Source organism: Heloderma suspectum, chromosome 6, assembly GCF_057233095.1.
Source record: "Heloderma suspectum isolate Gila_16-S chromosome 6, 16-S_ref, whole genome shotgun sequence".
Taxonomy (NCBI): domain Eukaryota; kingdom Metazoa; phylum Chordata; class Lepidosauria; order Squamata; family Helodermatidae; genus Heloderma; species Heloderma suspectum.
This window is the reverse complement of record NC_139463.1, coordinates 127571275-127641684: the sequence shown is the minus strand read 5'-3', so window position 1 is coordinate 127641684 and position 70410 is coordinate 127571275. Positions and strand designations below refer to the sequence as shown.

Below are 70410 nucleotides of genomic sequence, written 5' to 3'. Positions count from 1 at the left end.
TATTCTTAGCTAGTGGCCAAGAAAAGGAATGGGCTCCGGTATCTTATGAGCCTTTTCCTGTGCTGCTGACCCAAATTCCCCATTTATCTTTTTTACCATGACAATTTCCCCCAGGCCTACACACCTGTTCGGACAGGTCGTCCACCCTCCTCGTCTACCTCCGAGGATGCAAGATTCTGGTAATCCTCCATCATGGTGATTCTAGAAGGGGGTCAGATACCTGGAGAAGCGGAATAGCATTTGTAGGGGAGCTCACTGCGAGAGGCAAACAAGGAGTCAACTGAAGATTGTCAAAAGATTGGTTCAGCACATGGACAGACTGACCAACCATCACAGCCCCATCTGAGGCATTTTGTCGCCCATGGTGGGACATCCCAACGGCACCTCCCTTCACTTCACTAACATGACCTTCTGTACAATTTCAGTGGGGCATGCAAGAGAGATCTCCTGTGGGTCCGATCTGTGTGCTTCTCACTCTCTGCTGCCCTGTAAGCCCCCAAACCTCTTTCCTGTGGTAGCCGCCTCACCTTTTCTCTCAAGGAAGGGGCAACAAAGATGTAACCAGCTCCACCTTGCCACAGTCACAATTCCTTCCAAGCACCGAGTGTCTTGTCAGCTCCTCCAAGCTTCCCCACAACTCCCAGAGAAGCTGGTAAAGAGAGAAGAAGAAAAAGAAGATAAAGTAATTGTGGGCTGGTAAGTATTTTGTATTTCTCTGACAGCCCGGGAATTCTTCTTGTCAAGCAGGTTGCATCAGCACCACACAACTCCTGAATAGCGAACTGTTTTTCAGGACGTTTTTCGCTGTGTCACCTTGTTCCTTTCCACAACAGGCCATTTTTTAAAAAAAATGAGGGACGCCTAAATCAGTCTACATTGAATAGGATGAACTCACCAACTCTCTTTCTCTCTCTCTCTCTCTCTCGCTCTCTCTCCCTCTCTCATTTCCTTCACCTTTTTGCCTCACTGTGTACAGTTCCACCACTTCTGCACTGTATTTATGTATATATACCGAGCATTTTAAGAGACCCTGTCATCATACATTTGCCAAATCAGACTCCAGCCCACAAAAGTGTGTACCACAGTTTTTCCCACTAGACTTTTTAGGTGCCGAAGGATTCTGTTGTTTTAGCGAGAAGAGGCCAAAATGGCAACCATTCTGGAAACAGAGAGAATTGAGATTTGCTTTAGAAAGGGTCTCTTTCTCTGTTCACCCTGCACACAAGAAGGCTCAGGGACTCTTTCCAGACCGAAAGGCCTTTGCAGCACCATGTGCAACAAGCCCTAAGTCCCCTATACACCAAAGCCGTGGCTTGTTTCGCACTCCCAAGCCGTCGGCCTGCCCCAATGAGACCTCGCATGGACTTTACTCACTCACCTCGATTTCCAGAAGCGTGGCAACACGTTGCCATAGAGGGAAAGAGGAGAGGGAACAATCCGGGATTGGCAGGTTGTCAGTCCTTCCTTTACCTCCTCCGCTGCCTCCCTGGGGTTCAGGGGGGCTCCACGCGCTCCGTTGGTTGACTCCCTTGTCCTCTTGCACTAACGCTCTCACCCCTCCGGTGATCTTTGTACTGTCAATATGCTTCTTTCTCCAGGGAATGACTGCATTTATAGCTTTCCAAAAAATGCAGCCCAGTGCCGGTGCCATCAGAAGGGAACGCCTTGCATGTACTCTAAGCCCGCCCCCATCACTGCACTGACAGCCACTCCTCCCTCAGGCTTCCTTTAAAAAGTGGAAGTCAGGTCTCACTCCAAAGAGAGAAACCAAATGGAGGAGAAAATGTGACCAAACAAATGCACTTTGGCAGTTAAGCACATGAAAGAAGAATTTGATGGCCGGATTAATATTTTTAGAAGGACAAACGATAGCTTTCCCTCCCCACCCCACTGCCAAGTCAGAAGCAGAAAGCCAGATGGGGAAGGGGTTGGACCACTGGATGACAAAGAAGTAGAAGTGCTACCAAAGGAGGATTGGAAGACTGCAGAGAAGCCGAATGAATTCTTTGCATCAGTTCTCACTACAGAAGGTATCAAACAGAAAGCGCACCTCTGAACTGGGTAGGGACCGAGAGAGGGCATCTGGAAATCCAAGCCAAAGAGAGTTGAGACGAGACGAGGTTCTAGGGCTGATTGAGAAATTAAAAACTGAGTCACTGTGTCCAATATGCATACAACTGACCTGATAGTTCTTAAAAAGCTCAGATGTGAAATTGCTGATCCTCTAACTAGAATATACAACCTGACATTAAAATTGACCTCCTTTCTGAAAGATTAGAAAGAAGCCATTTTTTAAAAAAGTGGTCCAGGGGGAGGGGGAACCAGAATATTACAGGTAAACTAGTTTATTGACTTCCCTGGATAGACTGATGGAAATAATTATTAAGGACAGAATAATTAAACATACAGGAAAACAACCCTTGCTGAGGAAAAGTCAGCATGGCATCTGCAAAGGGAAGCCCTGCCTCATCAACCCTCTGGAGTTCTTTGAGAGGTCAAAAAGAATGTAGGTAGGGAAATCTAGAAGGGTTATCAAAGGAGGACTGGAAGATGGCGGAGAAGCTGGATAAATTCTTCATATGTGTTTTTCTGTTCTCAGACAGAGAAAGTAAAAGGCACTGAAAAAGTATCTCCAACGAGGCCCAACTGGATGCCAGCACAAACTTAGGACAATTCCACCAGATATGAAGGAAATGAGTTCTGGGTTGAAAGCATCTCCGGTTATCAGTGTGATTTATTTATTTATTTATTACAAACTGATTAACAGAGTGTTAATAGCCAACAGAAAATAACGGTTATTTTCTTTAACACAGGGAAATAGCACTGGCCCATCTAGGATGACCTTTTTGCCAAATTGTATGTGCAGCTGGCAGGCCAAAGTTACTACCATTAGAATCTTGTGAGTCTCATAAAAGATGGAGTGTCCAGGACTTTCCCATTCTCCCCACTATAAAGTGGTGTCACAAAAGACATGGGCCCAATCTACACAGGTGGTTCAGTCCAGAGCAAGGGCACATCAGGGTTGTTCACAACACAGGATGTTGTCACCACCCCGCAACAACCGCTCAGCTTCCCTCTCAAAAAGGCGCGTTTTCGCAAAGACCTTTTAGTTCGTCTTTTTTCATTAAATGCAGCTCCCACCGCAGTGTGCCCTGTTCCCCTGAATTCAGCCCTGCATACTGGGTATGCCTAGGGGTCTGTCTGTGGTCTGGCTGTGACCTGGTCAAGGGGTGCAGCCATCCCTTTCATCTCCCCATTTCCCTGCCCCCCCATTGGCAGTAGCTGTTTTGGACTTCTTTTCCCACTTAGCACTATTACACAGTAGTGCTACTTAGCTGCTGGCTTTCCTGTTTATTTTCGCTTTGCTCTACAACATTGCTACTTCACAGTCTTGTAATCACGCAATTGTGCAATGTCGCATTAGGACGATAGTCACAATTGAATTGTACTGGGGCAGTGACTCATGCAGGGAGCAGGGATTCAATACTACTGATCCACAGTGCTGGTGGATGCGAGAGGAGAGGTGTTGAGTAAACGACAGGATGTAATTCATCTCTTCCATTAAACTTCCCTGAGCAGAGGAGCATTGAAAGAGGCGGGGAGCAAGGCTGTCTCATTTGCTGAGAAGCCCCTACACGGTTTATGATGTTCAAGTTCTACTCGCTGGACTCCTCCCACCCAACCCCAAAGTATGGCGGCTTCAAGTGCTGTTTGACCCATAAAAGCGGGTTTTAAGTTAGTGTGTACTCTGCTTTTCTTGCTTTGTGTGCTCTGATGGACCAAAGCAATATCATGAAAATCTGGATATAACCAGAAAATGCTTCTGAAACCATTTCCATGTAGATTGGGCCATGATTTCTGGTTCCAGTTTTTCAGCTGTTCACCCCTTTATAATTTGTGGTATATGTTTTCTCTGAGTCTCTATTGTAGTGTTTTTAAGTTATCTCCATGCTTCCTGAAGGGATTTGATCTTCTGTACCACAACTTCTCCTTGCTTTGAACCCACCCTCTCATGTTTGAGAATTTCTCCCTTCTGAAACTGTAATTGACCACATTGGACTTCATATGCAACTTTCCCTGGTATCTTGATTTTGATAGTGAACCAGTTAGGATTGAATTAAGAGTCACCTCCCCTTTCGCCCTAGCTGTTCTGAGTCTCAGACATTTATAGGGTGCAATCCTATTCTGTTCCTGTCCTCGGGATTCACTGGCTAAGGTGTGCCAGGATTTGGTGGAAGCAGAACTTGAGATATGCTGCCAGCATGCAGCTGTGTTGATGGAACTCACTCAATATATTGGCTGATGGAACCATTCTGCTGGTGAAGCGACCAGGGCAGTAGAACATCAGAAGCGGCCTTATACCGAGTCAGACCCTGGGTCCATCTAGCCCAGTACTGTGAACACTGACTGGCAGCAGGGGCTCTCCATGGTTTCAGGCCAAAGATTTCCCAGCCCTCTTTGGCGATGCCGAGCATCGAACCTGGGACTCTCTGCATGCAAAACAGGGGCTTTGCCACTGAGCTGCGGTCCCTTCACTGTAGAGTTGTGGTGGCACAGGGTGGGGAGATGTGGTGGCACAGGAACAGCATGGGGCTGACATGGAACACTGTTACGCCAAACCCGATACCCTCTTAATTCATGGTCATGTCTTTGTCAACGGCAGAAATTTAAGCTGAGCTTTAAGCTGAGACTGTGGATGACACAACATTATTCAAGGTGGGAAAAACAAAAAGAGATGGCAAAGGCTTCTAGAAGGGTTTCTCCAACCAGGGTAAATGCTGATGGGGTCTGAGCTGCTGGTGACTGGGCAGGAAACAGACCTTGGAGTCATGGCAGATAGCTCAATGAAAACGTTGGCCCTATGTGCAGCTGCTGCAAAAAAGGCAAAGCGCATGTTAGGGATCATTAGGAAAGGAACCACAGAATCTTAGAATAGTAGGGTTGGAAGAGGCCTACAAGGCCATCAAGTCCAACCCCCTGCTCAATGCAGGAATCCAAGTCAGAACATCCCTGACAGATGGCTGTCCAGCCTCTAGTGTATTGTAATGTAGAGCTGGAAAAAAGGGCAGAAAAGGGCGACCAAAATGATCATGGGGCTGGAGCCACTCCCCTATGAGGAAAGGTTACAAAGTCTGGGCCTGTTTAGCTTAGCAAAAAGGTGAGTGTGGTGGTGATAGAATAGAGGTGTACAAAGTTATGCCTGGTGTAGAAAAAGTGGAAAGGGAGAATACAAGAATCAGTGAAGCTGTTTGCTGGGAGATTCAGGACAGATAAGACGAAATTGTTCTTCATACAGCACAGAGTCAATGCATGGAATTCGCTACTTCAAGATACATTCACATAGAATATGGCTATCAATAGTAATGATGGCTATAGATGCCACTCCCAAGGTCAGAGGCAGCATGCCTTAAATGCCAGTTTCTGGGGAGCAATAGTGGAAGGAGAAGCTGTAGCTCAGTGGGCAGGGCCCCCGCTTTGCCTGCAGAAGGTCGCAGGTTCGATCCCTGGCATCTCCGAGTAGGGCAGGGAAAACTCCTTCCTGAATCCCTAGAGAGCCGCTGCTGCCAGTCAGCGTCGACCATACTGGGCTAGATGCACGCAGGGCCTGGCTTGGTATAAGGCCGCTTCCGATGTTCCTAGGAGAGTGCTATTGGCCTCATAGCCTGCTTGTGGGCTTCCTGTTAAGGCATCTGGTTGGCCATTGTGGCTGCTAGCCTAGATGGGCCTTCTTGGTCTGATCCAGCAGGGCTGTTCTTGCATTCTCATGGATCTTTAAACCAGGCCCAGACTGGGCCTCCTCCCACTGCCTCATGTCCTGCTCTCGGAAACCCCTCATAGGGAGACCACAAGTCAGGTGGCAGGGAGCACAGCTGGGGGGCTCACCTCTCTGGCCTCGTTCCACTCTCTCTTTGAGCTCACAAGGGGGGACTCCAGCAAGGGGCAGACCTGGAGCAAAGGTGCGCGTTGCCTTGGCACAAAGAGGAGCACGTCATCTTTTGCTCCCCAGAGAGCGCTGGACAGTTCCCAGGAGGCCTGGCGGGTGCTGAAGAGATGGAGGTGGAAGGTGGGGGGAATTAAGTTCAGGGCAAGGCAGGGTTCTCAAGCTTTCCAAGATCTCTCTCGTCACACACACACACACACACACACACACACACCACTTCCTGAGCAGCAAGAAGCTGCTGGGTCAGCTCGTCAGAGTTTCACTTCCATGGGTTTCTTGGGAACTTTCCACATGGTTACTTCAGGTCCAGCCCTTTCTGTGGCATTGCCATTTTTGTTCACTCACTGCCTACTCATTGTTCTATTGAAAGCATTTCTCACCCTACTCTTCAGCCAAAAAGGCACTCCGTGCAACATATGTAATAAAATGAATAAAAACAAGACTGTCCTAGAATCATAAAATCATGGTATTTTAATGTTGGAAGGCACCTTGGACATCATGTATCCCAACGCCCTGGTCAATGCAGGAATCTTATTTATTACACTTTTAGACTGCCCAGGAACTACAGGTACTGTACAGTAACCTGTACAGGTAACGATAACATCCCTGGCCAATAGTTGTCCAACATCTGCTAAATACCTCCGGTGAAGGAGAACCCACCACCTCCCAAGGCACCCTGTTTCACTGTCAAACAGCTGGCACTGTTAGGATGTTTCTCGTAATGTTATGCTGTAATCCAGTGGGTTGAATCCAGACTTAGCCATACTTTGAGTGTTGTTGTTGTTTATTCGGTCTGTCACTTCCGACTCTTCATGACTTCATGGACCAGCCCACGCCAGACTTCGAGTAGACCCACTGAAATTAATGGGACTTAAGTTCGTCACTATAAGTCCCATTATTTTACTGGGACTACCCTAAGTACAACTAAATCTGGATCCAACCCAATGCTCGCTCACTCTTTCCTTTCTTTCTTTCTTTCTTTCTTTCTTTCTTTCTTTCTTTCTTTCTGCAGTAGAATACAATCACAGTATTCGCTTGTTCTTTGCCTGCCAGCTACTGAGGCATTTCAGGGCTACTGTGCCTTTAGTTAAATGTTTTCTTCTTGCCGATTCAACACCTCTTATCAGCCCAACCAGGGGATTAATGATGGATTGCCCTGAAGTCAGCTTTGGTTCCCCAGGGTGGGGGGAATGGCTCTACTAGTTTCCTTGCTTTTTCACTATGAAAGGATAGATGTAAGGAAAGCAATAATTGAAGTGTGCACACACACCCCTTTGCAGGCAACACTGGATGACTAAAGGGGTGGTGCATCAGTAACGGTCTAACTGTGCTGAACAGGAAGCAGTAAGAGGGGCTGAACCTCCAAGAAGGCATGGTCTGCCCTTGCTGAATGGGGCAGACTTGTGAGTAAATCTCAGAACTAGTCAGAGACTGAAGGGCCACAGCAGAAAATGCACACGCCAGAGGTATCTGGAGAAAGACGCCCTGTGTAGGTGTTTCTATGGTAATGCCAGAAGTCTCTAACCCAAGATTGGAGGGTTGGAATGCTTGGTTTTAAAGAGAACACAGACACAGTGGGCATGACAGCAGGCTAGCATCCAGGGTAGGCATGGCTGGGCACCTGCCCAGGGCCCACCCCCAAGCAGGGCCCCACTGGCAAGAGCCCCCTGGACTTGCTCCTCCTCTTCCCCCTTGCAACCCGCTTGTTCCCCTCCCTCTCGCTCGGCCCAGGCAACGTGGGGGTGAGCAGGAGGAGCAGCAGACGCCGCGGCCTCCTTGCTCTTGGCCTCCTGCCTGCCAGGCAAGCAAGCAGAGGTGACGAGGAGAAAGAGGCGGAGCAGCACGCGCAGCTAGTGGCAATGGCAGTGAGAAGGCGGGTCCACTGAGGGAGGGGGCCCATGGGGGGCATCTCTTCAAGGGCCCGCTGGAACCTGGAGCTGGCCCTGCACAGCCGAAACCTGGTGGAATGGAGAACCAAGGGTTATTTCTGGATACAAACTCTATAGGAAGGACAGGAAAGGGCAAGCTGTGGAGGCATCACCTGGGTCCTCGAAGAGGGCATAGTGTCATGCCAAGTAGGAACCTTCAAAAGGGCAGGTCCTCCACAGAATTGCCATGGGTGATGCTACCAGGCCCCCAGTATAATTTACCCCTGACCCAAATGAACTTGAGATGGAGAATGAAATCAGGGAGACATCCAAAGGAGAAAGTGTTGTAGTATTGGGGTGACTTAGTTACTCTCACATAGAATGGATAAATGCATGTTCTGGTCATAGCAAAGAAGTGTGATTTCTCAATCTCATAAATGACAGTGCTATAAAACAGTTGGTCATGGAACCAACTGGACCCCTCTGGAACCCGGGCTTAATCCTCATTGCCACCCAGACCCCTAGCGTTGTTGTCCCAACTGGAAACAGTGACCACAGTGCTATCAAATGTAATCTATGTGAGAGTGGAAAATTGCCCAGGAAGTCCAACAGTCTCACGTTTGATTTGAAAAGAGGAAACTTTTTTTTAAAAAAGGGACTGCTAAAAAGGAAGTGGAAAGGGAAAGCCAAGAGGGTCAAAACTTTCCAGAACGCTTGAGTGTTACAACCACAATAATAGAAGTTCATCTACAATGTATTCTGCAGGCCAGGAATGATACCATCAAATGTCACCAACATGATTACTGAGCAGTGACAACAAAGCTATTATGATGGGAGTTGTAGTCCAACACATCTGAAGGGTGCCAGTTCAAGGAAAATCTGGTGTGAGGGATGACAGGATCAGCTGGGTCAAATGAGATAAAGGGGATCTTATGGATAGCATTCTGCCCGTCGGAATCCGTGGGATTAAAATCTGAGTTCTGACTAAGGATGTTGGAGAAAACCACAATGGGTTCAAGTGACTCTGAATTTGTATGAATCCAATCTGCGGCTTCTCCAGCAGTCCATCTTTTCCCAAATCACATGGATTCTGCAGACCTGAGCACTGGTTTTTCACATTTGTGCTCATTTGCACTGGGGCTAATATGGATTAACTGATGCAGACTAGCACATTTGCCCAAGTGTGCAACCGCACGTTCACACTAATGTGAATTAGTGTGAGTAGAATTAAATTCTGGTAAAAAAAATAGATTCCATCCATGAGTGGATGACAGAATGAAAGTCACCTGATAATTCATGAAATACAGACAGAATGGATTTAACAAAATTTGTAGATCCCTACTTTTGGGACCATGTCCATGTCTTATCAGTCATGGAATAAGAGCACAGGTCCTCTTATGGATCAGTAACTGGCTAAAGAAGAGAAAGCAGAGAGTAGGAATACATGGTAAATTCTCCCAATGGAGGGAAGTAAATCGTGGGATCCCACAGGGATCTGTATTAGGACCAGTGCTTTTCAACCTGTTCATAAATGATCTAGAATTAGGAATGAGCAGTGAAGCAGCCAAGTTTGTGGATGACACCAAATTATTTAGGGTGGTTAAAACAAAAAGGGATTGTGAAGAGCTCCAAAAGGAGCTCTCGAAACTGGGAGAATGGGCATCTAAATGGCAAACGCAGTTCAACATGAGCAAGTGTAAAGTGATGCACATTGGGGCAAAAAATCCCAACTTCAAGTATGGGATCTGACCTAGCAGTGACTGGCCAGGAAAGAGATCTTGGGGTTGTGGTGGACAGCTCAATGGAGATGTCAACCCAGTGTGCGGCCACTGTAAAAAAGGCCAACTCCATGTTAGGCATAATTAGAAAAGGGTTTGAGAATAAAACTGCCAACAACGTACTGCCCCTACGCAAATCTATGGTGTGGCCACACTTAGAATGCTGTGTCCGGTTCTGGTCACCACACCTAAAAAAAAATATTGTAGAGCTGGAAAAAGTACAGAAAAGGGCAACTAAAATGATCAAGGGGCTGGAGCATCTCCCCTCTGAGATAAGGTTACAAGAGCTGGGATGTTTAGCTTGGAACAAAGAAGGGTCAGGGGAGACATGATAGCTGTACAAAATTATGCATGGTGTGGATAGGGATGCATTTTTCTCCCTCTCTCAAAATACTAGAACCCAGTGGGGTCCTCCCATAAAGCTGATTGGTGGGAGATTCAGGACAGAGAAAAGGAAGGACTCCTTCCTACAGCACACAGTTAAACTATGGAACTCGCTACCACAGGAGGTCATGATGGCCACCAATTGGGATGGCTTTAAAAGGAGGTTAGACAAATTCCTGGAGTAAAAGGGCGGGAATGGCTACTAGTCCTGATGGCTATGTGCTGCCTCCAGGACCAGAGGCAGGGAGCCTATGGATGTACACCAGTTGCTGGGGAACATGGGGGTGCTGTTGTGCTCATGCCCTGCTTGTGGGTTTCCTCTGGGCAACTGGTTGGCCACTGTGTGAACAGAAAGCTGGACTAGATGGACCCTTGACATGTATCCATTTATAATAAACAGCCAGAATCGAACAAACATGGACAGTTGAGCGTGGGGAAGCTGGAGAAACTCCCTAGAGTGTGGTCAAGTTCCTTCTGTCATCTGGATCCCTCAGATACCTTGCTGAAGACAGCCAAGACAAGCCTTCCCCACTCTGGCACCCTACAGATGTGTTGCACTACAACTCCCATAATTCCCAGCTGGCAGGGCCCATCAGAGGCCATGGCTCAGTGGGTAGAGTCCTTGCTTTGCATGCAGGTCCCAGGTTTTATCCTCGGCTTCTCCAGGTACGGCGAGGAAAGAATCCTGCCTGAAATCCCTGGAGAGCCATTGCTGCCAGTCAGTGCCAACAGCACTAGGCTAGAAGGACCAAGGGTCTGAATTGGTATAAGGCCACTTCATAGAATCATAGAATAGTAGGGTTGGAAGGGGCCTACAAGGCCATCGAGTCCAACCCCCTGCTCAATGCAGGAATCTAAGTCAGAGCATCCCTGACAGGTGGCTGTCCAGCCTCGTCTTGAATGCCTCCAGTGTGGGAGAGCCCACCACCTCCCTAGGGAATTGGTTCCATTGTCGTATTGCTCCAACAGTCAGGACGTTTTTCCTGCTGTTCAGCTGGAATCTGGCTTCCTGTCACTTGAGCCCATTATTCTGTGTCCTGCACTCTGGGATGATCCAGAAGAGATCCTGGCCTTCCTCTCTGGGACAACCTTTCAAAGACTTGACGAGCGCTATCCTGTCTCCCCTCAGTCTTCTCTTCTCAAGGCTAAACATGCCCAGTTCTTTCAGTCTCTCTTCATAGGGCTTTGTTTCCAGTCCCCTGATCATCTTTGTTGCCCTCCTCTGAACCCTCTGCAGCTTGTCTGCATCCTTCTTAAAATGTGGTGCCCAGAACTGGACACAGTACTCAAGATGAGGCCTAACCAGTGCTGAGTAGAGGGGAAGTAGGACTTCCCAGGATTTGGAAGCTATGCTTCTATTAATGCAGCTCAAAATAGTATTTGCCTTTTTTGCAACCACATCACATTGTTGGCTCATATTCAGTTTGTGATCGACAACAATTCCCAGATCCTTCTCGCTTGTAGTGTTGTTGAGCCACGTATCCCCCATCTTGTCACTGTGCATTTGGTTTCTTTTTCCTAGGTGCAGAACTTTATCCCTATTAAATGTCATTCTGTTGTCTTCTGCCCAGCGCTCCAGTCTATCCAGATCACTTTGAATTTTGTTTCTGTCTTCCAAAGTATTAGCTATCCCACCCAATTTTGTGTCATCTGCAAATCTGATCAGCATTCCCTGCACCTCCTCCTCCAAGTCATTCATAAAGATGTTGAAGAGCACTGGGCCCAGGACTGAGCCCTGTGGTACCCCACTCGTTACCTCTCCCCAGCTTGAGAAGGTCCCATTGAGAAGCACTCCTTGAGTCCGATTCTGTAGCCAACTGTGGATCCACCGGATTGTTGTTTCATCTAGCCCACTTGGAGCTAGTTTGCTCATTAGGATATCATGGGGCACTTTGTCGAAAGCTTTGCTGAAGTCGAGGTATATGATGTCCACAGCATTCCCACAGTCCACAAAGGGGGTTACTTGATCAAAAAATGAGATCAGATTCGTCTGGCAGGGTTTGTTCTTGACAAATCCATGTTGGCTTCGAGTCATCACGGCATTGTTTTCAAGGTGTTTACAGATAGACTGCTTTATCATCTGCTCCAGAATTTCCCCAGGGATTGATGTCAGACTGACTGGTCTGTAGTTCCCAGGTTCCTCCTTTTTACCCTTTTTGAAGAGAGGGACAACGTTAGCCCTCCTCCAGTCATCTGGCACTTCCCCCGTCCTCCATGATTTCTCAAAGAGAAGAGACAGCGGTTCTGAGAGTTCTTCTGCCAGTTCCTTTATGACTCTAGGATGCAGTTCATCTGGCCCTGGAGATTTGAACTCATTCAAAGGAATTAGGTGTTCCTTGACCATATGCCTGTCGATCTCAAGCTGCAATCCTGCCCCTTCAGCCTGCACTTCGCCTTTGCCAGGGGGGTCATAGATCCTCTTTTGGGAGAAGACTGAGCCAAAGTTGGAATTGAGCACCTCTGCCTTTTCTTTGTCATCTTTTGTCCTTACTTAACAGCTGAACCACCGTTCCTTTCCTCTCTTCTCTGTTGGCCAGGGGTTCTGATGTTGGGCAGAGGCTCTTCTGCCTGGTAGAAGCTGCTTTCCTCCTCCTGTGTTCTCCTCGTAAAAATAATAACCGAACGACAGCGACAGCAGGGCTTGTACACCATCTATCAACTGACATTCTCTGGGTGGTGAATAATACAATGTTTAGACCCATAAAATAAAACAACAAAGAAACCAAAGATTGTCTCCTGCATCTCTCTGCCTAAAGGAAGCCAATTCCTGGTTGCGTTGCCCCTGGGAGTAACTCCGTGCTTGGGGAAGTGAAGAATGTATCCTCACAGTTGATACCGCTGCACATGCTCAGCATCCCCATCCCATCGCAGGCTCCTTCGCTGATCCCCGACTCTGATCAACAGGCCCTGGGGCTAAGTGATCCCTAATACAAACGAATACCTCTGCAAGTAGGTGTTTTGGAAAAAATCCGCACACGTATGCCAGGTGGGAAGATGCTGCTTAGTCACCAGGGTAATGTCAACTGTAAAAGAGAGAATTCGACCCACCTGAAGGCCGCAGGCTCCTCTAGAGCGCTGCTTCCCCCTGGGCTCACATGAGCACAGCCAGTGCCAGCCCCGGGTTTCAGAGGGCCCTTGGGCAAGACGCCCCCTGTGGGCCCCTCCTTCAGCGAGCCCCCTGCTCGCCGCCAGGGCCACCAGCTGCGCTTACCCCTGCCGTCTCTGCTGTGGCTTGCTTGCTTGGTAGCGGAGTGCCAGGGAGCAGGCAGGCCGCGGCGTCTGTGGCTGCCCCTCCTCCTCTCGCCACTGGTGTTGCCGGGCCAGAGCGGCAGGCAGGGGAACAAGCCGGTTGCGATGGGGAAGAGGAGGAGCAGCTCCAGGGGGCTCTTGCCAGGGGGCCCCTGCTGAGGTCCGGAACCTTGGCAGGTGCCCAGCCAGGCCCACCCTGGACACCAGCCCTGAGCACAGCCCACTGTTCTGCCAAGTGGGATTGAATTAAGGAGGCCTCACATAATTAGACCTGTTAATTCAGGACTCTTAAGTAACATAAATGGCCACTCTAGCGAAGTGGGGCAGTTTCTATATTCTGGAGACGAGTAGAGGCTCCCTCTCAACACTCCCCCCCCCACCAAACCCTGCCACTTTTTACCACCAAACACCAAAAGGAGGAAAGAAAAAGGGCCAGTCTAGGATGTCCAGGAGGCCGCCATACTTAGGCAGGGCCAAATGATAGAGTTGGAAGGTACATCAAAGTTCATCTAGTCCACCTCCTGCCAATGCAGGAAATCCAAGCCAGCGCCCTCCAGATGTGTTCGACTACAGGCCTCATTAACCCATTGGCCATGCTAATTGGACTATTGCTTCATCCCATCAGTCATGGCTTTGTGTTGCATTGTGGGGGAAGGCGTTGGCACCACTGGCTGGTAAACAGTGCAAGGTCTCCCATCCAATCACTTCCATCTCCCACTGACGTCACTCAGGCCAATCCACGAGGTCCCACATCTCCCATTGTGTGCCACGAACCACTAGCACCACACAAGGAAGGACACAAAAGCACCAGGAGTGAACAGCCCCAAAGTATCTCAGTCCAGTGGAGGCTGGTGGCTCTGATGTCTGTGGGGTGGTGAATTGGCTCTGGGTTACAGCCAGAACAAGCCAGAACTCTAAAGGAGCTATCCAAGGTGCAGAGCTCCTTTAGAATTCTGGCTGGTTCTGACTGAAACCCAGAGCCAATTCACCACCGCACAGACATCAGAGCCACCAGCCTCCACTGTCTCAGCCCGTACAACTATGAACAGCTCAGTAGGTAGAAGTGCTCTCTCTCGGCACTCCCACCTTGCTCCATGCACCCCTTTACCACCAAACACATGGGAAAGCGGGTAAACCTGTAATGGTCATACCACCCACCTTCTCTGCGTAGGTGCTGAAGATCACCAGGTGGGAATTTTGGTCTTCGCAGTTAGCTTTTGCATCTTCCCAGGACTTCTTTCTGAAAAAGAACAGGTAGCAGCTTTTGATAAAGAATTCCCATCCCTTTGGGCAGGAGACGCCATAGCGATCTAGCAGATCAGAAGGCAGAATAATAACCTAGATATCCCCCAGGACTGATGCGGGGAAATCGGCTTCAGCTTAGAGGGGAAATTAACACAACTTGTGGGCCAAATGCAACCACCTCCAGAGGCCTTTCGCTGCATGTGCCAATCTTGATTGGTTGGGCTGGCCAGGTGGCAACCACAGAGAGGGCCTTTTCTGTGCTGGCCCCTTGATTACCCTTCCCAGAGATGATCACCTGCCACCACCTTAAATACGTTTTAGGTGATGGTTCAAAACTCTTTTATTTGTGTGGACTTTTAATGATTTGGAGTCTTATTGCTGTCAATACCGGGGTTTTGTTTTTTTTACTCCTTTCCCCCTTCTATTTTTCATGGGCATGTCTTTTTGCAATTGATACAATGTTTTATAACTCTATTTTTGATTTCTGTATTTTTATTTTGTTGCGGAAACATAGGACTGCATAGAGACGTGGGCAATACTGGCCCAGTATGGTCTCCTGTGACTGACAGCAGCCCTCTAGGGTCTGAGGCAAGGATATGCCTTTTCCATGACCTGCTACCCAGTCCTTTTTACCTGCAGAGCTTCACCCACAGGGAAGCCCAACAGAACACCACAGTTTTGCTGAAATGACACACATTGGAGGGATGCCCTGAAAATGGGGAAGTTTTCTTCTGGCTTCCTCTTTCCCCCAGAAAGCTGCAAGATGTTTGCTGAGGGAGACACATATGGGTGTGCTCTGATGATGCTAGAATTTGGAGCCACAACCACAGAAATTGATGGACAGTCACTTCAGGACAGGTCAAAGGGTACCTTCTTCTGAAAACACCTAACAAATGTATTGTCCCTGTTTCACTGTGCGAACGACACAGTATGTAGATGCAGGTTTGGGGGTAGGCGTTCAAGCCCTTCAAGCGTGGGGTTGCTGGGCCCATCAGAGGCCATGGCTCAGTGGGTAGAGTCCTTGCTTTGCATGCAGGTCCCAGGTTTTATCCTCGGCTTCTCCAGGTACGGCGAGGAAAGAATCCTGCCTGAAATCCCTGGAGAGCCATTGCTGCCAGTCAGTGCCAACAGCACTAGGCTAGAAGGACCAAGGGTCTGAATTGGTATAAGGCCACTTCATAGAATCATAGAATAGTAGGGTTGGAAGGGGCCTACAAGGCCATCGAGTCCAACCCCCTGCTCAATGCAGGAATCTAAGTCAGAGCATCCCTGACAGGTGGCTGTCCAGCCTCGTCTTGAATGCCTCCAGTGTGGGAGAGCCCACCGCCTCCCTAGGGAATTGGTTCCATTGTCGTATTGCTCCAACAGTCAGGACGTTTTTTCTGATGTGCAGCCGGAATCTGGCTTCCTGTCACTTGAGCCCATGATTCCGTGTCCTGCACTCTGGGATGGTTGAGAGATCCTGGCCTTCCTCTCTGTGACAGCCTTTCAAAGACTTGATGATCTTATGTACACTGCCATTCTCACACATACTTCCCTCTTTCCCATCTCACAACACACAGATTTGGGGCCACATAAGATCAAATTTGCTACTCAAAAGAAACAGCAGCATTCCTTCACCAAGAGCATCATGCGTGAACGCACAAGGAAATAGCAGCCATGCATGCTCACGTGTGGCATTCATGCACTTTGCTATGCGGAGGCAATCTTCAGGCAGGAGGTGCGTCTTGTGTGAAGAAGCCCACCTCATGGACCCACCTGCCTCTGCTTCCTCCCTCAGGTGCTTCAATGTCCCCTCCATTTTCATCACATTCACCTCAGTGTCCACCCCTGAAACATACAAAGTGATGCTGGGTGATGGGGGCTCTTGCTGAATCCAAACTCTCCCTCTTCTTCAGCCCCCCCACTCATCCTCCCCATGGCCTGCCTTAGTGCTTGCCCCATCTCTGCCCCCCAACTATGCCCCTTTTGCAAGAGCCTCTGCCAATTCCTGCTATGTACATACTGAACATATTTACGTTACGTATATAAATCTCGCAGAATGGTGGAAATTCCACCTACCCTGCTTAAAACTGTGGTTCTCATTGCCCCTGCTCCCCGCAATCCAGCGTGGCCCAAGAGCCTAGAGCACTGTGGGTGGTTTATGCAACCATCAGGAGGGAATTAAAAGAGAAACAGTTGAACCTAATGCAGGAAGGGGATCGTTTCAGAAACAAAATTCAAAGGTATCTTGATAGACTGGAGCGCTGGGCAGAAAACAACATGAAATTTAATAGGGATAAATGCCAAGTTCTGCACCTAGGAAAAAGAAACCAAATGCACAGTGACAAGATGGGGGATACGTGGCTCAACAACACTACAAGCGAGAAGGATCTGGGAATTGTTGTCGATCACAAGCTGAATATGAGCCAACCATGTGATGTGGCTGCAAAAAAGGCCAATGCTATTTTGGGCTTCATTAATAGAACCACAGGTTCCAAATCCCGGGAAGTACTAGTTCCCCTCTACTCAGCACTGGTTAGGCCTTATCTGGAGTACTGTGTCCAGTTCTGGGCACCACATTTTAAGAAGGATGCCGACAAACTGGAGAGGGTTCAGAGGAGGGCAACAAAGATGATCAGGGGACTGGAAACAAAGCCCTGTGAAGAGAGACTGAAAGAACTGGGCATGTTTAGCCTTGAGAAGACTGAGGGGAGATAGGATAGTGCTCTTCAAGGACTTGAAAGGTTGTCCCAGAGAGGAGGGCTAGGATCTCTTCTGGATCATCCCAGAGTGCAGGACACGGAATAATGGGCTTAAGTGACAGGAAGCCAGATTCCGGCTGAGCATCAGGAAAAACATCCTGACCATTAGAGCAATACAACAATGGAACCCATGACCTAGGGAGACGGTGGGCTCTCCCACACTGGAGGCATTCAAGACGAGGCTGGACAGCCATCTGTCAGGGATGCTATGACTTAGATTCCTGCCTTGAGCAGGGGGTTGGACTCGATGGCCTTGTAGGCCCCTTCCAACCCTACTATTCTATGATTCTTCAACTGACATGCAATGGACCTATGGAACTCACTGCTGAAAGATAAAGAGCTAGTCATTTGAAATACTCCCCCCCCGCACCCCCTGCCTTGCCAGTCTTGTGTATTTCCATTACAATATACGCTACCAAAGCGCACACTTTCAGCTTTGCCAGAGTCTCCGGCCTCCTTCACTCACCCCTGTCCTGAAAGTCAGCCGCCTCTAGTGCAACGGCCCAGTTGACACTTTTCAGATCCTCCTGAATCCCCCACAGCTGAGAGGTGATGTTGCTACCCGAGGATGAGGAAGATGCAGACAGAAGTGACAGCTGGGGTTCCCCACCCCACCCCCCACTCTTCCCCTAACCTTGCACAGGTGACTCCCCCATTGCACACTTGCATCATGGCTTTGCACACTCTCTGCCCCTTCTGCTGTGGGCCTTCCTTGCATGCTCAATGGCTCCTTTGACCGATGACTGTGATCCTTGTGCTGCGTGGCCCTTTTCCACATCCTCCCCACCTCCCCTCCTTGACCCATTTCTCGCTCGCTCGTTCATCCTTGGTGCCAAATGCAATGACCACAAGGCCGAGGATGCTGCTGAGTCCCAGCAGGATTAGAACCAGGTGACTGCTGGGGCAGAGGCGACACCTCCATGGCAGGCTTGCAGGCAGCCTGGGGGAATGGAGGAGAGTGTGCAATGGTTAGCAAAGCCTGTAACCTGGCCGTCTTGACTAAGTGCCTTAATCCTCTCTGTTAAGCTATCATCTCTATTTTTTATCGCAGGGGTGTGGACGCTCAGGCCTGCGGACCCAACCCGGCCTGCCTGGGGTCCCAATCCAGCCCTCCAGGATTCCCCAGATGCCCCCCCCCCCGACTACAGATCAATTGGTGTTTCTTGGCTTATGTGCTGGTTTTCCTCACATTCTCAACAGTTCAAATGCCTCTTCTCAGGCTGAGTGACTGACAGGAAGAGCTTGAAGCTACAATCTTTTTTGGCTCCCCTCCTTTTAACTTCAGCCCCGCCCATCACAAGAAAGTGGCCCCCTAGGGCTTCTCTGAAATGGAATTTGGCCCTTGGGCTGAAAGAGGTTCTGCACCCCGCTCAATCCTCTTGCACTTCTGACATGATCAGCTGTCACGGCATGCAACGGCCATGAGCCTTCCAAGCCCTCGGGTGTCAGAATGTTTGCAGTCCTACAAGGGATTATACATTCAGATGCAGGTTTCAGTGCTCTACCGTGTGAAGACGTCCTTCCTTTGATCTGTCCTGGGGTTGACACTGGGCTCAAGTATTTTGTGAGAGGGCGGACATTTCTCCCCATCTACTTTCTCAAAAAAAAAGGGTAAAGGTGTCCCCAACCAGTCGTGTCCAACTCTAGGGTGCCATGCATAATTGTACACACCTCTATCATGTCCCCCCACTTACTTGCCTTTTCTCTAAGCTAAAAAGCCCCAAACGTTGTAAACTTTCCTCACAGGGGAGTTGCTCCAGCCCCTTGATCATTTTGGTTGTCCTTTTCTGCACTTTTTACAATCCTACAATATCCTTCTCAAGGTATGGTAGCCAGGACGCTACATAGTTAACCACAGATTTGTATCAAGACATTACGATATTGGCAGTTTTATTTTCACTTATTTTCCTACTGATCCCCAACAGGGAATTTGATTTTTTTTTGCAGTAGCAGCTAGGGATGTCAGAGAATTCTGCGACGGATCTCAGTGAGGCCGAATGCCAGTGCATTCAGCCCCCCGAAATCCATCGTGGAACGGCCTGCCACCCCCCCACCCCCCACAGATCCCCCCCGGGATGAGACTTACCTGGGGCGGATGTTCCGGACGGCGGCGGCTCCAGCGGTGGCTGCGGCTGGTCTTCCGAACAGCTGCCGCCGCCACCGCCATTTGCAGTTTGTGTCTTTTTCTTTTTTTCCCCCCATAGACGTGATAGGCTACGTAAAGACTTACGTAGCCTATCACGTCTGGGTAAAAAAAAAAAAAAAGCATACGCAAATGGCGGCAGCTATGGCCACCGCCATTTGCGTTCCTTATTTTTTGCGGTCTTAGTCTACATCAATATTTACATAGACTAAGACGAAGAAAGGGGAACGCAAATAGCGCCCACTACGCTATTTACGTTCCCCTTTCTTTTCTTTGTCTTAGTCTACGTAAATATTGACGTAGACTGAGATGGCAAAAAATAAGGAATGCAAATGGCAGCAGCCGTAGCCGCCGCCATTTGCGTACGCATTTTGTTTTTGTTTTTTACCCAGAGCCCTCCACAGCCGGAAATCCGGCTGTGGACGGCCCTGGCCTGGGCCTGGCCAGCTGCTCCGCAGAGCCGCCGTGGAGCACAGCCGGCCGTCGAGGATTCCGGGGGGGAGGACCAGATCGCCTCCCCCCCCAGTTGAGGATTCCGGGGGGAGGGATGGAACGCCTCCCCCCCCACCATGAACAGAATCCGCGAAAAGGTAAGTCACTTACGTACATCCCTAGTAGCAGCTTGACTAGCTTAAATCTTGTTCATTTCAGTGGACCTCCTTCAAGCATGACTGAGGCTGGATCTATGCTTATCGCCTTTTCCCGCTTCCAATGAGGTTTCACCGCCCGCCTTTCACACTACTCAGCACCCACCTCGAACTGGAACCAGACTTTCCTGCTTCCGTGCTCCTGCTTTCAATACCCTGATATCCCGGTATTTCACCTCAGCGTGCTCTGATTTTCCACCTTCGTATCCGGTCGTAGTCCCCTCCCCTGCCTGTCCATATGCCGTGTCGTCTTCCAGCTACTGGTCCCATAGCTTCCTCAGCACGCAATGTTTCCTCAGCAACAAGCAAAGGGCTGGATGTGGGCACGCTTGTCTTATCTCAGAAGCTAAGCAGGGTCGGCCCCAGTCTAGTACTTGGATGGAAGACCGCTGGGAAATCAGGCTTCCTGCACTGAGCAGGGGGTTGTTCTATCCCTTCAAATGAGATTTTAGTTTTACCCCCTCCTATCCCCCACTCTGGATATTGTTGTTTTTTAAATTAAGGCGTTATCCTCGCAGAATTGGGGCTTCTCCGTGACTTTTTTTTTTCCTAATTCAGGCATGATCTTCGAAGCTTTGAAGTTGTGGATCCAGCCCATGGACTTTGCATAAATGATTGTTTGTCTGGAATGGTGTGCATCCGTCCATACAGCTGTGGTGCCCTGGGTTCATCTCATTCAGCCCCCATGGCTGTTCTGAGAGGTCAAGAAGGGAATGGATTCACATTATATAAATGGTTTCCCCTATTCTGGTCCAATTCTCCATTCATCCTTCAGACTGTGACATTTCCACCTTCCCCACACACCTTGTTGGATGCGCAGTCCATCTTTGGTGTCTACATCCAGAGTTGTAAAATCCTGGTGATTCTTGATCATTGCGGCTCCGATTCTGGAAGCCAGCAGGCACCTGGAGACACAGAACACTGTGTGTGTAGGGAAGCTGTATGCGAGAGGCAGACAAGGAGTTGGGTTAGGATTGTTCGATGGCCTTGTAGGCCCCTTACAACCCTACTATTCTATGATTCTATGTTTGAAGGTTCATTGATCAATTAAGCACATTAGTCTAAGAAAACAGTTTGACACAGGCAAAATAGTCACAGAAGTGTTTGAAAGTGTTTTCCACTCAGAAATGATAGCTGATTATCACATCCAAAGTCTGATAAAATCAAAGTATGGGAACACCCTCAAATGTTCCATTTCAAAATGGCGTCTGTGCGCTAATTTGCAGTTAAGTGTAATTTCTTGTTAAGCTTTTATTTTTCAATTTTATACTGTCTCTGTGGCTAGTAATTAATTGTAAATGTCTAAAAAAATAACCACTGCAGGCCCAGGAAGATGGGACTGCATTTATTGTACATAATAAAATATGATCACTAATAATAAACTGATAAAACTAAATTAAATAACGAAATGTCTTTGAGGCAAAACAGTTCCAAGGAACCTAGTCATCACACTCACCGTCTTCACAGTCCACGGTCAAACCATTGTCACATTCACTGACTTGGCAGCTACCACACGCGGCTGAACAAGGCCAGCCATTTTGCTTGCATCCATAGCGCACTGTTGTACACCCCATTACGCAGTTACACCTCACCATTTTCACAAGTCATCTGGGAGTTGCAGCCATATCAGACACTTCTGGCCAGGACATCTAAGTTTTCAGATACCAGCCCCAACTTCGCACATATTCCACTGTAGGATTTGGACGTAGGCGTGAAGGCTGTGATATTCTGTCGCTCCGGTTGTTGCAGGCAAATGTTCAGACATGACAAAGAATTTTGAATAAAAACCCGTGACCATTTGATAGCTGCACTGTATCCTATCCACTGAGGATGCACACATTATGGTCTAGACTGGATGCACTACAGCAAGAAGAATGGGCATGCTCTCTGATGTATGAATGAAATCAGTACCTATGACAGCAGCAGCCCTGCATCCAATTTTTTGCACTTCATTGTACGATGAGCAAAAGCCAATTGCACAGAGAGCATCCATCAGATATCTTGACCTGCAATTGTGAAGCCACTGTACAGCTAGACCGAAATGCAGAGGAGCCGTTCTAGGTCGTGGGCGCCCAGCATGCCTGACGCTTAATGAAGTTGAACCAACTTTTTGCGAGACATCCTTCCCTACAAAGAGATTTCTAAGCAGACGCTTCAGACTCTTCGGGAGGTACTCGAGTACTTATTTCTCAGTGAGATCATGTAGATCAAGTTGTTGTTGTTGTTCAGTCGTTCAGTCGTGTCCGACTCTTCGTGACCCCATGGACCATAGCACGCCAGGCCTTCCTGTCCTCCGCTCTCTCCCGGAGCGTGCTCAAGTTCATATTCATTGCATCCGTGATGCTATCTAGCCATCTCATCCTCTGCCGTCCCCTTCTCCTTTTGCCTTCAATCTTTCCCAGCATCAGGGTCTTTTCCAGGGAGTTTTCTCTTCGTATTAGGTGGCCAAAATATTGGAGCTTCAGCTTCATTATCTGTCCTTCCAATGAGCAGTCAGGGTTGATTTCCTTTAGGATGGACTGATTTGACCTCCTTGCAGTCCAGGGGACTCGTAAGAGTCTTCTCCAGCACCACAGTTCGAAAGCATCGATTCTTCGGCGCTCAGCCTTCCTTATAGTCCAGCTCTCACAGCCATACATTACTACTGGGAAAACCATAGCTTTGATTAGACGGACCTTTGTCGGCAAGGTGATGTCTCTGCTCTGCTTACTATGCTGTCTAGGTTGGCCATAGCTTTCCTCCCAAGGAGCAAGCGTCTTTTAATTTCATGGCTACAGTCACCTTCTGCGGTGATCTTGGAGCCCAAGAAAGTAAAATCTGTCACTGCTTCCATTTCTTCCCCTTCTATATGCCAGGAAGTAATGGGGCCAGATGCCATGATCTTCGTTTTTTTAATGTTGAGTTTCAAGCCAGCTTTTGCACTCTCCTCTTTCACCCTCAACAAGAGGCTCTTTAGATCCTCTTCGCTTTCTGCCATTAGGGTGGTATCGTCTGCATATCGGAGGTTGTTGATAATTCTCCCAGCAATCTTAATTCCGACCTCTGATTCATCCAACCCGGCATTTCTCATGATGTACTCTGCATATAAGTTAAATAAGCAGGGTGACAATATGCAGCCTTGTCGTACTCCTTTCCCAATTTTGAACCAATCGGTTGTTCCATGTCCGGTTCTTACTGTTGCTTCTTGACCCTCGTACAGGTTTCTCAGGAGACAGGTAAGGTGGTCTGGTACTCCCATCACTTTCAGAATTTGCCACAGTTTGTTGTGATCCACACAATCAAAGGCTTTAGCGTAGTCAATGAAGCAGAAATAGACGTTTTTCTGGAATTCTCTTGCTTTCTCCATGATGCAGCGAATGTTGGCGATTTGATCTCTAGTTCCTCTGCCTCTTCGAAACCCAGCTTGTACTTCCGGTAGTTCTCGCTTCGCATACTGCTGAAGCCTAGCTTGTAGGATTTTGAGCATCACCTTGCTGGCATGAAATGAGCGCAATGGTGCGGTAGTTTGAACACTCTTTGGCGTTGCCCTTCTTTGGAATTGGAATGTAAACTGACCTTTTCCAGTCTTGTGGCCACTGTTGAGTGTTCCAGATTTGTTGGCATATTGAATGCAGCACTTTAACAGCATCATCTTTTAGGATTTTAAATAGCTCGGCTGGAATACTGTCATCTCCGCTAGCTTTGTTGTTACTAATGCTTCCTAAAGCCCACTTGACTTCACTCTCGAGGATGTCCGGCTCAAGTTCAGTGACCGCACTATCATGGCTATCAGGGACATTCAGATCTTTCCTGTAGAGTTCTTCTGTGTATTCTTGCCACCTCTTCTTACTCTCATCTGCTTCTGTTAGGTCCCTGCCTTCTTTGTCCTTTATCATGCCCGTCTTTGCACAAAACATTCCCTTGAGATCTCCGATTTTCTTGAAGAGATTTCTAGTCTTTCCCATTCTGTTGTTTTCCTCGATTTCTTTGCATTGTTCATTTAAGAAGGCCTTCTTGTCTCTCCTTGCTATTCTCTGGATCTCTGCATTCAGTTGGGTATATCTTCCCCTTTCTCCCTTGCTTTTCGCTTCCCTTCTTTCGTGAGCTACTTGTAAAGCCTCATCAGACAGCCACTTGGCTTTCTTGCATTTCTTTTTCTTTGGGATGGATTTTGTTGCTGCCTCCTGAACAATGTTACGGACCTCCGTCCATAGTTCCTCAGGCACTCTGTCTATCAGGTCTAATCCCTGAAATCTATTCCTCACCTCCACTGTATATTCATCAGGGATATGATTTAGGTCATACCTGAACGGTTTAGTGGTTTTCCCGACGTTCTTCAATTTAAGCCGAAATTTTGCAAGAAGCAGCTCCTGATCTGAGCCACAGTCAGCTCCAGGTCTTGTTTTTACTGACTGTATGGAGCTTCTCCATCTTTGGCTGCAAAGGACATAATCAATCTGATTTCGATATTGACCATCTGGTGACGTCCATGTGTAGAGTCGCCTCTTGTGCTGTTGGAAAAGAGTGTTTGCTATGATCAACATGTTCTCTTGGCAAAACTCTATTAGCTTTTGTCCTGCTTCATTTTGTACACCAAGGCCATGCCTGCCTGTTATCCCGGTGATTTCTTGACTTCCTACTTTAGCATTCCAATCCCCTATGATGAAGAGGACATCTTTTTTTGGTGTGAGTTCTAGAAGGTGTTGTAGGTCTTCATAGAACTGATCAACCTCAGCTTCTTCGGCCTCAGTGGTTGGGGCATAGACTTGAATTACTGTGATGTTGAATGGTTTGCCTTGGATTCGTACTGAGATCATTCTTTCATTTTTAAGATTGTACCCCAGTACTGCTTTTCCCACCCTTTTGTTGACTATGAGTGCTACTCCATTTCTTCTAAGGGATTCTTGCCCACAATAGTAGATATGATGGTCACCTGAATTAAATTCACCCATGCCTGTCCATTTTAGTTCGCTGATTCCCAAGATGTCGATGTTCAATCTTGCCATCTCATGTTTGACCACCTCCAGCTTACCTTGATTCATTGATCTGACATTCCAGGTTCCTAAACAATATTGTTCTTTACAGCATCGGATTTTCTTTTCACCACCAGACACATCCACAGCTGAGTGTCCTTTCGGCTTTGGCCCAGCCGCTTCACTCTTTCTGGCACTACTTGGAAATACCCTCTGCTCTTCCCCAGTAGCATATTGGACACCTTCCGACCTGAGGGGCTCATCTTCCGGCATCATATCTTTTAGCCTTGTGATACGTTCCATGGGGTTTTCTTGGCAAGAATACTGGAGTGGGTTGCCATTTCCTTCTCCAGTGGACCACATTTTGTCAGAACTCTCTGCCATCACCTGTCCGTCTTGGGTGGCCCTGCACGGCATAGCTTATGGCTTCACTGAGTTACGCAAGCCCCTTCGCCACAACAAGGCAGTGATCCATGAAGTAGATCAAGTACATTGCTTTAAAACTTGACAACCCAGATTTGATGTTGCTTCTGGTTTTGCTGCAGTTTCAACTGCATGCATCTTTTGTAGGTTGGTATCACATTCTTTGGACTTTGCATACTGTTCTCAGTATTATCAGTGTCAGCACATCAGTCCTACTATTTCCCCCAGATGTGATGATACTGTCCCCACAGCGTTCTGCAAGCTTGCATTTTATGGGTCTTCTGTGATATGCTTGTGAATCACGAGCTTCAAGGAATGGACCCATCAGTGATGACTCAGCTGTTCTTCATCCTTTGCTTCTCAGTATCTACATGTCCTCAGAAATGCTTCATGCTGCTCTTTACTTGGGCATCCCACATTCAGCCTTTTGGTTAGATGTTCATTACTGGCCCATTGTTAGTATCAAAATGTGAACATGCCCAAAGATTGCTCCAAATCAATTAGTTTGTTGAACAGCAATGACAGCAAAACTCTTGGCTTACCCAGACAAGATTGTGCAAGGCTATCATTCCCCGCCCCCGCTCTGTTTCCTGATGTGCAGCAGCACATGGTCATGTGGTGGGGGAGAAGAGTAGGTCCTACAAACTAGAATTGGGAGGACTTTCTGTTGCCTCATTCCTTCTCTCTCTGGAGTTCTGCAGGGGTGGGGGCGGGGGCCTCCTCCACAGGCTCTGTTCACTGCTTCCCTCATCCTCTTCTGCTGACGCTCTTGCCTCTCCTGTGATCTTTGTACTGTCAATATGCTTCATTCTCCAGGGAGCAGTCACTTTTAGAGCTTTCCAAAAACACAGAGCAGTGGCAGGAATGTCAATGAGGAATAATGCACCCCTCCCCCTTGGCGCTGAACTGATCCCAGCTCCTCTCCCAGACAGACACCCCCAAGTCAAAGGCCCACAAAAAAGCATCTTCCATCAGGCCAACTGGATGTAGCCATGAACCTGGACTTTGGCAAACAACACAACTGTGGCAGGGGTTAGAAGAGCCCAGGCGTCGGTTGGGCCAAGCAGTGCTTTTGCTCTGCAGAGAAACCCGGAGTCCTGGTTCCAAACTTGCCACACTAAAGCTCCCCTGGGAGTTGTCATCAGCTTGGGGCAGGGGCTGATCTAGTCTCTTCACCATAGCAGTTAGCCTGCAGGAACAAAATGGAACTGGTTATCAACAACCTCAGATACGCAGACGACACCACCCTAATGGCAGAAAGCGAAGAGGATCTAAAGAGCCTCTTGTTGAGGGTGAAAGTGGAGAGTGCAAAAGCTGGTTTGAAACTCAACATTAAAAAAACGAAGATCATGGCATCCGGCCCCAACACTTCCTGGCATATGGAAGGGGAAGAAATGGAAGCAGTGACAGATTTTATTTTCTTGGGCTCCAAGATCACCGCAGACGGTGACTGTAGCCATGAAATTAAAAGACGCTTGCTCCTTGGGAGGAAAGCTATGGCACACCTAGACAGCATAGTAAGAAGCGGAGACGTCACCTTGCTGACAAAGGTCCGTCTAATCAAAGCTATGGTTTCCCAGTAGCAATGTATGGCTGCGAGAGCTGGACTATAAGGAAGCTGAGCACCGAAGAATTGATGCTTTCGAACTGTGGTGCTGGAGAAGACTCTTACGAGTCCCCTGGACTGCAAGGAGGTCAAATCAGTCCATCCTAAAGGAAATCAACCCTGAGTGCTCATTGGAAGGACAGATACTGAAGCTCAAATATTTTGGCCACCTAATGCAAAGAGAAAACTCCCTGGAAAAGACCCTGATGCTGGGAGAGACTGAAGGCAAACGGAGAAGGGGACGGCAGAGGATGAGATGGCTAGATAGCATCACCGATGCAATGAATATGGACTTGAGCACGCTCCGGGAGAGAACGGAGGACAGGAAGGCCTGGTGTGCCATGGTCCGTGGGGTCACGAAGAGTCGGACACGACTTAATGACTGAACAACATCAACAAAGCTGTTTATTCCTTTTTATTGTTGTTTCTAATGTATTTCTTTTTATGTTATGTCTTAATTAAGATGTTCTTTTCAATATGGATTTTATTGTTAGCTGCCTTGAGTGCAATCTTTTTCGAGGAAGGTAGGTTGTAAATTAAATAAACATATATTAAATAATGATCAGACCGCAGGTGCTGACTCAGCGGAGAGCTGTGAAGTCAGGTGAGCCACAGCTTCCAATCACAGGCCACCCCTCTCTATATAAGCTGCTGGTGCACCATCCTCAGCAATTTGGTCTGAGCTTGTCAAGGGCTCCTTGGAGGCCTCTCTCAGTCTAATCCAGTAGCCAAGTCCAGACACAGACAAAAGGATTCTTTTCAAAGCTTTATTCTTCTTCTACAACTTACAACTCTACAGGTAGCAACTAGATCTGAGCAGCAGCATCCCTATGCCCTAAGTTGGAACAGTTGGTCCCCGTTTGAAAGGCAATTACTGGCAGACCCCTGAATATAAGGACTAGGGAGAATCCCTCCCCTCTTCCCTTGGATCCTCTGGGCGCAACCGTTCTTTGAGCGCCAACCGGGCGTTACGCCTCCTTTCCGCGCTCTCCATTTGGCGCTGCTCTCTGCGTCTGCGCCGCGCATCCAACCAGTCTGCTATCGGTGCTGGGTCACTCCCTGGACTGCTTTCTAATCTAGGAATGCTGGTGGGAGGAATCTCCGTCAGCTGTTGGCCCTGGGAAAGTGGAGCGTGCTCCTCTCCCAGGAGCGACTGCTCTTCCTCCGAATCAGAACTACTCTGGGATTCTATGGGCTCAGTGTCCACCCTGACAGAGCTGCTCTCTGGTGCGGCCTCTGTGCATCCAGAGCCCTGTGCTCGCCCCCCCCCCCCCGCGTGTTCTCTGCACTCCCAAATCCTAGACTCAAGTCGGGTTTGAGTCAAAGCAAAAGCTCGAGCTGGGGGACCATCTGCTCTGAAGGCAGATGGTGCAGCCAGGGCCTGTGTCAAGGGCAGGCATGGCCAGGCACCGGATGAGGGCCCGCAGCCCAGCAGGCAAGAGCTTCCTGGATGCTCACCTTCTCTCCGCTGTTGAAACCTGCTCGCTGACCTGCCTCTGGCTCTGGCTCTTTGCCTGCAAAGCGAGGACGAGGAGCAGGTGCTGCTGGTGAGAAGGCAGACTTGCTGAGGGAGGGGCTCAGTCTCTTTCCGAAGGGCCTCCAGCACACTGGAGCTGGCACTGGGTGTAGCCACCTGCTGATTCAGAGCAGGATGGGAGGGTGCCTAGGAACCACCACAAGCACTCCCTTGAGATCACCAGAAGAAAGGTAGGGTAGCCAACCATACACAACCAGAAAGCCAAGAATCCCAGGAACAAATTCAGAACAAGCACCCCCAGTGCAAAGAATGAAGCAAAGCTACGCCGGACTGCCGGACCTGCTGTGTCTGTGACTGGTCGTGGGAGCATCCTTGCACTGTGAGGGCTGAGCTGAAAAACAGGAGGGGCTGTCTTGCCACTCGCCCACAGAGTTAGCAGGCTATTTTCCTTTTACCCACCAGCAGACTGCTGATAACGCAGGAACGTTAACTGCTTTCCGACATTATTGGTCTTTGTAAATTGTTACGAGTTATATCTACCTGAGCGCCTGAGGGAGACCTCCCAGAGTCGAAATAGAATCACACCAGGGGTACGTAGTAGACTGCTAGATATATCCTTTCTGCAACATTGACTGTTGGATGTTCACTGCTATCGTTGTGCTGGAAAACCTGACGGTGTATTTTGTGTGTCTATTCTGGGAAATAGTTTAGGTTATGTGTACCATCCAATAGCATGAACTTTACAAAAAAGCCTGTTACTGGCCCATTGCAGCTTTGTATCCTTCTTTGCACTTGGAGGATTTGTTCTGAGTAAGATAACCAACCAGCCCCGGCTAGACTACTGCTGTTGCTAACAGCCATCCAGCATGAATGCTCATGGTCAGCGCAGGGGCATTTGGTGGTCTGAACCTCCTATCCCTTACCAAAGTGAGCAGTGAGATATGCAATTTCACTTGGCGAATTGTACAAAAGCACCATATTTTGGAGGTACCACAGGAAAAATGGGCAGATTGCAGCAGTTTTGGGCGCCAGCATGCGAGTACAGGGTTGCTCTGCTCAACATTTGGGCTGGAGGAATAGTGGGAGTCTGTATGCATGTGCCAGTTAATAAGGTATCTTTAAGTTGTGATTTTGGGGGTTAAATTATTCATTGATTATTTAATATTAACGTTTATATACCGGGTTATTTCCTTAAAAGCCATCAAGGCGGTGAAGAATTTAAAACAGTAAAACCGTAACACAATTCTAAAAACCATTAAAAACCATAAAACATTAAAACTCCATAATTTGAAAGGCTAAATTAAACGGATGCGTCTTTGCCCCCATTCTAAAAGTCCGGGGCGTGCGCGTGAACCCTAGTTCTCGACAGAGCCCTTTCACGCTGCGGGAGCGACACGGGGAAAGGCCTCCCCTCTGTCCGCGAGCATTCCGACAACTCGGGAGTGCCGTCGAGGCGCCCCCCGCCCCTGGTTGGCTGGAAATGCACCGCGTTGCTTTGAAGGTAGGAGGCTGGTGAGGGGCGGCGCGGCCGCCGCTCGCCTCGCAGGTCAGCTGTAGCGGCGGTGGGCGCGGCCCCGCGCATCTCTACACGAAAGCAAGCCTTGGGTCTCTCCAAACGTGCCCAGAATTGCGCCTAGCCGTAGGCAGGCGCTAGAGAGAAGCGCCCGCGGAGGCTCATCCCGGCGAGGGCAGCCCTGCGGCCTTCACCACAAGCCGCCGCCAGCCGAGAGAGAAGCGCGTGGCAGCGGCGGCGTTCCGGGGGCGAGCGGCGAACGTTCCCTTGGGGCCTCGTGGGAAACGCAGAGCCTCCGGGCTCCGGCCCAGATGGGGAGAGAGGGGCTGGCCAGGGGCATCAGGCGCGCGCGAGGGGAGCGGCTCGGCCCGGTTTCCGAGCGCGGCAGCCTTCGCTACGCCCGCCCAGCGGGGGCGGGAGCCCACAGCAGTTGCTCGGGGCGGAGCGCGCCACGTGCCTCAGCCTTGGGCGAGGCAGCCCGAGGGGACTCGGCGCCCCTTTCCGGGAGCAAGAAAGGTGCGCGGCGGCCCCGCGGAGCCGCCGCTGCTCCCTTGGGGCGCCTCAAGCGGGCGGGCGCGGGCCTGGTTGGGCCTCCGGCGGGGGAGTCCTTCCAGGGCGCCTTCGACGAGCCCACATCGAGGCGGCCCTGGCGGGCTGTGCTCCGCAGCGGGGCTGGCGGCTCCGAGGCCGGCGGGGCGGCGAATCCGCTTCGCGTTCAGCCAGCACTCCAGAGCTCCCCGAGGGTCAGAGTTCGGGCCGAGGCCCGGCGCGGATCCGCCGCCCCGCCTGCCTCGGAGCCGCCAGGCTCCGCTGGCCTCCCACGGCGGGCCCACCGTGCGCCGTGCCCGACTCCTCAGGCGGGCCCCTCCCCGTCGCTCATGCCAGGGCTGCTCCCTCCTCCGAGAAGCCCCATAGCTGAAGCCCTGTTCCCAGGGAGTTGCGCACCTCTGCCCCGGATGTCGGCGGGGCCGCCCAGGCCAGGCCTTGAGGGCGCCGCTGCCTTGGTTCATTCACAGAAGGGGCCTCCAGACCGCCCCCTCTTCCGCTGGCCGGCCCCCGCACTCCCCACGGCTTCGCCCGCCTCTTTCCTTAACCGCCGAGAGAAAACGGCTGCACGGGGGCCTCGGGCGCTGGGATGCTTCTGTCTGGAGGCGGCCCGGCTCCCCCAGGCGCTGGCGGGTCACATCCCCACCGCCTGCGCCCTGATCCTTTTTCAACTGGGGACGCCGGGGGCTCAGCCCGGAGCCTTCCGCAGGCAGCCCGGACGGCCCCGCTGGATCCGGCCGGGGGGCCCTGGAGTCCAGCGCTCTGCTCCCGCAGCAGCCAACCGGGCGCCCCCGCGGCAGCCCACGAGCAGGGCGGGAGCGCTGTCCGGCGGTGGCTCCGCAGGAAGCGCATTCAGCGGCGCGAGCCGGAGCGCCGGGAGCGCGCGCGGTTCCGGGCGCGCCTGTCCAGGGCTCCGGCCGCGCCTCTGTCCGCGCGGCGCCGGCCCGCGCACTCCGCCACCTTCGGGCATCCTCAGCCCTCGCGTGGCTCGCCCCCGCGCCTGTACTGCAGCCGCGGGGGCCCCCGCGCAGGCCGGCCCCCCTCCCCCCGGCCGCGCGCCGCAGGGAGGCCGGCGGGGCGGCGAACGCGCCCCCGGCTCCGGCCAGAGCGCCGCAGGCGCCCGCCGCCTCCGCAGTCGGGGCGGAGCCGGGGGCCGCCCGCGGGGGCTCCAGCCCCCGAGCCGCGGCCCTTCCGCGAGTGGCACCGGGAGCGCGAGGCCCGCGCGAACCTGGGGGCGGACCCCGCCCGCCCCAGGCGAGGAAATGACACAGTCCACAGCCGGGTTGGGTTTTCGTTGTTTTTAATTATTCGTTTGCCGAAGGCGATAATATTTCTATGCAAAATACTCTCTTATATCTCCCCGCCCGCCCCCGCGCCCCCCCACCCCAACAAACCTCCCGAGGCCCCCAGCAAGAAACAGCCCCCAATTACATCCAGTTTTGAGTTTGTTTTGAAATAATGCCCCAGGGGAGGGGAGGGATTTTTGCATCTGGGCGACCCCTTCTATGCCAACACACTGGGGGGGGGCAACAGGGACCCCGTCCCTTGCGGGAAAGCCCTTGACAAGCCAGCGCAGCGACGAGCACCTCTGAAGTGCGGCACGTTAGGAGGGCCAGGGGCAAAGGCGTCCAGCCCCCCTGCGCTCACCCCAAATCCAGGGAACCCCAGCGCCCGGGCTCCCTGTTCACTGGCTTGTAATGTCACACCTTAGAAGGGCGGCCAGAGACGGGGGGGGGGGGGGCAGCAATCACACTGTTAAATCAGGATGGGGGCCACATCTGTGGGCCGGATCTGGCCTCGCTATGGATGGGCCCTCCCCCTACCCGGGTTAAAAATAATCCCCCTTTCCCCCTCCACAGCCATTGGCCCCCGTGGGAGTTGCCACATGGGTGCTGGTGGCTGGGCGCACATGAATGGCCTGCCTCTGCGAGGGCGTTGCTCTTTGTGCTCTGCCTCCCTTCCTTCTGGGTCTCTGCTTTCTTTTCTCAGGACTGTTCCTCCGTGTGTGCCTCACTGGGCGCTCCCCTCCCCTGGGTGCTCTTGTTTTGCTCTTTTAAAGAAGAGAGGTGGAGTGGCTGGAGGGCAGCAGATGGGGCGGGGCGCCCTTCCTTGGCTGGCCTCCAGGGATTTCTCAATCCGAGCTCCACCAAAGGTTTTCTAGGCAACTTTGAAAAGGTAGATTTCACCCCTTCCTCCAGCGTTTTACTCTTATAATGGTGAGGGCTAGCAACTTGGCTCTCTTTTGGAGAGGTGAGGGGCAGCGGGGGGAGCCCAGTTCCACTGAAAGCTTAAGTCAAGCATACCGAGCCACCGCAGAAAGAGCAACTCTCTCTTCTATAGAAATGTTTAACTCAGGAGTCCCCCCGCCCCCCCCCCCCGCACGATTGGCTAAGCTGTGGGGAATTTTGCATCTTGCAGGGGGCCAGCCGTGGCTGGAGCAGTGGTGGCGGTGAGGCTGAATTTCTCCAACCCCCCCAAGTCTATTCTCTCTCTTTTTCTTTATATACAAAAAATAATAATCCATTAGATTTGGAAATTAAAATCTTCAGATGTGAAATTAAAACAGCCCTCTGAAATATAACTCCCACCCCCTAAGACTGTCTTCCTTTGTATTTTTTTCATACATCACGCACAGCCGCACCAAAATACTTGATATGACCCCAAAAAATAGTCACAGGACATCAAAAAAACTCTATCTCTTTTTTATCTTCTCTTTCCCCACCCCCTCCTCCTCCTCCTCTCCCTTCCTTCCCTCCCCCGGAAAGAAAAATATAGATTGCTGTATCAGCAAAACGGTTTCATTATTATTATTATTACTGTCATCCTCTTCATTAAGTTTTGAAGCCACAAAGTAACCTTCATGCACTGAAGGGGGGGGGGGGATGAAAGAGAAAATCAAAAGAGAAAAATTCAATTGAAACAAAATAATAATATAATATATATATATATATATATTATATCCCAAAGTCATCAGGCCATACTTTCAAGCAAGAATTATCTTGGCTTCATTAGTCCTGGATCTGTGCTTGTTTTAATTGTAAAATATTCTTCAGCCAAAAATACAGAGGGAAGGAACAAAAACTTAATCCTTTCTTTCCAGGGGAAAATAGTTTTGTTTTTGTTTTGTTTTTTTAAAAAGAGCAAAACTCAGCATGGTGAATTCAGTTCACACTTTAACTCCTACATGTGCAGGGCTGCTTTTTCTTTCTAACTGAACTCCCAATTTCGTCCCTTCTCTGCTCTAATGAGGATCAAATCACAAGACGGGAACGTGATGCTTTGCCTAACCTTTGTTCTGCTTTAAATCCAGTGGGTTTCCGGCTTGGCCCCCTCCAGAAAAGATAAACTTATCAAAAGTGGCTCTTGGTTGCAGAGAGTTTTTTTTAAAAAAAATATATCTCCCTAATTTTGCTTTTGTCTTCCTCTTCTTGAGCTCATTTTCTGGGTGTGCCCTCCTGCCCACCTTGCTGCTTGCAAAACAAAAGAGACCAGAACCTAAGGAAGAACCCCCTTCTCCCCCAATGCCACCACCTGACCCCTCCAAATGATGGCATGCATGCGCTAGTGCTGTTGGGGATGGAAAAAAGCACCCCCCTTTGCTGCAGAAATAAAAACGGGAGCATTTTAAACCAGGATTGGGGTGGGGTGGCCGGATCACGCAAGAGGAAGAAAAAAACGGAAAAAACTGAGAATATTAAAGAATAAAGGAAGAAACGAAAGAATCCCGTCCCAAGACATCCCCACCCATCCCCAAAATATTAACCAAACAGCTAAGTTCAGTGGCAAGAGACAGAGTCGATCCCCCGCTCTGGAGATGGCTCGGTTGCAGAGTCGGTGGTGGTGGTGGTGTACAGGATCCGTTCCCGGAAAAGTCAGTCCAGAGCTCTTAAAGTCTCTCACGGGCTGGGATCCAGATGTAGGGGCCAGAGAGCTCCTCAATGATCCTTTTGATTTTGTGGTAGATCTCTTCAAAGCTGTCTCCTTCTACGATGGCTGGGGAAAGAGGCGGAACATGGCAAGGGGTGAGTGAGACACACAGAGGTCGGACGGACGGACGGAGCAAGCAGCCACTGCCACAGGACGAACCCGTCTGTCCCCGCAGAGCTGCACAGAGCGATCGAGGAAGCTGGATGCAAACAATGACATTTACAGACTATATACCCGCTAGCTGTGGGGGGTCCAGGAACTAGGCCTGGTGCTCAGGCTCTTCCTGATGGAAACAGCCCAGCTCCGCGGCAGCTGGCCTCCCCAGAGGTGGCGGGGCTTATATTCAGCCCCACGCCCTGGGTGCTCCCTCATGCTCTGCTTCCACCCACCTCACTTCCGGCTTTTGCTTGCTTCCCTTTCTTTCTCCCAGAGAGAGCCTCTGAGCATGTGCAGAGTCCCTTTCCTTACCCAGAGTCACCACTATTGTTCTCCATCAGGGTAGGCCATTTGTGGCCCTCCAGATGTTTTAGCCTACAATTCCCATCAGCCCTGGCCAGCTTAGCCAATGGTGAGGGATGCTGGGAGTTGTAAGCCAAAACATCAAGAGGGCCACAAGTTGCCCAGTCCTGCTGCACATCACCAGGGACCCAAAGTTCCCAGAGAGAGGATGGATGGAGAGAATAAAACTTTTCTTGCAGAAATCAGACTTGAACAGTTTCCACACCCCTGGAACATTTTGTCCATTTTCCAAAATCCCTGGAACATTTTGTCCATTTGCTACCAATGTCCTAATCTCAGTAGTCATCTGAGGATGTGATAAGTGCTTTCCACTCTTGCACTAAGCAAAGTGGAAAAAGAGATATTTGCAGATGTTTTCTCCACAGAAAAACTAAAGTATGCTTTGTTATCCCAATCTTAGAAAAATCAAAAGGTATTTAGATATCCAACTCTCACACAGCACACATGCATGCAGCAGCCTCTGTCATGCTGGCTAGGATGCTGAACAGCCGAATGCAGGAAGCCCCTTGCCTCTAATTTTTAAAAGGAGGAAGGAAACTCTGCATATGCTCAAAGGCCCCCTGTTCACATGGCTTGAGAGCCAGAGAAGAAAATCAGTACATAGTACAATCATCACTTCTGTTGGGAATGGAATACTGGACTAGACGAGGGATGGGTGAGATATTTGCCAGGGTTCACATTTTTATGCAAGATTACCCAGTTTGCACCTTCTGGACCTGAATGTGGACCAGAATGCAGTTAGCAGTTGGGATTCTGTACGCTTCCAAGCTTGTGATGTGTTCCACAAAACAAAAAAAGTGTGTTTGCCAGTATGTGTGCATTTGGAAAATGTGCAAAGGAAAATGTGCACATTTGAAAAATGCACACTAAAAATATATGCAAATTTCAGTGTGGGGCTGTGTGGGGAGCTTGCACAGAATTGGGTTGGAATGAGATAGGCGGTGGTAGAATGAGAACTTCACTGAGATCAAGTTGGACAGAGTTGCCCACTGACCCGACCCGGTTTCTGAGATTTCCCAAAGCACTGTCAATGTGCCTTCGAACTCCTCTCCACAGACATATGGCCTAGAAACTTGGATCTTTAAAGCAGAGCATTTTGAGAAAGCGGAATTGTGCACCCCAAATTTCCCTCTTGCTCGGTGGAAAGTGAGAGTTTGTTCAACTGTATAGAGTTTGTTCAACTGTATTCCTCAGGTCTGTTGTGAACTGTTGTGGAGCTCACGGTTTGGAGGGCAAGAGAGGGCAGGAGGGCACCCACCTGAGAAGCACTCTGTAAACTCCTGCTCCAGTTTAGTGGCTCTGTCGAAGGCTTTCCGCGCCTGCTCCTCCGTGATGCGCTTGTTAATTTCTCTGAGGACCAGAAAAAGGACACAAAATCACCTCAGTCCATGCCAGCCCCGGCCAATGCTCCCCCCACCCCTGATGTCCGCTGACGGCTCCTGGTCTTTGGGGCATATGCGTCCTTCTCCCCCACTCCTCATGAGGACCGCCAGCTCCTCCCACTCAACCTCCTCCCTCTGGTTGCCATCAAATGGAAGGTGGCCACTCCATTGAGTCCTGCGAAGGGGGGCAATTGCCGAAGACTCTAAAAATGCTCCTGGTAGTGCTTGTGGTGGGGACGCAGCGTGTACGATTGCCCCGGGTGAGCGATGTGTGTGTGGGGGGCTGGTAGGGGGGGCTGCGAAACGAGTTTCTTGAGTTTCTGAACGCTCCCATTACCAGGCCAACTGGCATTGATGGTGCTTTTGATGATCAGCATTCTAACAACTACACAAAACGTTTGTCTTGATTAATTCTGCAATATGTTTGTCTTGTCCACCCCCCCCACCAATACATTATTCAAAGGTTAGTATGATGCCCTGAAAAGAGTTCTTACAGATGTATTCTCACTGAAATGCTCCCTGAGGTTCATGCTGTGTCTTAGGCACAGCTTATGGGTGTTCTGTTCTTCATTTTATGTACTGGGCTTTGAACATGCATTCAGCTATGACATTTCTATTCCACCCAACAGCCAAAGCTCTCTGGGCAGGTCACAACATGCTAAAACATAATATAAAACTTTGAACACACAAATATTTAAAACAGTTTGAAACAGTTACAAACAACGATAAAGCTAACAGGATGCGATAAAAAAACTGGCCCCATCCCATGCCTGGCAGTAGAGAACACAATTTCTTTTGCAGAAAGGCAGAATATAAATTAAAGCAGGGCTCCCCAACCTTTTTGAGGGGTCAGTGGGCACATCTGGAATGTTGAGAGAGTGTCATGGGCACTCTCACAAAAGGGCTGCCATGGAGGGGACTTGCCCATTCACAAAACATCAATTTCCCAGAATTCTCAAAGAAAAGTAACATTCCCAAGAAAGCAAACTGATGAGGCTCAGAGACAAGTAACTTGGCCATGAACGACATGTAGGGCCCAGAGGCACTCTGGGAAATAAAGACAGCTCTGAAGACTGGTGCCTCGCTTTGCTGAACCTCAGCCTCCCTGTTTAAAGAGGCAAGCAAACAAACAAAATGAAAATTGGGAGGGGCAAGGACCCCGGGGGCCACCAAGGCAGGTATCCATGGGCACCATGTTGGAGATCCCCAAATTAAAGTCCAATCTAATCTAAACCCACTGAACGGAATCCCCTTTTAAAGCTGGCGGCCTTATGCACATCTGGTGGCACAGGATTCTGTCCATCGATTCCTGTGGGTGTGGCCCCAAATTCTAGTCTCACCAGAGGCCTCCCGTGTGCATCTCCTGAGCCAACTTCTTGAAAGAGGAAGTCAGAACTAAACTTCCCCATTTTTGATGTGCCCTCCATCGAACCCTGTGGGTGTCATTCCAGCAGAACTTCATGACGTTCTCTAAGGCAGCCTTCCTGAACCCGGCACCCTTGCCATGTATCAGACTACAACTCCCCTCATCTCCAACAGTGGGGCCAATGGTCTCCATTGAGACCTGTTAGCTGGACATTTGTCTAATCCACATTTAAAGCCGGTGAAGGCTGTGGGTGCCACCTCATCTTGTGACAGTGAGTTCCACAGGTTTATCACAGCTTCTTTGAAGCATACTTTTGTTCTGTCTGTCCCGGGCCCTCCTGCCTGCTTGCCCTTCCTTCGCTGGATGATCCCAAGTTCTAGTGTTACAGGAGAGGGAGGAAAAACGAAAACTAAAAATGAAACAACCAAACGGAACAAAAAGAACGAACGGAGGTTTTCCTCAAAGTGAAAAGCATTGGTTATTGGGGAGATTAGAAATGTCATCAATCAATCAATCAATCAATCAATCAGCATGTTCAGTTCCTCCTCTCTCCAGACTACCTTCCCATTGGTTTGCATGCTCCAACTCTTGTGCATGCTCCCCCCGCCCCACACATCCTGCCACTCACAGAACATTCTCGAGGGAGCGTGGCCGGATAAAAACAGCGATGGGGTGGAGCTGAGCAGCCTGCAGCCTCCGCACGGCGTTGGCCGAAACGTCCAAAATGCAGTGCTTGCCCTGGGCAGTGAGAGAAAGCCTGGGTGAGGGGGCCAGCTGAGGGTTTCTACACCCCCTCGTACCCCGCCCCCAACCCCTGCTCACACATGACAGGATGTTCCATATTTCCTTCTCCTGCCAAAAATATCCACTGCGCGAACAGCCCCTCCCTCCCCCCGGAACGCTCAGCCACGCATTTCTGCCCCCCGCCCAAGGGAGGGGCCTCACACGGCAACTTGTGGGTCAGCCCCCAGGAGCCCTCAGCCACCTCCTCCCCAGAGACTTGGCAATGACTCGGGAAATCCGCCCTTGCGTGTGGCTCAGCACGCCAGCATGAGGCACCATCTTGATTCCATGCTGTGTGGTGCCGGAGATGGGAGTAACTAGCTTCGCTTGGACCTTTCGGCTGTCAGGTTCCCAGGTGATCCTGGATTTCGTGGGAGAATTCTGCCTTTGGAGCACAGTCCCAGAGCGGATACCTCTGTCGCTCTGCTCCCACAAAGCCTCCAGCAGCTGTCAGCTCCCTCTTGCACCTCCTCCTCCGCCCCCGGCCGGAGAGAAATTGCTCCCACCCAGGCGCACCTGCTCGGCCACCTCGCGCACCGACTGGACGCTCGTCCCGTACAGGTGGCTGTTGTACTGGCCAGCTTCAATAAACTTGTGGCTCTGGATGTCTTTCTCCATCTTCTCCCGTGAGGCAACAAAATGGTAGTCCCGGCCGTCCACTTCGTACTCCCGTTTCGGCCGCGTGGTGTCTGTGGGGCGGGAAGAAAAGAGCCTGTCACATGCCAGGGCAAAGGCAGTAGAAGGCTTCCCCCCAAAGCAGTTTCCCCATTCCCTGGGAGGAGGGAGTTCCCCCTGACAGACTCACGTGGGACACAGGAGCCAAATTTGTCAGGGAACTCCGAGAGGAGGTCATCGTTGACTCGGTCCTTGGTGGGGCCCAAGATAATGATGGGACGAGCGTAGTGGACTAGGGAGGAACACAAAGCAATGGAAAAGGTTGCCATGATGGGCCACAGGTCTGTGTGTGCGTGTGTGCATGTGTGTACACACAATCGGAAGAGGAACGCTGGAATCATCTCTTGATTAGGACCAAACCACAAAGCAATGAGCCAGATTTTGGGATACACCGAATGCCTGCTTGTTGTTAAATAAAAAGAAGGGGCAGGAGAGGGGCAGGAGAGGGACAGTTTGCTCCTGATGGAAACTCAGCCCATTCTACAGGGATGAGGAGACAACCTTTGGATTCCTCGAGGAATCCCCCCCCCCCGGGGGATCCCTTGGGAGGGGGAACAGCACGTGGGGACTCAAGAGGTAACAGCGGGGATGGAGCCATGAGAGTGTCTTCATGTTGTACACAATGCCCCCATGGAGATGGGGTACACCATGTGAAGCCAGGGATGTGGCTGGCATGGGGAGGAGTGTCTGTTCCTCCCAGTGCCACATGAGTCCCGTTCTCTGTGCCGAGAGAGGCATGGAAGTCGAAAGGCAAAAGGGGCAGTGACGGGGGTGATGTCACTGGGCGTGGCCATACCCCCCAAAGTCATCTGGTACGTAGAGGGCCTGGTGGGGGGGCAATTTGACCCCCACACACCTGAAAATCATTCTACACTCCTGCCATAGTATGTTATAGATCTAGATGCTATTGGATTGCAACTCCCATCCTCCCTGCTCATTGGCCATGCTGGCTGGGGCTGATGGGAATAGGAGACCAACATCTAGACAGCTGCAGGTTCCCCACCCCTCGAATGCAGGGGTGGGAAAACTGCAGGGAGCGCCTGCTCTGTCCCATTGCGAAAATCGTCTTTGGAGGCTCATGTCTGGGTGCCACCGCCCACAATGGAAAGGGCCTTCTCTGTGGTGGCCCCGTCTGTGGAATGTTCCGCCCAGGGAGATCCGCCTGGCATCTTCCCTGTATACATTTAGACACCAGGTTAAGACCCTCCTCTTTAAGCAGACATTTAATCTTTAATCTGTTGATTTATTAATTTTACTGCTGGCTCCTCAGTATTTTTCATAGTTTTTCATGTTTTAAATGTTTAACATTGTATTTTTTTTCTTTTTGCCTTGAGCATTTTAACGGAAAGGTGGAGTATGTGCATTTTAAATAAAAATAAATAAACTCTGGACGAAGGAAGGAAATAAATAGGGGTGTCACCTTCCATTTGTACAACGGTTTCGTAGCTCAAGACAGCATCTTCTCGACCTGGAGAGGAAAAAAGGAAGCTGTTACCTTGAATCGCTCCAGCCCAAATCCCAGAGATCTGCCCACATCCATCATCTCTCCTTAACAGGGTAAGCAGCGGGAGACAACAGCCAAGCTATGTCAAAGCCAAATGTTAGGGCAACGGGGTGGTGGGGGAAGCGGAACTGAAAGAAAGACGGCTGGAGGGTAGGGAAACAAAATAGGTCCATTCGTGGGGATCTGAAGCTGTGGGAAATTCTCTCTCTCTCTCTCTCTCTCTCTCTCAAAGGACAGGTCTGGAAAAGGAGCAGCAAAGGACAGGTCTGGAAAAGGAGCAGAATGGAAGGCCTGGAGACAGACACCCACCTTGAGAGCCTGATCCTGGCACCCGATCCTGGAGAGGGAAGGAAGAGAGAATGAGAAGGAAACAAGGTAGACAGAGGGAGAGAGAGAGAGAGAGAGAGAAGAAAGAGAAAGAGGAATACACCAAACAGCCCCCCAGCTGTCCGCAGGGCTGTCCCATCACTTCCTGTTAAGATAGGGGCACAAAATGAGTTTTGAAGGGGGGCTGGGGGGTCCTCTGTATTAAATGCAGGAGTTGCCCAAGGGGGGGCTGCTTCTCAGCCACTCCAAGGGAAAAAGAAAGAGCCAGAAGGCATTTGGCAGGAGCAGAAATGTGAGTGCAGGAGCAGGCATGACCAGGCACCCTCCAGGTGTGCTGGACTACAACTCCCATCAACCCCAGCCATACTGGAGGGCTGCAGTGCAGCATCCTACATAGGCCTGTGACCGTCCTCAAGGTGAGCAGCAGGAGGGCGCCTTCTGCATAGTCGTCACTGGACGTACTTGCTGAGGCTGGTCGGCCAAGCAACCCCGGACCCTGGCCTCGAAACGCTTGCCGCTGGTGAATCCACAGGGTTTTAAGCAGGCATGGAACGGGGAACTGGACTGTCCCATTCTGCCTATCGATGGATCACTGTTTGGGGGTCTGTACCTGTGGCGTCTATGGATCTTAGCCTGCATCTCATTTGGCAAAACCTTTTGCTTCGGGTCTACTGGACACCGCAATGTCTTTTTAATAAGGGATGGTCTAATTCGGCTAATTGCTGGCGATGCAACACAGCTAATGCTTCTTTTACATGTATGTTTCGGCAATGTCCAGTAATTGCTTCTTTTGGGGAGGAGGTTATTGCACAGATACATTTTGTACTGAAACAGTCTTTAATATTCACTGATGTTTATGCTCTTTAAAACTGCCTGTTTCTTGGAAATTAACAAATGGTCAGCATAAATGGATTGTCTGTGCCCTTTTGACAGCTAAAAGATTGAAATTACTATACTGGAAAGATGTACTCTCACCTCCTACAATGCAATGGACTGAGGACCTTACAAGGCTTTCAGTGTTTGAACAGGTGGCATAGAGACACCACCTTCAAATTTGGATATCTGGTCCGCTTTTGTTGAGGCTTATGTATGATTGCTAGAAAGTTGTGTTTTCATATGTATTCACTGGTATGGATATATACAAATCTATGTATATACATTTCTCTGTTTCTTCTTTCTCTTTTTCCTTTGTATAAAATTTTGTTGTTGTTGAAATTTCACAATAAAATATTTATTTTAAAAAACCTTCAGCAAAATAACCCAGTAGGTACTTAATTTGGGTAATGAGCACAGGCTGGAGGAGGAGGAGGAGAGGCTGATTAGCCACAATGGCCAAGGAGAAGGCTCCTACACCCCGGAAGCCAGTGGGGAGAACTCGATCAGGGAGGGTGTCTCTTCCAAACAGACACGCAGACGTGGGATGGCTTTTGCCGGCTGCCCCAAGCAAGAGAGGGAGGTCACTCACCTTTGCTTTTAGCCGCGTCCACTCCCGTCGCTCAACCCTGCAGGAGAAAGGGAGGCGAGGCTGAGCGCTGGGACACAAGCTGTCTTCCCTGCAGGCCCCCCCGCCCGCCAAGCCCCCCGGCATTACCGCCTCTTGCTGGGGATGAATCCGATCTCGTCGCTGTCACCATCCGGATGGACACGCCGTGCCTGCCACCACTCCTCGTCGGAAGCGTCAATCACGTGCAGCACATCGCCAAAGTGGAAGCTCAGGGCCTGGCTCAGGAAGCCGCAGTCCTTGGTCTTGTCATAGTCGAACAGCGCCCTGGGGCAGGAGAGGCAGGCCGGGAGTCATGGGCAGCACGGAGTGAACCCGAGGCCAGGCTCACAGCACTAACCACTAGAACACGCTCCCTTTCTTAAGTTGGGATCAGTTGCAAAAGCCTAGGTGATGGGGGTTGACTCAGGTCAGCATTCCCCAATCTGGCGCCCTCCAGATGGGTTGTACTACAGTTCCCATCCACCTTAAAAATTGCATTTTTAAAAGTTGCCCAGAGGTGGGGGAAATACTTGCACTCTTTGCTTATTTACAGAGGCACCAAGCTTGCGTTATATATGTTTCGGAGTCAGAAACAACGTTCAAGGGTTGGTGCACATTCAAAGGCCATGCTGTTTCAACAAAAAGCAGTTATAAATAAGAACTGTATAAAAAGAACTTCAGCTGAACAAAATCTTTTGTTTGTCTTTGCTCACCGTCACAACAACCCTTGTATGTTCCCATTTTACAGACAGGAGGAAGCGGATCCAAGGAAGAGCAGGGCTCTGAACCCACAGATCCAACTCCGAGGGGCCAGCATCATACTGATTCTGTAGTGCTCAGATGCCAAATCAACCAGCGCACTGTTCTGCAACCTGGTATCCGGCAGGTGGATTGGAGGGCAACTCCCATCTTTCCCATCTGGCATGGCTGGGGACGATGGGAGTTCCTGTCCAACACATCCTGAGAGCCTCAGCTTCCAGAAGGCTGCACTGGTAGTTAGGGGGCCAGGCAAGCTGTGTGGGGAGAAGGCAGCAGGGATCTCACCGGATGTAGAACCCCCTCTTGGGGTTGCTCCGCAGTGACGCAGTCCCTGAGCCCAAACTGCTGTTCATCAGTTGTTCCCGGAGGTCGTGGATCTTGGCCTCGAAACGGCTGTATTCTGTAGGAGGCAGGGAGGGTCAACGCTGCTCAGCCTCCCCCAAGGAACCATCACTGACCATCACCCAGACCCCACCTTCAACCAACTGAAGTCCACCAGCCACATAACCCTTTGCAATCACTCAGCTGTGCCGTGCGTCTCTCCTCCACCATCCAATGGGGCCATCCTGACTGAAATGGGGCCATCCAGGATCCCACCCATCTACCCGCAGGCCATCCCCTACCGTCCCTCGCACACACCTTTGACTTCCCTGCACAAACCCACAAACATCCGCCCCACTTTTCATGCCCCGTTGCTCACGGAATCTTGCCTGCCTTTCCATTTATCCATCACCAAAGAACTCTGCCAGGCACCAATCAGATCTTGCTCGGGTGATGCCTTTTCCATCTTTCCAAGCACCCTGCAAACTCCATCCATTTCCATGGAAGTCTGTCCATCCATCCATCCATCCATCCATCCATCCATCCATCCTAAGAACATAAGAAGAGCCCTGCTGGATCAGACCCAGGGTCCATCTAGTCCAGCATTCTGTTCACACCGTGGCCAAGCAGACGCTCCAGCGGGCAGCCCGCAAGCAGGGCGACTCCAACGAGGGGGAAACACCGAGAACCCCCATGAAATCCTGATCTCCCCATTATATGGCTCCTTGGGTGGGTCCCACGTGACTAGCAGTATCAAAACAGGAGCTCCTCCTGGGCCATCTCTCCCTCCGTCACACACACGCGTACGCACATTCCCACCCAGAAGAACACACCCTCCGGTTTGTATTGAGCAATGATGGTGACCGTCTGCCCGGCATTTTTCAGAGCGATGGCTGCTTGCTCGTGTGTAGCATTCCTGAGATCCACGCCATTCACCTGGAAAGGGAGGTGAGCAAGACGGCATTACTCTGGTTTACCTGCTGGGCACACGCCAATCGCCTTTCTCCAGCCAGCTCCTGGCTAGAACAGGGACAGTAGAAGGGCTCTTACCGAGAGGATCTGGTCCCCTTTCCGGAGCTCTCCACTGAGGTCAGCTGGCCCCCCAGCCAGGATGAAGGAGATGAAGATTCCCTCGCCATCCTCACCCCCCACAATGTTGAAGCCCAGCCCTGTCGAGCCACGGTGAATGACGATACGGCGCGGTTCCCTGCACAGGGATGAGCAATGGGGAAAGCGCAGTCAGGGGAAATGCCTCTGCGGCTTTCTGACAGCAAACTGCTCTGGAGGGCAAGAAGAATCTGTACTGGAGGAGTGGGCCGTGTGGCCACCCATGCCAAAAGATGTGCAACTCAGCGGGGTTCCCTGGTGGTCAGAAACAGGCAGGGGCAGGACGGATAAGAGGCATGCAAGATGGCACGGGAAAATGGCTGGAGAAGCTACCACCAGCTGCCGTGTTTTCAGCGCCTCGGAGAGCAAATGCCACCTGGGGCACAATGGGAGACTAGGACTGCCATGCCCAGAGGGCGGACCCAGGAAGACCCTTACCTGGGTATATCCTCCTCACCCATCAGCTCCTTAGGGATGGGGGAGTACCTCCGGGGGGAGGTGGGGGTCATGGCTTGTGGGTAATCTGTGCCCAGGTAACTCTGGTGACCAATTTCATTGTCCAGATGCTGGGAGTAGGCTGCCAAATAAATAAGGGGGAAAGAAGACATTTATTAGCACAATTGAAGGACTGAAATTACATTTTGCACAGATTCAAAAAGTTAATCCAAAGTTACAAATGCAAGACAGAGGAATGGTAGGAATGCTGGAAGCTGCCGTAGACCGGGTCAGAGCCTTGGTCCACCGAGCCCAATGTTGTCAACACTGGCTGGAAGTGGCTCCCCAGGAACTCATGCGGGAGGTTTTGCAGCCCTATAGGGAGATGCCGGGGATCGAATCAGGGACCTTCTGCAAGCAAAGCAGGAGCTCCACCACGGGGCTACGGCCCCAACCCATCTTAAAGAGGCTTTCCTAGTTATCTGTTGAAGATCAGTTATGTCTCAGAATTTTAACATGACACATTTAATGCCTCACACCAGGGTCTCACTTAAACTGCCTTCAATGAACCTGATGCCCTCCACATGTGTCAGATTACAACTCAAAGAATCCTCGTCAGCCATGCTGTCTGGGGGATACTGGGAGTCGTAGTCCAACACAGCTGGAGGGCACCAGGTTCATTGAAGGCTGTTCTAAAAGCATCCCAAGCCAACAGCACCTATAACTGTGGATGTGGCAATAAAGATACAAAATTTGGGGAACAGTAAGAATTCACAGTTTTGCAAGCATATGGACCATCCTCCCCCCTCTGTTCATTTCTTCTGCAGTCTGCATTTGTAGGCAATCCCTGTTCAGAGGCTCTCCATGACATAGCCACAACCCACAACTACAGTGGCCAGAGGAAGGAACAGGAAACCACTCACAGGAAGTGATGTCGGGTGGGGCGTAAGAATCGTTCAGGTAAACATTTGTGGGCTTCGCCACCTTTAGATAGACAACATCATAGGTGTTCTTCAGGGCAGCTACGGCATCTTCGTGCATGACATCTTCTAGGCTCACATTGTTTACCTGGTGGGGTGGAGGACAAGGAAGGACACACATTCACCAGCCCCTGTGCCCAGAGGCAAGGAAACAATCCACAGTTCAGCCATAGATCAACTCACACCAGCTGGCTGGCAGATTGTGGGACTTAAACCACCACATGCCAGGAACAGAGTCCAAGAGGAAGACAGGCAGGTACCCAAGTCAAAAGGTCCCAACAGACAGCTCAAGCAAGTGAGTCAAGCCCCACGCTCCATGAAATGGCAGAAGACCTCCAGGGCATCTTGCTAATTTCCCTGTTGAGCCAGAATAGGGATATTACGCAAAACCCGAGCGTGGCATGGAGCACGTTGGTTGCTGCAAACGTCTGGGTGGCAAAAATGGGGTGGCTCTTGAGTCCAGAAGCCTGAACTAATGGTTAATTAACTTAGGGAAAGCAGCAGAGCTTGTGAACTTGACAGAGAGAGCCTTGGCCACGTCTGGAGGAAGGGCAGAGCTTCCCCAGCTCACGGTGTCCGAGCTCTACAGCCCCACCCTCCCAGTAAAAGGAGCAAAGACATTTGTGGCGCCTTAACAAATCTATTATGTCACAAGCTTTCCACAGACCCTGTCCGCATCACGCGACAGAATGCTCCTCCAGCCACACACGCACGCACGCACCCCTCTGCCAGTACCTCAGGGCAAAAGCCTCTTGCCTGGCCCTCGCCTTGAAATGCCCACTTTCTGTATGGAGGGACTTTTTGTGTTGTGGGGTGGCTGGGTCCGGTTATATGAGCCCCTGCTTACAATTTGAAGTAGTTCAGTCCACACACTGGTTGAACAACGTTAGAGAGAGCTGGGTCAGATCTTGCCAGGCTGCTGTCCGTGTGATTCACAAAGGTTTGAGCTCAGGTGCTGTGTTTGAGTGCCCACGCTGCCACCAACTTAGTAGCTCAACATCACCGCTGCCCTTCGTTTGGGAGTTGGGATAAGTGGTCCCTGCCATAGTGACCCATTCCCACAGTCACCACCCACACCTATACATGGGGGGAGGTGTGCGCCAACTTGGGGTGGAACCCCTGGAGACATCCAGTGGGTAGACCTCGAAACCCAATCATGTGGCCTTCAAAAGGGTCGCTCAGCTTCTTCAAACAGAAGCAGGAAAAGAGGTGCCCATTCGGTGGAACTGGGGGAGGCATTCCACCCCCATACACATCTCCTGCGTGCAGCACAGAAGTTTACTTTGTGCCAAGACAGGAAACGTGGGTCTATCCCCACCTCCACCCCCCCACCCCCCCCACCCCAAGGCACGCTCAGGTTTTATATAATTGCAAAAATATAAAAATAGGTAGATGAAGCTTCACAAGGTAGAAACAGACCAGCCTTCCCCAACCTGGTGCCCTCCGGATGTGTTGGACTACACCTCCCATTATTCCATGCTGGCTGGGAATGATGGGAGTTGCAATCCAACACGTCTGGAGGGCACCAGGTTCTGGAAGGCTGAAATAAACTATAGAAGTAAGAAACACATACATAAAAATAATTTTTTTAACAACATTGCCTAAGAAAATATTCATCATCCGAATTTATATTGTAGGTAACTTTCTGTGTTTCAGCAAATTTAGGATGTATCCGCTCCTCATAAAATTAGTGAATGGAACCTCCGTTATTCAGGACGTCTCAGCTGAGCTTCTTCCCCCTCTCTAATGTGAATAAACTCACACAGTGCAATCCTATAGAAGCCTGCTCAGAAAACCTCTATGCATTCAATGGGACTTACTCCCAGGAAGCATGGCTGGCTGGGCCATGCTGGGAATTATAGGTCTAAACATGCGCAGGATTGCACCCTAACTCTGGTAGGTGGAAAAAAAGAAATGCGGGAGACGACAACAATGGAATTAAGAATTTTGGCGAGACACAAAACTGGGACAGTCCAACATTCACAGTGCAAAAGGAACCCCACGGCTGAGAACAACCACAGTATCAAGTCACAAAACGTGGTTCCAGCCCAACCATCGGCTTCAGTTTTCGAGGAACCTTTTCCACAGGCTTCCAGATCTAACTGCTGTTGGGCAGGAATCAAAGGAGCCAGCTGCTGTTGCTTTGAAATTTCGCCAATGTGCACTGCGATCGCTGTCAACGCTCTTGCCCGCTGGGTCCTTCCGACCGACCCAGGGCTGTGTCTCACGTGAATGCTCAGTCCCCTTGAGCCACCATTGGGCTGTAGTTCTTGCGAGACAAACACGCTCCTATGCTGTGGTGTCGTATTTAGCCTGGCTGCCAGTCGTCTCGCGGTTTCCTGGCTTTTGCATGTCTTTCTCCTGTGCCCAAAGGCTGAAATGCCTCTCCCCAGGCTGAGCGACAGGCAGGCAGAGCCTGAGGCCAAAACAGGCTGGTGCATGTGGTGTTTTGGCCATGCCCCTTTCCCCTCAGCCTCGCCCACCATTGGGCAGTGGCCACTGAGGGCTTCCCTGAAACGGAATTTGGCCTGGGGTGGAAAGAGGTTCAACGCCCCTGAACGTGCAGGACTGCTCTAACCTCCCTTCGCTTCTCGTCCCTGACTGGGCTAAGGGCCAACATGCCCATCTGCCCTGGCATCAGGTCTGCAGCACCCATCCTTACCGCCAAGATCTTGTCCCCGATCTGCAGGCGCCCATCCTTGTGGGCCGCGCCTCCCTCAATGATTTTGGTGACGTAGATACTGTTGTCGCCGGGGATGTGCTGGTTGCCAACACCGCCTGCGATGCTGAAGCCCAGACCTGCGAGGAAGGACGGAAGGTGGGAGGAGCCAAGATATCAACAGCAGGAAGCACAAACCCGCAAGAAAGGAGGCGGAGCCATCTGTAGGGGCGGAGGCTTTTGGAAGGGGCGGAGTTCATTCCCAGGGGGACAGCCCTTTCTTAGATGGACGGCTGTTCTTCCTGGTAGGGAGCCGGGGGTGAGCAGTGGGGATCACTGAGGCAAGGCAGAATTTCTCCCTCCTAGTAGGTAGCTGGCATTTCCCCAGAGGGGGACTCTTTTTAGGAACATAAGAATGGAAGGACTGCCTAGGCTGGGACAGACAGAAAAAGGTCCCATCTAGCCTAGTGCCCTGTCTCCAATTATGGACAGCCAGTAGCAACAGCCGTCCTCCACATCACGCATTTGGAGGTACACTGCGCTGAACTTGGAGGTTCTGTTCAGGAAATTTCCCTTAATAGGAGGTGCAGCAAGGCAGCTGCGGTAAGGAATATGGTTCCTCTAGGAAGGGCGGTTCTCTCCCTAATGAGAGGGAGAAGAGGCAGAAAGCCTTCCCCCAACCTGTGCCCCCCCAGATGTTTTGGACTACAACTCCCATCAGCCCCAGGGCTGATGGGAGTTGTAGTCCAAAACATCTGGAGGGCCACAAGTGGGGGACATTTGAGTGAGAGAGTGTCTATTGAAGAGGAAGGGAGTCTGGGGCCTGAGGCTTTTCAAGGGGATGCTCCTCCTGTTATCACTGGGATCTCACCTTTGGGGCCTTTGATCAGCTTGATCTCCATCACTTTCTCGGCCAGGGGTTTCCTGCGCATGACATAGAGACGCACAATGGAGCCGGCCTCCTTCAGCGCCTCAACTGCCGTGCTGTGTGTCACCTCACGCACGTCCACATCATTCACAAAGAGGATGCTGTCGTTCACCCTGTGCCAGGGACGGATCGAAAGGTGCTTTTCACCAGGGGTGGGGGTGGGTAGTAGCGGGGCAGATGATGCCAGACCCGGGGCATGAGGTGAAGCCGGATCCAGGCAGAGACTTGCGGCAATTCACAGGCCAGCAAAGAGGAAAACCTTTCCATCTCGATTCAGAACGGACTTGTTCTTCCCGAGTGCTTTCAGAGCTGCACCATCAAATTGTTCTCTGAAAACTCTGAAAGAACAAGCCCCTCCCTCCCGCTTTCTACAGTCCTCAGCTTTCGGGAGAAACCAGAAGTCCTGGCAAACTCCAAATCCCAGGAGCTTTGTGACAAAAGGCTGCAGCTGGTTAGGTTCTTGCTTCCCAATGAAGACCAAGCAGCTCCCAAACCCTGCTGCTGGCAAGGGAGGCTCGGGGAAAGGCAAGGAGGGAGGGCAGCTTGGAAAGAGACTATTTGCAACAAGGGTGCTGAACCTCCTTTGGTGAGGACCCCAGTACACCCCTCTGGGGCTCCCCAGATGCTCACGCCCCCTCCCCGTGGACCCACCCCTTTCCCCTGCCTGCCCATCGTTGGGGGGTTTCCCAGCTGTCAGATGTTCACCCCCATGCTAAAAGACTGAAATGCCCCCCCCAAGGCGGAGCGACTGGCTTTTAATTATTACTTTGAAGACACAGCACGGAGAGGGGCACAGAGCCTGCGGTCCCAAATGTGTGGAGGGCACCAGGTGGGGGAAGAGTGCCCTCCATTTTATTTTTCCTTCGATTTGATTTGTGACCTGCCTTGCCAGCACGAAAATGGCGCTCCGGGTGGCTATCTAAACTCTCTCCCACAGCCATTACCTTAGCCGCCCATCCTGTGCAGCAGCTCCCCCAGGGATGATCTTGGTAATGAAGATGCTGGGGTCATCCCCAATGTGGGGGTTGTCGGTGCCGCCGGCGATACTGAACCCCAAACCGGAGTTACCCTGAAAGAGAAAGCCGTCCCACGCCCGCCCCCCAAGAGGCAGAGTTGAATCAGAGCAAGAACCTCAAGCATGCACCCCAATTCTAAGAAATGCATCTTCCTCCTCCCCATCCTGGGCTCCATTACATTCCCACCACCACCACATTGGTTCCTGTGCCAGGAATTACCCGTTCTAGTGTTATTTCCTCGTATTCCATTTCACCTTCCGTTCCATTTACCTGGAAAAAAGAGGGGAGAAAGAGTTTGGTTACTACTATCTTATTAAGACATGAGGAAAATGTGGAATATACACGGAAGATGTTTAGGGTAAGACATTTAGGGCACAATCCTATGCAGGTTTAGACAGAAAAAAGTCCTGAGTTGTAGGACTTTTTTCTGTCTAAACCTGCATAGGATTTCACCCTTAGTATCACTAATAAATAAATAAAATAAATAAGCAGAGGAGAAGACCAGCACAGCACAGACCACTGGGGGTAACAGTGGGAGAAGAGACAGCGAGAGAAAGAGAAGGGATAACTAAAGGGGTGCATGGGCTGGGGAAGGGGGTGGCAAAGGGACAGATCCTGCCAACAACTCACATAAGCTGGTGCTTCTAAGGTGTCTGTGTTGACGATTACCGGTGGGGAATTGGCCTAGGAAAAGCAACAGAGAGAATAAAAATTATATGGCTAAACAGTCCCGATCTCTCTGAACCCTGCGAGGCCGTTATGCAGAGTGGGCAAAGACAGGCCCCTGGGGGAGAGAAAAAGGCCCCCAACCCAGAAGCCATCTTTCCCTTGGGGAGCCCCCATGGGCAGTTGTGGGTGAGCTTTGCCTTCAGGCATTCCTGGAGGGACTTGGCAGCCATGCCCCGACGATGGCTGCCCCACTGAAGGTCTGAGTTGAAGGTGGGTTGCACACCACTCTTTCCACACCGCTGTGGTCTTGCAGAGCTCCGAGTCCATTTCAGGGGGGACCGATGTGGGAGGAAGGACGTCCTCGCGAGGCTGTGAGGCAATGACAGCGTTCCCAAACCTGGCACCCTCCAGAGGTTTTGGATTACAACTCCTATCAGCCCCCCACCATGCTGGCTGGGAGAAGAATGGGAGTTGTAGTCCAACACCTCTGGAGGGTGCCAGGTTTGGGAAGGCCGGGTTAGAAGAACTCACAAAGCTAAGACAGAACCAGCCAAACCCCAAAAAGGGAGGTTAAAAAATTAAAAGCTTCAAAAATCTTTCCACCCTGTTAGCATACAAAACCAAGTGCCCCTACCAGAAACAGTCAAGCAGCCCCCAGCACAACATTTTCAGCGAGGATAACCAAACCCACTTAGAATGACAGACTTCAAATTTAGTCCCGCACCCCCCCTTATAAAAAACACAACTTGCTCTGTTGTGTCCAATACATTTTAATGCCTGGATAAGGGCCAGAAGATGGGGCTATGGGTACAGGCAATGAAGGGTAGCTGGCAAGATTAGGCAGGAGGAAAGTGGCAAAGGGGGCACCCGAAATCAGCAAGCCGTGGCACCCAATCGTGACATTAGGGGGCAGCTCTGACCTCGGAACAGGAGGTTTTGCCCCAGAGGTGGGGGGACGGGACCGTTTGTTGCCCAAGAAACACCAAAACTCTCTCCCACCCCTGCCCCCACTTTCATCCTCTCTCTCTCTCTTCCGGAAGAATTATTCCTCCACCTCCACTGCCCACAACGGTAACCACAGCAACGCCATGGCAACAGCATCTGCATCAGGGGGAGAAGGTTACTGTGGCAACGTGGGAGTCACCAGTCTAAGATGCTCTGGGGTGGTCCTACCGCCCACACCTCTGTCCTTAGTGTGGGTGTGGGGAGAGCCCTCTTAAGAGGGAACGGGGGGGGGGCAATTTTGGGTGCTGGGGATGCACAGGCCATGTGAAAGTCTTGTGCCATGGCATAAAAGATGAGGAAATCCATTCACAATGTGGGGGACGGGGACACCAAGTGTGTGTGTGTGTGTGCGCGCGCACGCCAGAACTGATAAGTCAACATCAGCCCTCCTCAACCTGATGCCCCCCAGATGTGTTGGACGTGATGTGTTAGCACAGTTACAGATGTGTTAGCACAGTTACAAGATGGGGGATACGTGGCTCAACCACACTACGAGCGAGAAGGATCTTGGAATTGTCGTCGATCACAAGCTGAATATGAGCCAACAATGTGATGTGGCTGCAAAAAAGGCAAATGCTATTTTGGGCTGCATTCATAGAAGCATCGCTTCCAAATCCCGGGAAGTACTAGTCCCCCTCTACTCAGCACTGGTTAGGCCTCATCTGGAGTACTGTGTCCAGTTCTGGGCACCACACTTTAAGAAGGATGCAGACAAGCTGGAGAGGGTTCAAAGGAGGGCAACAAAGATGATCAGGGGACTGGAAACAAAGCCCTATGAAGAGAGACTGAAAGAACTGGGCATGTTTAGCCTTGAGAAGAGAAGACTGAGGGGAGATATGATAGCACTCTTCAAGGACTTGAAAGGTTGTCCCAGAGAGGAAGGCCAGGATCTCTTCTGGATCATCCCAGAGTGCAGGACACGGAATAATGGGCTCAAGTTACAGGAAGCCAGATTCCGGCTGAACATCAGGAAAAACTTCCTGAGTGTCAGAGCAATACGGCAATGGAACCAATTACCTGGGGAGGCGGTGGGCTCTCCCACACTGGAGGCCTTCAAGACGAGGCTGGACAGCCATTTGTCAGGGATGCTCTGACTTGGATTCCTGCATTGAGCAGGGGGTTGGACTCGATGGCCTTGTAGGCCCCTTCCAACCCTACTATTCTATGATTCTATGATTCTATGACTACAACTCCAACCACCCCCAGCCAGCTCTCTGGGGATTGTAGGAGTTGTAGCCCAACAGGCCTACGTTTAGGGATGGCTGACAGCACCCATCTGAGAAAGAAAACTCCTATGGCTTTTAATAATTACTTATAAATACTTATTATTATTATTATTATTAGGGTGCATTTCTAGCTCTATCCCAGGGGTCTTGGGATGAGCCACTAGCACTTTCAAAATGTGGCCACCCTCCAAGGGGGACAGGAATCTGATGAGGGGTGTGTGTGTGTCGGGGGGAATCCCAAAAACGAAAGCTGCATTGCACAGCTGGACTGCTGCTCATCTTCCTCAACGCCAGAAATTTGAAGAGCAGGCTTCCTCATCCTGTTTCATAGTTTGCGATTTATGGAGGGGTGTGTATGCGTGCAAGCTGCAGATTTAAGAACCGAAGAATGTCAGACCCCGGGTCCGTCCAGGCTGACATTCTATTTCTCCGACGTTGTTGGGAAGCCCTGTGGGCTAGAAACTTACTTTAAAAATAAAAACCACAATCCTGAAATTCCAAGCGTTTAACAAGCTGTGCTTCTAAATTCATGTTGGGTTCAGACAAAGGCCCTCATTTGTTTTAAGAGGCTTTACTGAAGGGGCCCCTACCCCAATTGGATCAGGCTTTAAGACAGTTTATCCTGATTATGTTTTCCTCAACGGTTCTGGTCTGTAGCTGTGACTGTGTTGTGGGGATTTCAATTACTGATGTTTTATTGCTGGTGTTTGTGGGGTTTTTAAAATGAATTTCTGCTGCTTTATTACTGTGTCAGTTTTTATGATGTGGGATTTCCCTGTGGTATGCTGCCTTGGGTGGGCTCCTGCCCTGAAAGGTGGCCTGCCTAGAAATATTTTAAATAAATCAAATAAATAAAGTTTGAGTAAGATGCCCCCGACCACAGCTGCCATTTGGAAATGGGGGAAGCATCAAGGCTTACTAACACTGCTGCTGCCCCCACCCCCAGTGATATCTTCTGTTCTTCCTCCTGTGGGTCCCATCTGCTCCCCAAAGCCTGAAATATTAATTCCACATGGGCATTAAAGAGTGCAGGAGAAGGGCAGGTGGGAGGGAGCAAGGAGGGAACAGGCGGGGCGGGAACGCCACGCACCTGTCCCAACCTGAGGCCTTCCCCGGTCTGCTTCCCTGCACACCACAGACCCCTCCCTCCATCAACCAAATCGTTTCGCTGGCTCAGTCCTCCCACCGCCGCCTGCCAGTTCTTTCCCTCCATGCTTGACTGCAACTAGGTTTCTCTGGCACATTTTAATCTCGGCCTCTTCCAATTTTCATGACCACAATGCTCAGGCAGCTGAGAGGAAGGAGCCCTGGGGGAGCACTGCAAGTTTAAGATGTACCCCTCCAGCTAGCCCTAGCCCTTTCCCCACAACCCCGGAGCTAACAAGGATGACCTCAGTTCGGCCTCCTAGCAAATAACTTGGGAGGGTGTGGGGGTGCATGTGCAGAAAAGAGAACCCAGGAGTCCTGGCTCCCATCTCCATCTAAGTTGGAGAGACCAGTTTCTCCTGGTATTGCCTAGTTCAGCCTTCCCCAACCCAGCGCCCTCAGATATGTTGGGACTACAGCCCCCAATCATCCCCAACCAGCATGGAAGTTGTAGTCCAACACATCTGGAGGGGGCCAGGTTGGGGAAGTCTGGACTGGTCTCATCCTCTTCAGCCTCGCTTCTTCCTAGCAGAGGACCCAGGTGTTTTGGCTGCTGGCTCATTCGCATCCTGAACTACGTAAGCCCCCCTCCTGAGAATCCAGGGGTCCTGGCCTTCAACTCCTCCTCCACACCCAAATTCAGATTCATTTGATGGCTCTGCGGAGAACCCAGTCATCTTGATTCCCAGCTCTTCTCCCTTTCCAGGCAGAAGGTCAGAAACTAGAAATCAATTTTTAGTAATTCATTTTAAAGACCTGATTTTTAAAAATTGCTCTGAGAGGAGAATGAGGAAAGGGGAGTGGTGCCCAGATGAAACCCCCTGGGTTCTTTCCCCACCTCTAGCAGAAGAGGGGCAGCTAGTAAGCTAGAACTGGATGGGGGAACTGAAGCCAGATGTGGTAGGCGAGACCAAGGGATGCGCCGGGTCCCTCTGGGTAGAGGGGGTTGGCCCAACAGGAGGCCTGGACCCCCTGGGGTCTGTGGCATTGCAGCAGTGGGAAAAGGATGGGAGTGCATCTTGTTCTGTGGGATCTGCCAGGTTGGCAGCTGTGTGTGGGAGGCTGGGGGGGGGCGGAGGGGACTGTGTGGGAGCACATTTGTGGAAGCGCACACGTGTGTGGCATTTGATGATCTGTGTGTGTGTGGTCGTCTCCGAGCGTTAGTGGGCTGTGTGTGCTCCAGTGAGCAGAAAGAGAGGCAGACAGACAGACTGTGGCATGTGGCTGAGGAAATAGATGCATCTTAGATGCAAACAGATGCGTCTTAGGCAAGGGAGGGCTGGGAAATCCGCATTTCAACAGCCGCTTGCACAAGCACCACACTTCAGCAGCCTTCCCCAGCCAAGCACCCTCCGGGTGGCTTGAACAACTACTCCTATTCCAGCTATGCTGGCTGTGCATGATGGGAGTTGTGGTCCAGTCCATCTGGAGGGTGCCAGGTCGGGGAAGAGTGCTTATGTGTGTGCCTGTGTGTGTCTGTGGCAAGCTGCCTGCTTTTCCTCAGCACTGATGTCTCTCTGTGTGTAACACTGCAAGCGAGTTCAATTACTAATGTTAAAAAAAGAAAAGCTGAACACATTCCCATATCTCAAAAGTCGAGCACAATTCCCCAACCAAGCTATACAGACGTGGAATTTCATATGGGGATCAGAACTCATTTATCTTGGGCATCTGGGTGTTCTTTTTCGTTTCTTTTTTAAAGAAGTTCCCAGTCCCTAAGAATGAGCTGGGAATTGATTCATCAAATCTGAGAAGCCAAACTTTGGGGCTTAGTAAGATTCTGGGTGGGGTGGGGACCTTGCTACATCCCATGATTAGTAGTAATAGAATAAGAATATGTGCAAACATACAAACAAACGCAAGTCTGCACATATTATATGAGCCATTCAGCTTTGTTTTGTGCAGAATGGCAAAGAGATGGAGGAGTACCGTCCTGGATTCTGGAACACTGTTGATGCTGGATTGTTTACAGCAGGTGGGTGGATAGCAGCAAGCGTGTGTGTGTGTGCGTGTGAATGTAGGTTGAAGAAACCACACCCCCACGTGCACGACTAGCACACACATGCAAGCCGCGAACAGGAAGCCCGCGGATGCTCGGCTCACACAAGGAGCACATAAACTGCACATATTCACATAACCCATCAAGGCACGTTCCCAGGGCATTAAACACAAGACATGTCATCTGCAAAACAACTGGAGCCAGGCAATGCGCGCGCACACAAATATTTACTGCATAGGAGAGTTGCAGTACCGGCAGACCGGCTGCACTACAAATGACATGCACTGCATCCACGCCACACGCTCGGTCATGGCAAGGCGCACCGCACACGATGCCAACACAAGGGGCATTGCGTGGCTCGCAAAGCAATGGCTGCGATCAGGCTGAACACACACAGGTGGTCCCCACAGCACCAGGAACCCACCACAGGCGTGCAAATCACACCACCGGGATCCACCAGGGGCAGCGGTGTGCCCTGCGCTGTACAAACACGATGCTCAGGCCCAAGTGTCTGGAAAGCAGAGAAGAGGATGCCAACACAGAAGATGCCCCCAAATGTCTGTGGGCAAGCGTACAGCAGCCCCGTGCATCACCGGTTGCTCCTGCGCACACGTGCAGGCCCCTGCTGCAATGCTCCTAATGCACAATCAGTTTGGCCTACATCTTCCTGCAGATTCCTCCTTTACTTATTAAAACAAGCTCTACCAAAAAAAGGAAGGAAAAAAAAGACATCCCCTCCATTTTCTACAGAAACCTAGAACACGGAGGAAAGGTCAGGGTGAAACATGTCTCCCTCCAATGCCACGTTTCCATGTGTGGGCAATGTTATTCTTAAATAGAAAAGCACGCAATGGTGAGAAGCCCCAGCTTCTGACTGAAGTGCGCAGGCCAGACACAGGGTTACTCACTGAGAACTAGAACCTTAGATGCAACTCTCTCTGCAGCCTACGCAGACAGTGAGCACACGGAGTCCCCCCTTCTGTTACATACAAATGTGCACCTGCATGCAAAGAACAAAGGGAGGAAAGCCGGACGCAACTAGCAGCTAGCTTCAGTTGACCCAAAGCATCAGTTGTTTCTACGGTCATCCCACTCTCTTTTGATTTCTCAAAGACAGGAGCCCGCTGGGAATCCCCTTCCTCTCATCTGTGTGAGTTTGAAAGGAGGGTGGGGAGTTCTGAGACTGCAGAGAGGAATGCACTCTGCACATTCTCAGAAGTATCACTGCATTTCCAGGGCTGTGCATTTGACAATTGGGGGATGGGGGGTGGATAGCGAGTCCGTGGAGGGAGTCTGGCTCAGGGCAGAAGCGATGAGGAGGCCCCGTGCAGGGCAGGGCTGAGGCTGCTGCCATGACCCCCTTCCTCCCTCGCTTTTGGGGGCCGAGCCAGAGAGTGGACTTGCATCCCCACTCCAGCAGCCCAAGGTCAGTGAAGGGAGCCCAGGAGAAGCCTCCGTTCCCGGCCTCCACGTACACACCCCGCCCTGAGCCGCCAGAGCACCCCCACCCCCACCTCGCTTCTCCTGGGGCCATATTTTTAAAAAGGCTTTTCGCCGGCAACCCACTTTCCCGAGGAAGACGAGAACAGCGGGGAGGGAGGAGAGGCAGTAAATTTGCTCTGCTACCAACCGAGGCTTGGCATGAATTATTCACAGCTGCTAATGAGGCTGCCTTGTTCTGTTCCAAAGGCACGACAAGTTTCATTTCATTTACACACACGCACATGCACACGCACGCACTCGGCCCCCTCGCCCCTGGCCTTCCACTGGAGCAGGAGCTGCATCAAGAAATCTGTATAACGCAGCCTCCCCCTCCAGATGTTTGGGACTTCAACTCCCATCAGCCCCAGCCAGCATGGCCAATGGTCAAGAATGCTGGGAGCTGTGGTCCAAGACATCTGGGGGCTGCCATGTTGGGGAAGGCCCATGTAAATGGTTCCTCCGCCCCAGAGGTAGCTGCATGGCAGCTAGAGATAGGAACTCTTATTTAAAAGCAAACAGAGAACCAGAGCCCCAGAAGAGGCTGCATTTCAGCCCCAAACAGGCAGACTGTGAAAAGTAACCCCTTTCACCCAGGCACTGGCTATGTCTAAGGAGCTAGTCCTCCTTGTGTCTGGGCTATACTACTGCAGGTGGTAATGTTGTTTGCCACAGCATCCTTTCTTTCTCCTTATTTTCAAAAATGTTTTCTAGTTGGGGGGCAGCCAAACTTGGATGTATGTATGCTCATTTTATGATTTTTACTTTAGATATATATTATCCTTTCCTGCTACACAGTGATGCTTATTCCGAGTCAATATGTTTAGCAGCAGGGCAGCAGAAGCAAACTCCATTTTATTCCCATGGTCGTGATGGTGCTATGATTTAAGCGACTTCAAAATGCAATACTGCACATGCTCAGAGTATGTCTTTTTAATCAGGGTTGGCACACCGTTCTGATTTTAATTCTGTTGCTATAACATCTCAGGAATGGAGAGGCAGCTGTGAAACAGGGAATGGTGGCGGCTGGGGCAGAGCTGAAAAGAGAAATGCTTGCTGCATGCTTCATAATCGAAGTCATACATGAGCAATGGGCTGGATGCGCCCGATTTCGTCTGATCTTCTTAAGCTAAGCAGGGTCAGCCCTGGTTAGCACTTGGATGGGAGACCGCCTAGGAACCAGGCTTCCTGCATTGAGCAGGGGGTTGGACTCAGTGGTCTTGTAGGCCCCTTCCAACCCTATGATTCTATGATACATCTTTTCCGAATGTAGCCTTTAAAGGGTGGGGGGCTAAAACCATTATGTTCAGGGTCCAAAATTACCTAGCTGCTCCACCAATAACCACTCCCCAAGTTGGCCATCTCCGTGAGAACTATTCTTTGTTGGTTTGTTTATAATTTCATCCCACCATTTCTATACAAGGACCCGGGAGGGGGAGAAGGCTATCTGGTTCTAACCCCTCCTTAAATCCTCATAAGAACCCTGTGAGGTAGGGTTAGGCTAAGAGAGAGAGAGAGAGAGAGAGACTGGCCCAAGATCACTGAGTCAGCTTCATGGTTAAGTGGGATGCGAACCTGCATCTCTCCACTTCTAGTCAAACACTGCACCCCAGCCTTCCCCAACTTGGTGCAACTCCATCATGATGGGAGTTGTAGTCCAACACATCTGGAGGACACCAGGTCAGGGAAGGGTCTCAAGCAGGCCTCAGAGGCCTTGCTGACGCTACATTCGGAAAAGATGCCCTGCTCGTTTTCCCACGCATAAAGTAATGTTTCAAAAGTGTGCACATGAGCACGTGTGGCGAAAACATGGTGGACGGCAGCCATGTCTGTGCGCAAGGCTGCCCCTCGCCATGTTTTCTACTCACCGGCCTAATTGCTGCAGTCTTGGCACAGAGACAACACGGGCCAAACCCGGCTCCGTCGAGCTCAGTACGCCTTCTCCAACCCAGTGCCCTCCAGATATGTAGGACTACAACTCCTATCATCCTCAGCAATGCAATTACTATCCCCCTTGGAGGACGGCCACATCAGACCTTCAGGGCAGAGCTGGAGGTGAGCTCAGCAAATATTCATCATCATCATATGAAATTATTAGTCTTCTTTCTGGGCTGGAATCTGTCAGCCATCAGGGAAGGGAGACCACCCCTCTCCAACCTGATCCATTGGCCATGTGGGCTGGGGATGAGGGAAGTTGCAGTCCAGCACAACTGGAGGACACTGGGGTCAGGGAAGGCTCATCCATCCGGTCTCGTAGCAGCTCTCCAGGCATTTGGGCAGAGTTCTTTCCCCATCACTTCCTGTTCTCCTGCCAGTTGCCATGGAGGAGGAAGGAGCATTTTCCGGGGTGGGGCGGGGCGGGGCGAGGTAACATCCACTCTGGCTCCAAGGCCCCAAATGGGAACCACAGAGAAACCACAAACACTGGGGAGCTGCCCCCAGATAAGGAAGCCTTGTGTTAAGATGGCTGCGTGGTCAGTGCCACGGAGAGAAGAATACCCAGATAAAAAAGGAGAAAGATGCGGAAGGGTGGCCTTTGCGAGCACCTCCCCAGGCGCCCCTGCCCCCACCAGCGGCAGCTGCGTTTCCGTCCACCCTCCAGCCGCTAACCCCTGCCAGGCAATGCAGCAGTTCCTGGGAAGCTCTGCCAATGCGAATCGGGGGCCGTTAATCTTCTAAATGGCCCCCTGCTCTTGCCTGCCAGCCACTGTGAGCCAGGCAGGCAAGGAGGGATCAAGGGGGGGGGCACAAATGCCCAAGGGAGGGACAGCGGAGGCCTCTGCACCAGAAACCGAAGCGGGGGCGAGGGGAGGCCGGGGGGAGGGGGCAACTATGCTGATGACCTCAATTCAGTGTGTGGGGGGTGGAGGTGTGGGGCTGAACTGTGAGGCCACAGGTGTGTGGGGGGAAGGTGGACTGGACTGAACTGTGAGACCAGAGGTGTGGGGGGGAGGTACAGGGAAGGCCATGAAGTTAGGATTTGGGGTTCAGCGGAGAACATCACAGGAGTCCTCCCATGCTACATTTCGTGCGGATTTTTACAACTGCAGCATTAAAGAGAGAGAAAAAAGGGGGTGCTCCCCCCCCCCCGGAGAAAAGAAATTGTTCAAGAACCCAAGTCATGTAAGTGCTCTTGCACTCTCCCATTCATAACTCGGAACATTTACAGTATAAACACTGACGCTATCTGTCTATAAAGCTGACGCACTAACGCCCCCCCCCAACACATACACAGACACTGCTTCATTCACACACGCCGCAAAGAAATCTGGACTCCAATTCTGACCCACCAGTATTCAAGCAAAATGATCCCCCCGCCCAATCCGACATTATTCAGCCCTAGAGATTTCTTTGAATTCAGGGGACTCCTCTGAGTAACCCTGGGGAGCCTCTTGAACCCCCATCTGCAGCCAGACAGCCACAGCCAGCCCCCCATCAATTTCCAGGTGTCCTGGTCTCAAATCCTCACCGACAACCCCCAAATTCCAGCCCTGGAAATAGTCTGAAATCTATCTGCAGACACAAACTGCAGACTAGATAAGCCCTCTGAAGAACATCTCTGCTCCCTCTGTGTTTCCCAGCCCACAGGACCCCCAAATTCCAGATCCACAGCTCCATGGTGATCCCCGAGAGGGTCCCTTGAGGTCCTCGGCCCCCTGGCCCCAATATCTGAGCCCCTGTTGATCTCCTCCCACCCCTACCCCCCAGCCCCACCCCAGCGATGACCCTTTCATCCAGACCTGCCCCTTTCCCCTCGGCTCTGCCCCGCTCCAGGCCTCAAAGCCCCAGGACTGAGCTAGGGTTCCCGCTCCAAGCTGTTTTGTCCTGTGGTCTGGGGGTCCTCGTGTCCTTCACTGTGGGGCCAGTCTTAAGGAGAGGGCCGTTTACGGGGCAGGGCTGGGGAGCCAGATGGGCTGGCAGAAGGGCGACCGGCTGCCTTGCTGACCGCAACCCCCCCCCACGCACAAATGCCACGGCCACAACCTGACTGTTTAACACCCCAAACCCAGAGCCCCCCCCCCGGGGACCCCAGACACCTACCCGTGAACACAGGAGTCCTGCCTGCCTCCCGGCTGCCCCCTTGCATCCCGAAGAACCGCAAGAGAGGACCCAATACCCCCCCCCCCACGCACCTGGAGGCCCTGGCTCCCTTCGCTCAGGCTTGCTTCCCGGTCCCTGAGAGAACCCAGGGGCCCCCGCCCCCACTGACACCCCCTCTCATACATTGCCCCCTCATGCCCGCCTCTCCCCCTTCTCCCTGGATCTTTGGCCCCAAGGCGTCCTGCCCCCCCGCACCCCCCCACACCTTCCTCGCCCACACCCCGCGGTGTCTGCATCGCGCACCCCAAAACGCAAGCTCCCCCGGCCCCGCTTTGGGTAGCATCTCGCCTGCCAGTGCCCCGTCCCACCGCCCAGGGGGCAGGATCCGCCTCCCGCGCCCGCCTCCCCTCCCCTCCCCTCCCCTCCGGAGCCCCTGCCCAGGGAGCCCCCGCAGCCCCTTCCCTCCCACTCGCGCCCCCCCGCCGCCCGTACCGTGAGCAGATGCCGTCGCTTCTTCGCCTTCCGGACGTTGCTAATGAAGCGGCGTCCCATTTTCTTGGCGTACCACACCGACACGAACATGATGCCCTCGGGGCGACGTCGCGCCCCCCCGCCCCGCCCCGCCCCGCCCCCAGGCGCCCGGAGGGAGCGCGGAGCCGCCCCCGAGCCGGATCCCCGCCGCCGCCTCAGCGCGGAGGGGGCGCCCCGCGCGGCGCCCGGCCCGGCCCCCTCCTGGGCTCCGCTGCGCGGGGCGGCGGCATCGGCGCGGGCCTCGGCGGGCGGGAGGCTCCGGCGCGCCCCGGAGGCGGGAGGCGGAAGGCTCCGGCGCCGCCCCCCGCCGCTGCCGGGGGACGGGGAGGCGGCCGAGGGGCCGACGAGCCTGCCCGCGGGCCGGGGGGAGCGGGGGGAGGGGCGAGAGGCAGGTGGACCGGGGAATTCCCACCCGGGGAGGGGCCGATGGCCGGGCGGGCCGGCGGGCGGGCGGGCCGGCGGGCCCCTGCGCCGCGTGCCTCGCGGGCGGCTCGGCTTTGGACCGATGGGCCCGATCCGCCACGGGGAGCCCTTCCTCGGATGGAAGGCCCCTGCCCCGCCCGGGGCTCTCGGACCCGCTGCTCCCCGCGGCCGGCCCTGTCCTTTGCTCTGGGCACGCGGGCGCCCCGATGGGGCGGACTGGGTCCCCGTGCCGAGGGGGCCAAGGGCGCGCCGGGAGCGGGCCGGGCCGGCAAGCTTCCCTCTGGCGAGGCCAGGGGGGTGGGGGGAAGAGAAGGTTCTTTTGGACTTCTCCCCGGCTAGCGAGCAGAACTCTCCGCTCTCCTCCGCCTCGCCTCCCCCTCCGGCCGGGTGCACCCACAGGACGTGGGTGGGCGCCCCCCGAGCGCGGGGTTCGGGGCTGGCTTTGGGAGCGGGGGAAGGGAGAAAGCGCTAACAGGGGCCCCCATCCCTCCGGAGCATCCTTCAAGCCGCAGACCAGGCAGCGACCGGGAAGGGACGGGACGGGACGGGACGGGGGGGCGGCGCCAGGGTTTCCGGTGGCGGGGGCAGGGGGGAAGGACAGGAAAAGGATGCCAGGACGCCTGGGTTCTCAAAAATGGGGTGGGCTAGCGCAGAGAAGACCTGGGAGGGGGGCTCGGCGAGGGGAGGGCTGGCAGCCAGGGGGACCGGAGGGAGGGGGTCTGGAAATCAGCCGGGGCTCTGGGTTCTCTGCAGCAGCCTTCCTCAACCTGGTGCCCTCCGGACGGGTCAGACTACTGGCCCCATCGTCTCCAGAGAGATGATGGGAGTTGTAGTCTGGCACACCTGGGTGTGGAAGACCGCTCTAGGGGGAGAATGCAGGCAAGCGGTTTAGCGGAAGAGGTGTCCCAGAACTCCTGGGGTCTTTGGGGAGGAAATGTGATTCCCCGCGCAAGACGGTCAGCACGTGACCCCCTCATTTCTCTAGTCCGGGGCCCGGACTTAAGGGATTAGGCTGGGCTTGGAGAGCAAAGCCCACAGTCCTGGATGGAAAGCGGAGTTTTAGCGGGTTAGAAGGCGGGGGGGGGGGGGCGGCACAGATCTCCTGTGTTCTGGAAGGCAATCCAGCTGTGGAGCTGCAGTTGTCAGGAACCGCCACCAGGTGGCACCCCTATCCTGCAGCTGTTTGCTGCCAAGCACATAGGGGGTGTTAAAAGGGTCAAGGGGTTTTTCTCCAGGCGAGGGGGTTTTCTGGAGGCAGGTGGGTGGGGGAGAACAGTAGCTAGGGGAAGGAAGTTATGTGGGTAAAAAGATCAGGGGCTTCTTAGTTACCTGGGAGAAGGACTTTGCAAGGGTCAAACACCTGCGCAGAACAACAGGGACGGTGGAAACCTCGGTGCAGTGAGCTCTGCAAAAGTGCAGCAGGCTCTCACCGAGTCTCGCTGCCACAACTCTGCCAAGAAAGCAGCAAACTGGGTGGGGTGGAATGAGAATCGCAAGTGCAGAGACACAGCACCTGCCCCCCGCACAGTGGTTCTCCCTCCCTCCTTCTCCTCATGCCCTCTAACAGCCCTTGGTCCAACATTCAGATTATATTTGCTAGGTGGCTCCCCAGCTTCCGTGCAGCTTTTTCCCCATTCAAGAAGGCTGAAACGCCGCTCCTCAGGCCGAGCGACTGGCAGGAAGGGCTTGAAGCCAAAATGTGATCGCGTTTGGGGCTTTTTGCCTTTGGCCCCACCCATTCCTGGAATGTGGCCCCCGAAGCTTCTCTGAAATGGGATTCAGCCCTTGGGCTGACAGGTTCTGCATCCCTGTTTCTGTGGTTCTCTGGAGAATGCAAGCTTTGGAGTCCCACCGAACTCTTCTGTCGAGCAGAAATGAACACAACTGGGTATTATATCACTAAAAGCAGGGAGGGAAGAGTTCTATCATGTGTACATAGCCCTGCATCAGCCTTCCCCAACCTGGAACCCGCTGGAGCTGTTAGACTACAACTCCCATCATGATGCCAGTCCAATACCTCTGGAGGGCGCCAGGTTGGAGAAGGCTGTTCCACACAAACCTAAATGGGTTGTAAGAACATCACAGCAGCCCTGCTGGATGCGGCCAACAGCCCCCCCCCCAGTCCAGCATGTAGCTTCCTTCCCTTGCCAGCCACCCAGGTGCCTGAAGAAGCCGGCAAGCTTGGCAGGACAGCCCGCTGCCCGGCCCACCCATCTAGCCCAGGAAGGTGGGGGAAGGGAGGTGGATGCTAAGAGAGCCGTATGAGGAGAGCTGTCAAGGCGTCCTCATTCACCCTTTGTTGAAAAGGAACTGTTGTTCCAATAATTCACAGGAACAGCACCGTTTCTTAGAAAAATGACCCTTTCTGTCTGCCTTTCCTCACAGAGGGAAGGTGATTGTTCACCAAATACCACACTCATACAGACTTTCAATCACCCAAAGCACCGAAGGCTATGAAAGTACACACACACACACACACACACACACCTCGCACCGGCCCCCGCCAACATGGTGCTTTCCAGATGTGTTGGACCGCAAATCTCATCATTCCCAGCCAGCATGCTGGGATTTGCAGTCCAACACATCCGGAAGGCACCTGCTCGGAGAAGTCTGCCTCACACTTTAAGAGGGGGCTCAATTCACCTGAAGACGCACAAGATTCGCCTTCTCCGTGACTGGCTTCTGCATCATTTCCTTCCATCTGGGCTGAGTATGCAGACCCTACAACGTTCCCCAGTGCTCCTCTCCTCAGCCCCTCTTGGCCTCGTGCAAAGTTCTTCTCCCATCCAAATTGAACTCCCTTCCTGCTCCCCTCCCAGAAATCGCACAGCATGTCCACATACTACGCAGCACCCTTGACTGCTTGAGCAGCCTTGGGAACATCCCAGAGCAGTGTGGCAGCTCCAGGGACTGGGAACATATTGTGTGGGTTTGGGCTGGGGGGATCGGCAAGGCCATCTTAGCCTATTATATTCTTACAGCACGGGTGTTGCTGAGCACCTTGGGCAGCTCCTTCAGAGTTCTGACTGAAACCCGGAGCGGATCCACTGCCCCACTGGCGTGGGAGCCATCAGCCTCGGCTGGGTTTTGGTCGTGTCCTGGCTTTTGCGGGCCAAGCTCTTCTCTGAAACTGAAGTGGGCCCTCAGGCGGAAAGAGGTTGTGCCTCCTGCCTTACAGCAAAACTAGGAAGCCCTTTAGGGCAGGGACCGGACTTCTGGCACGTTTCGGAAAGTGCTGCACACAGATGGGTGTGCTACAGAAATAATAAACAGAAATGGGGTTATCAACGGATTTTATTGTCAGTATTCTGCCTGGCGTTTAAGCAACGAATCCATCAAATCTAAATACATTTGCATCCTGCAAACCCCAGGGAAAGAGCCTTGCCAAAGCTCTTAGGGCAGGTGCCTGTTATCTAAGCAGAGATATAACTTGCCAGTTTTGCTAACTTTGGGCAAGCCATCCCGGCGTTTCTAATGCAACACAGCGAGGGCAGAGCCAGACCTCACTGTATCCCTTACGGGCACAGATCCTTCAAGAGCCCAGATCCTGGAGTTCTCACTTGTCAAACCCACTGATTAACCGAGGGACATTTATTTTCCCTCCTTAATTCCTTTTAGCTGATTATTTAACCTCGACAGACTGAATTTTGCAGGCCTCAAAAAGAGTGTTTGCTGTGTGGCTGCTGGCACATTTCCTCTAACACAGCCACGGCTGTCCCACATCAGAGACAGGAGCTAGAGTAGGAGAGCCTGAAATAATCTGCTCCTGGCTAGCTGTCTTCTTCCACACATGGCAAAACCAATAATGCCTCGCCCCATCAACAAGGATGACCCCACTCCCTTCGAACAAAGGAGTTCTCAAATACAATTATAACCAGCAACTCCTCCAACTATCCCTCCATCTGCTCACCCCACGATGCCTTGAACAAGGGTGGGGCTGACATGTCACCTTTCAGATTCCTCAGTGGCATGTGCAGTATGGAGATTTTAATACTGGCCTTCCCTACAGGGTGATTGTCAAGAACAAAATAACGCAAGGGAAATACTTTGAGCAGCCTAAAAGCAGCCTATAAATGTTCATTATTAATATTTATTTGTTTCGATACCACCCTTGAATCATATTCCCAGGGCAGTTCACAAAAATGATAATAATAAAAAGAAAGTATCAGGACAAACAAAAAAAACCCGAACGGAAAGACACAAAATCATAAAAGTGGCATAGAAAGAGTCAGCAGGGTCACAATTGCATCTAAAAAGCTTGGGACAAGAAAAAGTTCTTTGCTGGTGCCAAAAGGACAATAAGGTAAGTGCCAGGCATACCTATCTGGGGAGAATGTCCTGCAGCGGGAGTGCCACCACTGAGAAGGCCCTCTTTCTCTAGCTGCCCCCACCTCCCAACCTCACCTGAGATGGCAGGGGCACCTGCAGGAGGCCCCCAGTTGAAGATCTTAACGTGTGGGTAGGTACATACAGAGACAGGTGGTCCTTCAAGTGTTAATATCATTAATATTACTATTTATTATAATTGTTCATATGACTATTAGTAATAATTTCAAAAAACCCACACCCAATTTCACACATTTTTCTGCACAGGAAAGGCAAGCCTTCCCCAGTTTGTTGCCCTCCAGATGTTTTAGACTACAACTACTGCCATCTCTTCCCATTGGTCATGCTGGCTGGGGACTGATGGGAGTTGTAGTCCAAACATCTGGAGGTCACTGGGTTGGGGAAACCTGGGACAGGAGAATTGTTATTTTTTGTATCTGAATCCACCAACATTAACATTATTCCGAATTTCCAGTCCGCTCAAATGCGGGGCTTGGACGGGGGGGGGGGCAGGTGTGGGGAATACTGCTTTGCCCCACCCCATGCACCAAATCAAATGAATTAATACAAATTAGTTTGCCGGTCCATTTCCCCACCCCCAATTGGGAACGGATACTCCCTTATAACCGAGAACTACTGGAAGTACAAGCAGGGTTTCGAAGAGGCAGAGGAACTAGAGATCAAATCGCCAACATTCACTGGATCATGGAGAAAGCAAGAGAATTCCAGAAAAACGTCTATTTCTGCTTCATTGACTACGCTAAAGCCTTTGATTGTGTGGATCACAACAAACTCTGGCAAATTCTGAAAGAGATGGGAGTACCAGACCACCTTACCTGTCTCCTGAGAAACCTGTATGAGGGCCAAGAAGCAACAGTAAGAACCAGACATGGAACAACCGATTGGTTCAAAATTGGGAAAGGAGTACGACAAGGCTGCATATTGTCGCCCTGCTTATTTAATTTATATGCAGAGTACATCATGAGAAACACCGGGTTGGATGAATCACAGGTCGGAATTAAGATTGCCGGTAGAATTATCAACAACCTCAGATACGCAGATGATACCACCCTAATGGCAGAAAGCGAAGAGGATCTCAAGAGCCTCTTGTTGAGGGTGAAAGTGGAGAGTGCAAAAGCTGGTTTGAAACTCAACATTAAAAAAACGAAGATCGTGGCATCTGGCCTCATCACTTCCTGGCATATAGAAGGGGAAGAAATGGAAGCAGTGACAGATTTTACTTTCTTGGGCTCCAAGATCACCGCAGACGGTGACTGTAGCCATGAAATTAAAAGACGCTTGCTCCTTGGGAGGAAAGCTATGGCACACCTAGACAGCATAGTAAGAAGCGGAGACGTCACCTTGCCGACAAAGGTCCATCTAATCAAAGCTATGGTTTTCCCAGTAGTAATGTATGGCTGTGAGAGCTGGACTATAAGGAAGGCTGAGTGCCTAAGAACTGATGCTTACGAACTGTGGTGCTGGAGAAGACTCTTACGAGTCTCCTGGACTGCAAGGAGGTCAAATCAGTCCATCCTAAAGGAAATCAACCCTGAGTGCTCACTGGAAGGACAGATACTGAAGCTGAAGCTCAAATATTTTGGCCACCTAATGCGAAGAGAAAAGTCACTGGAAAAGACCCTGATGCTGGGAAAGATTGAAGGCAAAAGGAGAAGGGGACGGCAGAGGATGAGATGGCTAGATAGCATCACCGATGCAATGAATATGGACTTGAGCACACTCCGGGAGAGAGCGGAGGACAGGAAGGCCTGGCGTGCTATGGTCCATGGGGTCACCAAGAGTCGGACATGACTTAACGACTGAACAACAACAACTCCCCTATAAACCACAAAAAAGATCCAGTCCAAAACACCACTCCACCGCCCTGCCCCAAGCCACCTCCCCACCCCCACAATGATAAATACCTCTTAGTAGGGTAGAGCGGAGGCCACGCATGTTGTGGGGTTCTGCGGAGTTTGTGTCAGGGTGGGTGTCAAAGAGTGGAGGTACTGAATGCACAAAGCCAAATACAAGCATGCGCGGACACAAGGCACATGCAAAGCAGACGGAGCCACAACAGGTACACGCATGCCGGTGCGCAGCTTGAGCACAGGGAACATTTGGCTGATCTGGCTGGCAAAAAACACAGAATTTGGGGGCAGCATCCTGCCTCTCCATCAGACCTGGGAGAGATGGAACTATTTAGAAAAAGGAGCAGAAGCAGAAGCATTTAACTGGTCCTCAGCTTGCCTGGTTCGTTTTGCTTGCAGTGATCTGAAAAGTGCTTCCCAGTTTTTCATATCCTCAGATCTGAAATCACAAACATTTGTGGGGGGAGGGGGGAACTCGAGTGATGTAAGATGGCAACACTGCAAGCGACAGCCTGGCCTTCCCCCAACCTGGGCTGGTAAAGGAGTCTTAGACAAGCTCTTCTGTAAGGAGGAAAATTCGTTACATTTCAGGATAAGAACTCCAGGTGATGTGTGTGTTGGGGCGGGGGGGGGGGCACTGTGGTCCTCTCCCTGTACAAATAATCTTTGAGAACTCCTGGAGAATAGGTGAAGACTGGAGATGGGCAAATGTTGAGCCCATCAAGAGGAAAAAGAAGTACATCCAGGAAAGGGTAAAGGGCAGATCCAGGAAACTACCATCAATAACAGGCAAAATTCTCAAACAGATGATAAGCAGTCAGTCTGTGAGCATCTAGAAAATAATGCATTGATTACTAGAAGTCAAAATGGGTTTGTCATGAATAATTCACGCCAGACCAACCTTATCTCCTTTTTCGATAGAGTTACTAGTTAGTAGATCATGGGAATGCTGCGTGCACAGTATGTCTTGATTTCAGCAAAGCATTTGACAAGGTTTCCCACAGTAA

At 51.4% G+C, this 70410-nt stretch overlaps 2 protein-coding genes across 3 annotated transcripts in view; both read right to left on the bottom strand.

The window, feature by feature from the left end:
- The window catches only part of LOC146343157 (asialoglycoprotein receptor 1-like), a 34551-nt gene extending 12951 nt beyond the window's left edge, over positions 1–21600 (bottom strand). The window contains exons 1-6 of one of the 2 annotated variants that reach the window (XM_084806828.1): positions 21456–21600; positions 20802–20937; positions 17676–17767; positions 14379–14460; positions 528–649; positions 125–220 (exon numbers count right to left, since the gene is read on the bottom strand). In XM_084806828.1, coding sequence (XP_084662954.1) covers positions 125–194 — 70 coding nt within the window. In that variant the 5' untranslated portion in view covers positions 195–220; positions 528–649; positions 14379–14460; ... (1 more) ...; positions 20802–20937; positions 21456–21600. Of the gene's footprint in view, positions 1–124; positions 221–527; positions 650–1378; positions 1587–14378; positions 14461–17675; positions 17768–20801; positions 20938–21455 lie in introns of those variants that run through there. The other variant, XM_084806826.1, reaches the window with a different exon arrangement.
- Positions 21601–33526: 11926 nt separating this feature from the next.
- Positions 33527–62828, bottom strand: DLG4 (discs large MAGUK scaffold protein 4). Its single transcript, XM_084806825.1, has 20 exons — positions 62745–62828; positions 51318–51371; positions 50907–50957; positions 50616–50740; positions 49615–49784; positions 48747–48883; positions 46028–46172; positions 45108–45246; positions 44613–44769; positions 44396–44498; positions 43527–43641; positions 42591–42767; positions 42465–42501; positions 40982–41009; positions 40589–40636; positions 39299–39400; positions 39010–39182; positions 38339–38448; positions 36221–36312; positions 33527–34509 (listed from the first exon to the last, which is right to left on the bottom strand). The coding sequence occupies exons 1-20, from the start codon at positions 62802–62804 to the stop codon at positions 34403–34405; spliced, it is 2130 nt and encodes a 709-aa protein (XP_084662951.1). The 5' UTR covers positions 62805–62828; the 3' UTR covers positions 33527–34402.
- Positions 62829–70410: the final 7582 nt, after the last annotated feature.

What these genes read in the sequence shown, in the direction of transcription:
- DLG4 (XM_084806825.1), bottom strand. Translation starts at nt 62,804, where the DNA reads ATGGGACGCCGCTTCATTAGCAACGTCCGGAAGGCGAAGAAGCGACGG. An exon ending in AAGAGGGGGTTCTACATCCG is followed by an intron (nt 42,768 to 43,526) that starts GTGAGATCCCTG and finishes CTCCTGCCCCAG; the next exon opens with GGCGCTGTTCGACTATGACA. An exon ending in AACCGTTGTACAAATGGAAG is followed by an intron (nt 39,401 to 40,588) that starts GTGACACCCCTA and finishes GTTCCTCCCTAG; the next exon opens with TCCACTACGCTCGTCCCATC.